This window comes from Lactuca saligna, chromosome 8 (assembly GCF_052625555.1).
Source record: "Lactuca saligna cultivar CGN05327 chromosome 8, ASM5262555v1, whole genome shotgun sequence".
Lineage (NCBI taxonomy): Eukaryota > Viridiplantae > Streptophyta > Magnoliopsida > Asterales > Asteraceae > Lactuca > Lactuca saligna.
In genome coordinates, this window is record NC_136424.1 from 10,296,108 (window position 1) to 10,357,055 (window position 60,948).

At 34.2% G+C, this 60,948-nt stretch overlaps 2 protein-coding genes and 3 long non-coding RNA genes across 22 annotated transcripts; 2 read left to right on the top strand and 3 right to left on the bottom strand.

Annotated features, from left to right (window-relative positions):
- Positions 1-1,998: 1,998 nt before the first annotated feature.
- LOC145010883 (uncharacterized) lies at positions 1,999-5,591 on the top strand. Of its 14 annotated transcripts, none has more exons than XR_013663956.1 (9): positions 2,001-2,217; positions 2,389-2,834; positions 2,926-3,118; positions 3,212-3,287; positions 3,409-3,510; positions 4,141-4,231; positions 4,312-4,360; positions 4,690-4,718; positions 4,810-4,991. It is a non-coding gene; the product is annotated as an uncharacterized LOC145010883 (long non-coding RNA). The 14 variants fall into 14 exon arrangements; XR_013663955.1 differs by having other exon boundaries at positions 3,215-3,287; XR_013663959.1 differs by having other exon boundaries at positions 2,002-2,217; positions 3,249-3,287.
- A 16,311-nt stretch (positions 5,592-21,902) lies between these two features.
- LOC145012440 (small G protein family protein / RhoGAP family protein) lies at positions 21,903-24,617 on the bottom strand. 2 transcript variants are annotated; one of them, XM_078971244.1, is made up of 8 exons: positions 24,467-24,617; positions 23,743-23,814; positions 23,394-23,656; positions 23,238-23,319; positions 22,975-23,151; positions 22,647-22,891; positions 22,422-22,584; positions 21,903-22,295 (listed from the first exon to the last, which is right to left on the bottom strand). In XM_078971244.1, exons 2-8 carry the CDS (start codon positions 23,801-23,803, stop codon positions 22,150-22,152), a joined length of 1,137 nt encoding a protein of 378 aa, XP_078827370.1. In that variant the 5' UTR covers positions 23,804-23,814; positions 24,467-24,617; the 3' UTR covers positions 21,903-22,149. The 2 variants fall into 2 exon arrangements, with proteins under 2 accessions (XP_078827370.1, XP_078827371.1); XM_078971245.1 differs by having other exon boundaries at positions 23,743-23,807; positions 24,467-24,599.
- A 1,070-nt stretch (positions 24,618-25,687) lies between these two features.
- On the bottom strand, positions 25,688-28,036 carry LOC145008264 (putative kinase-like protein TMKL1). The gene is made up of 2 exons (XM_078966892.1): positions 26,754-28,036; positions 25,688-26,680 (listed from the first exon to the last, which is right to left on the bottom strand). The coding sequence occupies exons 1-2, from the start codon at positions 27,238-27,240 to the stop codon at positions 26,094-26,096; spliced, it is 1,074 nt and encodes a 357-aa protein (XP_078823018.1). The 5' UTR covers positions 27,241-28,036; the 3' UTR covers positions 25,688-26,093.
- Positions 28,037-35,937: 7,901 nt separating this feature from the next.
- Positions 35,938-43,675, bottom strand: LOC145009236 (uncharacterized). 4 transcript variants are annotated; one of them, XR_013663806.1, is made up of 6 exons: positions 43,237-43,675; positions 43,032-43,145; positions 39,718-39,855; positions 38,266-38,555; positions 37,281-37,368; positions 35,938-36,219 (listed from the first exon to the last, which is right to left on the bottom strand). It is a non-coding gene; the product is annotated as an uncharacterized LOC145009236 (long non-coding RNA). The 4 variants fall into 4 exon arrangements; XR_013663805.1 differs by having other exon boundaries at positions 39,714-39,855; XR_013663803.1 differs by lacking the exon at positions 39,718-39,855.
- LOC145009237 (uncharacterized) lies at positions 38,705-41,895 on the top strand. The gene is made up of 3 exons (XR_013663807.1): positions 38,705-38,794; positions 38,918-39,498; positions 41,464-41,895. It is a non-coding gene; the product is annotated as an uncharacterized LOC145009237 (long non-coding RNA).
- Positions 43,676-60,948: the final 17,273 nt, after the last annotated feature.

A 60,948-nucleotide genomic window follows, 5' to 3' on the forward strand; every position in this document is an offset into this window, starting at 1 on the left:
CGAGGTATGCCATTCTCACGCTTTTAGCATTTGGGTGTTTATTATCCCGTCCCTAGAAATAAGGCTCAGTTGCTTCCTCCCAATATCGTAAAAAACAAACCATATATTCATCAGATGCAATGTCAACAGAAAAACCAACATCGGAAGTGGGACTTACCGGATAGGAAATGGAGGTAGCAGCTGGCGCCGGCAGCTGTGGTCTGGAGCGAGATTGGAAGAGGGTCGCCGGTGGGAGAAAAACGAAGCTATGGTCTCGTCGGTGGTGAAGAAAAATCAAATCCAATGGAGAATAAGGTTCAAGAGGTTTGTGATTTTTTTCATTTCATTTCGATTTCTTATCATTATTTTGATGTGAATTACTTTACTCCCTTATGTTGATGTTGGTTTCAAATCATAGAGCAGCAAGTGTTGAGTGTTGCGAAAACTGTGCCTCCACCTCCTTTGTTTAGCTATTGTCGTCGATGGGTTGTTTCTCTGGTGGTTGGGCTTCCCCTAACCCACACAAATACTGCACAACTGCATGTATATAAACAGTAAGTACTCCTTTTTTTATTCAGGATTCAGATACTTCAATTCGAAAAAGAGCCATTGAACTTGTGAGGTCTGTATATACTTTTGTAGTGGTTTTCCAAATGATAGTTTATTGAATCTTCAATGTATGTTTCAATTGGGATTAGTTTTGCATTTGCTTACCGATTTCAATTAATAAAATACCAAATCATCATTGGGGATTAGGTTATTTTCCTGAGGACGGTTTGATGTTTAAAGCTTTTTGATGTTTACTTCAGGTTGCTTTTCTGAAATTTTCAACCACTTCCTTTGCCAAAGATTGAAACGTGTATAAGTAAATTTTGAAGTTGTTTACTATGATAATGTTTTCTAAATAACCAATGTCATAAAATTTATTGCTCATTCTATTCTAATTCCATGATTTAAGCTTCTTAGATATAACTTGGTGTCCTGAGAGACTGCCATACCAGTACATTCCACATATGTTATGTTTTTATTTATTTTTATCTTTTCTGATTACAACCAGAAAAACTGACGATGATGTGTCATATGGAAGCGGAGGGATTGTCATACCAGTGTATAATAGAGATTTAGTTATTGCTTACATACATCACAAATAAAGTGAACGAGGCAACCATTCTTAATGTTGTAAAGAAGAATTTCCCAAATCATCATATTGTAGGGGAGGAAGCAGTTGTCATTGGAGATTCATTTTCTGATTATCTGTATCTATGGTCCATAGAACATTTGGGTATGTGATTCAACACACTTTATTTTTTCATTTTATCATAATTTAAAAAAAAAACCAACTTCTTATTTCTCCATTTGTGCTTTAAGGTGCTGAAAGGCTTAGTGACTCCTCTCTCGAATCAGGATATTTTTGTCCCTCTTGCTATTTATGGTTGTACGTGGATTCAACTAAGAATTGGGTAGTTGTTGGGTTTTCTAATTTGTGTTTGCTTACACAGAAGGGGTTGCAGAATCCATCATTTATTGACTGATGCAGATTTAAAAAAGTTTCTTGGTGTATGTTGTTTGATTTCATCTTATTTAGTTTTACTCCCACTTCCCACTTCCCTCTTTTTTTTTTCCGAAGTTCCAACTTTTTACAAATTTGCCCTGATTTTGTTTTTTGGGATACTATAAATCTGAAATAAACAAATGAATGGAAGTACATTGTTATTTTGTTGAATATTGGTTGTTGTATTGTATGTGATTTGTGGTTTATTTTACTATTGTAAGTATGCAATGGTGGCTATTTTGATTTTTAGTTTGTAATTTTGTAGCTTTGGTTTCAATTTGCTGATACCATCCAACGCCTGCAACGCGGGGCACCTTTTCTAGTATATATTAAGGAAATGAAAGTTAGGAACAGTACCTCACCTAGGTACTGTTCATCAGGTTTACTTACTTAACCATGGTCACCGCCTCCACCCCAGTTTTACCCACTCAAAAATACGTGTCGTCTTCTACAAAAACATCGAGAAGAGCTCCACCTTTATAGAGTTGGCATACCACCTAAGTAGACACGCTTTCCACCACTGCTTCTTTCATCAATTTTCAGAATAACACCTTTCTCCATCTTACTAAAATAGAGAGCAACGGAGGTCGACTCACCGCTCCCCCTTCCGATCATTCGTCTCCATCGCCTCTGTCCACCTGTGCTTCTGATTGTCTACTTTTTTCTATTCATCATCTTATCTTCAGGTTCTCTTATCGACCAACTCAACCACTTAAACCGATTCTCCATCATTTTCCGTTTTGGTTCCGTTTTCAGAAGAGTCAAGTGTTTTTTTTTTTGGGGGGGGGGGGGGGGGTTGGATCGATGGTTTGTTGTCGTTCATGTGTTTCAACTGAGTACTCACCTTGGATTTTCAGATGGTGTTTGTTGAAGCTGATCTGTTTGGGACGGCGTATCGGGAATGTTTACCAACTGAAGTGGGGAGGAGGATCGGAAATTTAAGAAATTGATTGTTTGGAGTTGTTTACCTCTATCTAAATTTAACTTTGGTGATGTTTTGGATATATTTTATAAGGTATGCTATTTTTTTTTTCAGATTCCAAAGGAAACCGGGTAATAGATTAACGTGTTGTATGTGTACTTCTTTTTTTGTGATCAATTTCCTTTCCTGCTCATAATCACCATCATAAATGTTGATTACATTGATGGTGTGTTCATACAGATTGTTACAGCGTATGATTGGAAAATATGATGTGCACAATTAAATATACATATTACAATGATTTTCAGATGGTGTTTGTTGAAGCTGATATGTTTGGGCTAGCGTATCGGGAATGTTTACTCATTCAATCTTAATAGAGAAGTAATTTATAACCTGCTATTTGTAATTTGTTGTTGTTTTGAAGTTTTTAGAATTTCTTTTACATTATTAATGGAATATATTTCCTCTTTAGAGACGCACATCAAGTGCTCGAAAAAATGTCTGATACAAACACCACTACGAAATATGTGACTCAAAATAGGGGTTTGTTGCTGGAACAATCATCTTATGTACAAGCAAGTGGAAAAGCTCGCGTCTGTTAATATTCAGTGAAGAAGTATTATTTATTTACTTACTTCCACCTATAATCTTCAATGTTGGATAAGGTCAGTGCCTGCGTATTTAGTTTATCCAATTACCTCAGCTATTCTACATGTATCCCTAATTTTAAGCTTACTATGAACAACTTTCACGTAAAGAAGTATGACAACTTTCAATGGATTTTCCCCGATTTAGGGTTCGACCTAAACAACACCGTCAATTTGCACCTTGCAGGTTTGTATACAATCTTTTCTCCTCTCTTTTTTTATTCTAAGTTCAATTTTGCATTTGACCTAAATATTAGTGCTTTGATCTTTTTTTTCACTTTGGATCAATGTTATCACCTGAATAAAAGAGTTTGATCATAGCAACTACATATTTTTTTTTGGAGGAACAAGTGTTGGAGAGAGGTTGAGATTGATGGCCCTCTTCCGGGCTTCCATTTTATTCCTAGCAAGTAACTTCATGACCTTCTTTCTTTTTGATAATTTTCATTTCTCTTTGATGGTGTTGGATTTGATCTCACTTTTTCATCTTATTATTATGATTGCCTTTTGGATCATCTTGAAATAGATACTTGAAAGATGACAACCCATGTGGGTCTGTTGGTTGACTATACAATTTTAGAGATCTCATCACAAAAGTAACAAGAAAAAAATATCTTTTCAAACTCCTATTGAATGCTAAGGTTTTTTATAACAATTGCACACGTTATTTCTAAATTGTGATGTTTCCTGCACTTTCCCATTGTCCGAGATGTTTGATTTGACTTCTTTTTTTTTATATACATTACATAAATTTATATAAAATTCATTCATGTTAATAGGAAACTTAAATTTTTAAATGACTCACTCTAACATACATTACATATTTTTTTATAAAGGCTCATAAAAATATGGTTGGATGGGAACAATCATTCTAATTAAGGTGTCTCCAATATCAGTTGATCCTAATTACGATGAGTTGTTCCATTACAGTAATAAACCTGAAACTTTGTATGTGCTTAACTAAAGTCAACAACTTGACATGTTAGATAAAATAATTAGTTTTTACTGTTTTGGTCTAATAACATATCTAATATACACAGGTTAGTAACCGAATAAATTGTGGTGTTTATGTATTTACACCCAAAATCTTTACTGCAATTCAAGGTGTTTCTGCAAAACGAAAAGATAAAGGTTAGTTAAAACTTATAAAAAACTACAATATAAATTATTATGTTTTTTTTAAATGAATTATGTTTTTTATTATCTTGCAGCTAATTTGAGATGTCAATCCAGCTTTGACGCCTTAAAGTCAGCAACAAGGTACTTCTTTTTTAATTTTTTTTAATTCGTTTTTAATTTTTTTTTTATTTTTCATTTTTTTAATTAATGACACAATTAAGTAGTTTTATAGAGAAGAATTTTGGTTTCAAACCCCAGTTCGAATAGGAGTATATTATGTTATAGCATGACCAACTTTAGCTTCATAATAAACCAACCGAATTGATATTTCTCTTTTGTTTGGAACCCACATCCTGTTCGTAGAAATCCATTGAACCAATGTTCAAATTTGAACAAATAAAAAGTTTCATGTGGATTAGGGTTTATTGAAAAGTTAGGAGGATTTCAACCTTTTGATTTTTTTTAAACAGTGGAAGATTGGAGCCATTTGAAGAAACAGGTATATGGTTCACTGTTTCAACATTGTTTTCTTCAACTGAAATACTGTTTTTTTTTTTCAAATTTGTATTATTTTATGGTAAATTTTCCAGATTACTTCTCAAGAGTGTTGGTATAGCTCAAAGGGTTCTTATAAATCCTAGCCAAAGTACCGAAACAATATATTGAAGGTGGGTATCATCATCCAAAACTATATAAACACATTTCAGATTAATATTTATAATTGTATCTTTTTACATCAGATGTGTTCTCTAATATATTTTACTTTTGTTAATTTATATTTGTTACTACTAGATGTTGCTCTCCAAATTACGAAATTACCCTTGATTGGTTAAGCTCGCATGTTACGAAATGAGATGATTAGTGGTCATGGTTATTGATAAATGGAATAATAATAGATTGTTTCTCTTTACTGGGTTTCATTGTTTTTTAAAATGGATTAATTTTTTCTTCATCAAAATCATCTTCACTTACCACTTCTTGAAGAAAATTAATGGTAATCATATTGTTTCTATTAAGGTTTTGACTTATCTTTTTTCCCGCTCATATTGTGGTTTGCTTTCATTCTTTCGTACCCTCATGTTAATACCGAGGGCCATATTGTTTAAATGAATGTCCATAATACATTTTCTCTTCAATTCTTAAACTACCCATTGGAATTTGGAGACCTTAGAATGGTGTTAGGTGCATAATTTGATCATTCAAGGAAATGAAATCGAAGAAGATGGGTGAAGGATGGGGTAAATATGAAGATGTTCTTTCTGTATTTATTGTAGATTACATTCTACTTAGATTTAAAACTACGTGGATAAAAGATTGTATTTTCATTGTTTTTGAAAATCTATTCAAATATAGTATTGTACTTCTTTTGGTAGCATGATCTATCATTACATTTCCATTCATCCGACTGATAGAAAATTACACAGAATAGCAACATACTTTAATTTGGATACCAATTTATGCAATGTACGCTCCGCGCAACGCGCGGGTAACCCCTCTAGTTTAGATCATGAAGATGTGGGATAAAACAGAAATAAAAAAAAATATTTTTACCTACACTAGTCTCATATATGATATTGAAGCAAAATTGGAGTTAAAAACTTTTTTCTTTAAATAGGATGTTCATATAATATATTTTTAATATAAATCTAATGCCTTTGATAATCATTATGAGAAATGAATTTTATAAAGGCTTGTTCACAAATGATTTTTTTTATGTGGTCTGTACAAAACTAGTTCAAATGTAACAACTAAAAATTTCAACAAAATTAAAACTTTTCAAAAACATTCCAATTCATTAAGTTATTACAAAAAGGTTTTCAATACATTTATTATCAGAGTATTCCCATGTTCATATCATAAAACATAAACACAAGCAGCGGTACGATCACGCCTTTGCCTTCCCACGGTCTCCTGAAGAACCTGAAAAACATTAAACCACAACTGTAAGCCCGAAAGCTTAGTGAGATACCTCCAAAATACCAACCACATATATCATACACATAACATGCTATATCATAACGAATCACAGAACAACCATGTATACCGGGTCTACTGTGGGACTGGTCCGCCGTGTCAGGCCTTCAGTCCACTTGGTCCACCCTCCGAGTCTAGTCATATCCCTCGAGTCTGCAGTGTGGTTGGTCCGCCCGCACCGGGCCTTCAACACACCTGGTCCACTCTCTGAGTCTACAATATGATTGGTCCCCCCGCATCGGGCCTTCAGTCGGCCTGGTCCACTCTCCGAGCCTTGGCACGTCTGGTTCGCCCTCGTGGGGCCTACAGCATATCTGGACTGCTCGCTGGGCCTTCGGAACAACCGGTCCGCCCTGGGTATCTTGGCCTACAGCACGAAGCAGGACCCGCCTCAACCCAACTCCAGTCCAAACACCATGTGCACATAAGCATACAATCACATAACAATTCATATTCAATCTAACCGATCTAGCAGATCACGTAACACAACATACTCTAAGCAGGATACCGACCTAACCGGTCACTAGCATAGCATCATCCTATATACCAGGATACGGACCTTAACTAGGTCTCTAACGAATACAATCCTAACTACCAGGATGCAAACATATCAAAGCAATAACATAACAACAGATACCCGGATCTCAATCCGGTAAAGGGCCGGCCTTGGTGCCTTAGACCCTGTTGATATAGTGAGGATAACTCACCTCGAAACTATCGGCTGAACGGATAACTCAAGCTGCTCCGACTACCGGTAGGATCTCCACCACTCGCCAACCACCAATACACAGAACTTAAAACAATATTCAACAATTACCAAAATGCCCTTGGAAATCAACTGGTCAACCCTTGGTCAAAGTCAAAGTCTACCCCTGACTGACTCTACTCGCCGAGTTAACCCGATGACTCGCCGAGTCCCCATACACAGAACCTCCTTCAATTCGCGACCCAACTCGCCGAGTCATCCCTTGACTCACCGAGTCACAGCCCTTCCAAAAGAAACTTGGACCCTACGACCAGACTCGCCGAGTCTATGACTATCTTCAACCTACTCGCCAAGTTGTTCTTACAACTCGCCGAGTTCCAGGCCATCTTCATCCAACTCGCCGAGTTGTCTTCCAACTCGCCGAGTTCCAGCCTTTCTTTAAGTAACTCGCCGAGTCTACCCATGTGACTCGCCGAGTACCACCGGGTCTGAATCCATACAGAGGCTTTCCAAGCCATGCAGATGATCCAAACCATAGATCTACCCCTCCTAAGGCCATCCATCACGTAAAGTGGCAATCTTTACGTGAATCCAAGGAGATCTAGGCATTTTCACTCTAGGGTTTGGGTTTTGGGACAAGATAGCTCAATCAATCACTCAAAAACAGGGAACTTTATGCATTCTAACCCTCCTCCATTCTAGATCTGAGGTAGCAACCTCAGATCTAACCTCTAAACTCCAATACATCAAAACATATGATCTCTAACACCTCCAAAAATGATGAATCTAGATAATAGCAGCTCAAACAATGAAGTAATACCTCAAAAGGATGCTCCAAGAGAAGGTTAATACGAATCCTTGCAAAGCCCTTTGATCCAAGTCTCTTCTCCTTCAAGATTTCTTCAACAATCACTTCCCCAAGCTCCAAATGCACTCAAATCCTCCACAATCACGTATCTAGGGTTTATGGACTTCAAGGGAGATCAAAGAGGCTGGGGAGAGGGTATAATGTCCTTTATATAGGGCTCATCCCCCTAATTTAGGGTTTTCTTCACACAGTGCCTACTCGCCCGGTCCAGCCTTGGACTCGCCGAGTTGGCTACTTAATACGCAACCTGAGTCGCGACCCTACTCGCCGAGTCCACCCATGGACTCGCCGAGTTGCCCTTTCAAATTTACACTTTTAGCCCTTCAACTCTACTCTTGATATTCCGGGATGTTACAATTCTCCCCCACTTAAATTAGGCTTCGTCCTCGAAGCCTGCGGCAACTCAACTCTAGAAATTCTCTCGCATTACAACTCCTGGCATTAACCCAGCCAGGTTCCTCAAAGCACAACCATGGAAACCAGAAACTCACTCCTCCTTTCTCGCGGTGTCCTGACCACCATCACAAACCGGCCACCGGCTTTACCCTCTGATAACCACACCTAGGGCTGTAAACGAACTGAACGTTCGGCGAACCGTTCGTGAACTGTTCGGCGGGAAGTTCGTTTATGTTCGTTTATTTAATAAATGAACGAACATGAACAAAAATTATCGTTCGTTTAGTTAAATGAATGAACATGAACAATGGCCTTGTTCGTTCATTTATGTTCGTGAACGTTCGTTTACGATGTTCATTTACGTTCATTTATGTTCGTTTGTTTAAGTTTATTTATATTCATCTATATTCAATTATTTTTTATTATATTGCTATATTATATGTTCGTTTATGTTCATATATGTTTAATTGTGTTTTTTTTATCTTTGTTCGTTTATGTTTGTTCGTTTGTGTTCGTTTAGCATGTTCACGAGCATAAATGAACGAACATGAACAAAGTAATTTGTTAAACGAATGAACATGAACAAGAAAATCTCGTTCGTTTATCCGTTCGTGTTCGTTTATTGTTCGGCTAACTTAAATGAACGAACATGAACAAGGCCTTGTTCGTGTTCGTTTGGTTCGTTTACAACCCTAACCACACCTAACAACTGAGTACCACCCATGATGCAACACTGCTCCAAATCACAACCATCACTCGACCCATATGAGCTAGAAATAACCATGCACCACCGGATTCCCGATCTGAGTCCAACTCTATCCATTCCATGCTGACAGAAAGACACATTCTTCAGAGCAACTCCCATGAGTTCTCCTTTTGCAATCACATGCACATGCTGAACTAGCTCTAGCACCCTCGGGTTAGGAAAACCCATCACACTGACTACCTTCAAAACATCCCTCAGGATGAACCATTACTACACAATTCCTTCACCAAAATCAAGCTGGGAATCCAAAACTCCATCCCTGCATCCCTTACGAGTCTCTTGACTTTACACCCTCGGAATTTCCTTCTGTGACCTCGGCAGACATCCAAACCGGATGTGATTCTATATCACCGCCGCACACACTGCGCAATAGCCATAATTGAAACACCTCAATCATAACTTCGCACTACTGATTTCACTTTCGTGACTTACACTCCCCCCTCGAAGCTACATTCGTTTTCTTTTTTCCTTACCAAGGAGATTCACTTGGCTGCCTTGACACTACCACAAGTGCCACGATGCACACCCAATACTTCACCATTTCCTTATGGCATAACCACTATCCCATGCACCATACATACTCTGAATCCACTCGCGAAGACTCTCAAGTCCATGCACTACCTCCACTGATCGTGATCAATATCCGGGGACAGACCTTGCAGCGCTAACATATCGCGACATACTCAATTTATTTCCTCGCACCGATCTAACGACACATGCAAAGTCTTCAGCATGACTGGACCGCCTTACCAGTCCTTCAGCCAAACTGGACCACTCTCATAACCTTCAGCAGACCTGGACCGCCCTCCAGGGCCTTCAGTCTAGCTGGACCATTCACCGAGCCTTTGGCCTGACTAGTACGCCTACTGGCCTTCAGTCTATCCGGACCGCTCAACTAGCAATCAACATTCCGAGTTACTCCTTTGGGAAACTCCTCCCACGCATACTGTTCTAGCCCTCTAGGGTTCCGAACTCTACCGCCATCCCATATACTCAGTCCCGGCCCAATCCTAGGCCTTCTACAATCAATCGTTAATGGTCTGTATCCCGCCCCGCACGCCTACCATTTACTCATACCCGCCAATGCCCTTGGCTGACCGAGACACTACTGAATCCCATGCAGCTAAACAACCTTTCATACTCGTCGATCCTCTGGAGAATTCTCCAATTCTCCCCCACTTAGAGCACTGACTATCAACCACCGGTCGCCATCACCGACCTCCCGCAACAACCCTTCACGACACATACTCTTTCACGCGAACCGTTTCCCACTAACACGAACAAACTTCACCAATCGCATATCAATACTGATGATCCCGGAACGAAAGAACTCGATCCTCCGCTAACCACTCCTCAGACTGCAACTGCTACCCGATATCCAGACCAACACCCGATTCCCACGAACAACCCTCATGAAAGATAACCAACGAATTTCCCAACACTAAATCCATAACTAATCCATAACCCTCAAAACCAAAGAATACAATACTGAAATCCACGCAACAAGACTAGCAAATAAACAATACTTCACAATAATCATAAAATAATAAGACATCAAGAAGAACATACCCGCAGTTGCATCCGGCACTGCCCTGACCTCCCCCACTGTAAGCTGAAAAGCACGACCCTGAGCCCTTGGGGGCTCCGCTCCACCCCGACCTCCACCCGTGATCCTCAACGTGGCTGGTGCTGGAGCCTGCACCGGTCCTGCAGCAAGTTGTGGACAGTTGACCCTCAAGTGTCCAACCTGATGACAATAATAACAAATCCTCAAATCCCGAACCAGCACTGACTGCCGACAATCCCTCGCATAGTGCCCCCCCTTTCCGCACTTGCGGCATGCACCACCGGACCGACAAACTCCGGTGTGACCCCTCCCACACTTCCCACAAACGTGGCTGCTCTGATCTCCCACCCTTGAATCAACGGTCTTAGACCGTTTCATCGCCAGCTGCGACTGCACCGGAGCTTGCCTCAACTCACACAACTGCAACTCAATCTCTAACTCACGATGCCTGGCGGCCTCCTGCAACTCCAACAAAGTCTCGCACCTCTGCACGGACACAAACTGTCTGATATCTCTCTTCAACATACTCAGATATCGGGACATCTGAGCCTGCTCCGAAGCGAACTCAGGGAAAAACATCGCCCTCTCAGTAAACATCCTCGTGATCTCCGTCACCGACTCCGAATCCTGCTTCAACTCAAGGAACTCCTGAGCCAACCTCTCCCTCTCGACCTACGGAACATAGCGAGTGCTAAACATCTCTCTGAACTGATCCCATGAAACCGCAGCCCTTTGCGCATCCGAGTATGACCCCGTGGTCAATCTCCACCAATCCTTTGCCCCGAGCCTTAACAGGTTCAGAGCACACCTCACCCTCTGATCAGCAGGGCATGAACACGTGAAGAAACACCCTTCCACGTCCGATAACCATCTCATAGCAACGATCGGGTCCTGGACTCCATCAAAGGTGGGAGGCTTCGTATTATCGAAGTCCCGATACTGAAAACCTCTACTAGCTCCTCCCCATGCCGCTGCTACAGCTGTTGTAGCTGCCGCGGCAGCCGTCTCAGTGAGAGTCGCATAGCGCTCATCAAAATATTCCACCATGGCGGTCTTGATCGACCCAAACAGTTCCGGCAGCTCGACCCGGAACAACGCAATAACCTCATTAAGCAGGATCTCACGAATCCTCGCATCCAACTCGCGCGTGCTCATCTGTCCGATAATCTCGGGCGGTACTGACCCGCCCGGAACTCCCTCTCCTGCTCCTGATCCTGAACCGGATCCACTCCCAGCATGCCTCGAAATCTCCATACTGAAAATAAACCACAAAATCTCAGACACTTCCCACTATCCCGGGAACCAACTCTCAACCCAACCCTAGAGGTCATGGTTTCCCTGATACGCGTATGGGTCCTGTGCTTTTAGTAGTACGGGTCCATACTACCTTCCATACCTACCCATATTTGTATGAAGTACTACCACAACACCCTAGTGACAAATATACATAGCAAGCGCACAATCCTCACTCCTAGAGGAACACTGGAAATCTCATACAGAGGGATACCCTAGGCTAGCAGACATCATAAAACAGGAAACATTATCATGAAATCCTGAAGATCCCTAGCCTAGTACTAGCATGCTGTTGTATCAAAGCTCGAAAACAAATATCATGTATGGTATTTTGGGGTTACTTACTGGCTTCGGTTGATCGTACCTCCGCGTCCTCTTTTTACTTAATTTGAAAACCATTTTAAATTCTCTTTTAAAAATTCTCCTTAATTTGAGACTGGATTCACACGAATGTTCCTCCAATTCACTCAAACCAAGGCTCTGATACCAACTTGTAACGACCAAAAATTTCAACAAAATTTAAACTTTTCAAAAACATCCCAATTCATTAAGTTATTACAAAAAGGTTTTCAATACATTTAAAATCAGAGTATTCCCAGGTCCATATCATAAAACATAAACACGATGAGCGGTACGATCACGCCTTTGCCTTGCCACGGTCTCCTGAAGAACCTGAAAAACATTAAACCACAACTGTAAGCCCGAAAGCTTAGTAAGATACCCCCAAAATACCAACCACATATATCATACACATAACATGCTATATCATAACGAATCACACAACAGCCATGCATATCGGGTTTACTGTGGGACTGGTCCGCCGTGTCGGGCCTTCTGTAACATCCCAAAAATCACGACTAAAATTTTCTCTTAAGACATTACTAAAACCATATTCATAAAAAACCGTATCATAAATCATAACATAATTTCGAAGCGTTAATTTGAAATACAAACTTATTATCAGAGTAAAACATCCCAGGCTAGCTGACTATGGTGTGTGCACTGCAATCTTCCCGAGCTCCTCCTTTGAAAACTGAGTACCTGAAACTAAAAACTGAAACTGTAAGCACGAAGCTTAGTGAGCTCCCCCAAACTACCACATACCATACAATAACATATAAAGCACATACTGGGTCTTGCCCACTGCATCGGACCGAGGTCCGGACTAACTGGGGCCTTGCCCCTTGCATCGGACCGAAGTCCGGAAACTAACTGGGACCTTGTCCCCTGCATCGTACCGAAGTTCAGAAACTAAATGGGACCTTGTCCCCTGCATCGGAACGAAGTCTGGACTAACTGGAGCCTTGCCCCCTGCATCGGACCGAAGTCCGGAAACTGACTGGGACCTTGTCCCCTGCATCGGACCGAAGTCCAGACTAACTGGGGCCTTGCCCCCTGCATCGGACCGAAGTCCGGAAACTGACTGAACATAGCATAGCATAACATATCAACTAGCATAAACACATATACTGCATACTGCATCGGGCTGTAGCCCGGAACACATAACACATAACACATAGCGCATAAATCATGTCTGGGCCACGAAGGCATCAAACATACTAACTACTGCATCGGGGCGAAGCCCTGAAACTACTGCTAACTGAACAGGCCGACATTGTGGCCTTAGACCCGTTCCTACTGGAAGGAAACTCACCTCGTGAACTGGCTGCTGAGTGTATGGCTCTGGAAGCTATCTGCTGCTGCTCCAGTATCTCCCCGGCTACAATTCCACAAATACACTCAATCAAATACTAATAACTGCATTGGGGTAAAATGACTCTTTTACCCCCGGCTAAAGTCAACTCTCCCGGTCAAAGTCAACTTACAGTTGACCTGACTCGCCGAGTTGGGCCGCCAACTCGCCGAGTCCCTACTCTCACTTCTCAACCCTGCTCATTGCTACTCGTCGAGTATGGCATCAACTCGACGAGTTCCCTTTCGATTCTAAAACTCAGGCTATCTGCATCCGACTCGCCGAGTTGTATGAACAACTCGACGAGTTGCTCTTGAATCTATGAAGATTGCCTTAGACTCGCCGAGTTGTATGAACAACTCGTCGAGTCCTCCATTACTGAGTCTAACCTCCGGCTCACTGAGTCCATTCTACTACTCACTGGTCCCCACTCGGAATCACTCAAAGGGGAAAAATCGGGGACTCGCGGCTCGACTCGCCGAGTCCGAAGAACGACTCGCCGAGTCGCATGCATGCAGTTACTAAAAACTCGATTCTGCTTGAATCCAGTGCATATAACTTGTAGATCTGGGCTTCTTATGCTCGATTAACACGTAAAGATTCTATCTTTACGTGTCCATACACATCCATGGAGATTAAAAGGCTCAAAAGACATAATAAAGGCTAGATCTAAGGTTCTCATGTAAAGGAACTTCGAAAAGGAGATAGATCAGGGCTCTACAACTCTTAAATGAACAAATCTAGGGATATCTCGACCCAATAAGGCATCCATACAACTATAAAGCTTGGAAAATACATTAAACTAGCCTTAGAGGTGTTCTAATGGAGGTTTTAAGCACAAAACATGATAATTCCGGGACATACCTCAATGAACTCTGACTTTGGCCTTGGATCTTTGCTCTACACTTCCTCTTTTAGGTCCTTTCTTCTTCTTCTTCTTCAATCCTTCAAAAATCCACACCAAAACACTTTAATCATACAAGGAATGGTTTAGGGTTTCTCACAAGCTCTCTGAGGGTGAAGGAGGCGAGTTGGGGCACATATCATTGCTTAAATAGTGAGCAAACCCGGAGATTTAGGGTTTTCTTTGCTCAGACCAGACTCGTCGAGTCACCTTGGCCGACTCGCCGAGTCGGTCGCTTACACTTCGACCCAGATCCCGCTCGGACTCGCCGAGTCCCTCCTTGGACTTGCCGAGTCTCCCCTTAAAATTGGGGTTTTCTTTCTTTTCTTGACTTTCCAAACTTTGGCTGTTACACCTTCAGTCCACCTGGTCCACCCTCCGAGTCCAGTCATGTCCCTCGAGTCTGCAGTGTGGTTGGTCCGCCCGCACTGGGCCTTCAACCCACCTGGTCCACTCTATGAGTCTACAGTATGACTGGTCCGCCCGCATCGGGCCTTCAGTCGGCCTGGTCCACTCTCCGAGCCTCGGCACGTTTGGTTCGCCCTCGTGGGGACTACAGCCTATCCGAACTACTCGTTGGGCCTTCGGAACAACCGGTCCGCCCTGGGTATCTTGGCCTACAGCACGAAGCAGGACCTGCCTCAACCCAACTCCAGTCCAAACAACCATGTGCACATAAACATACAATCACATAACAATTCATATTCAATCTAACCGATCTAGCAGATCACGTAACACAACAGACTCTAAGATGGATACCGACCTAACCGGTCACTAGCATAGCATCATCCTATATACTAGGATACCGACCTTAACCAGGTCTCTAACGAATACCATCCTAACTACCAGGACGCAAACATATCAAAGCAATAACATAACAACAAATACCCGGATCTCAATCCGATAAAGGGCCGGCATTAGTGCCTTAGACCCTGTTGATATAGTGAGGATAACTCACCTCGAAACTGTCGGCTGAACGGATAACTCAAGCTGCTCCGACTACTGGTAGGATCTCCACCACTCACCAACCACCAATACACTGAACTTAAAACAATATTCAACAATTACCAAAATGCCCCTGGAAATCAACTGGTCAACCCTTGGTCAAAGTCAAAGTCAAAGTCTACCCCTGACTGACTCTACTCGCCGAGTCAACCCGATGACTCGCCGAGTCCCCATACACAGAACCTCCTTCAATTCGCGACCCAACTCGCCCAGTCATCCCTTGACTCACCGAGTCACAGCCCTTCCAAAAGAAACTTGGACCCTACAACCAGACTCGCCGATTCCAAGAACAGACTCACCGAGTTGTTCTTACAACTCGTCGAGTTCCAAGCCATCTGCATCCAACTCGCCGAGTTCCAGCCTTTCTTCAAGCATGCAGATGATCCAAACCATAGATCTACCCCTCCTAAGGCCATCCATCACGTAAAGTGGCAATCTTTACGTGAATCCAAGGAGATCTAGGCATTTTCACTCTAGGGTTTGGGTTTTGGGATAAGATAGCTCCATCAATCACTCAAAAATAGGGACCTTTATGCATTCTAACCCTCCTCCATTCCAGATCTGAGGTAGCAACCTCAGATCTAACCTCTAAACTGCAATACATCAAAAGATATGATCTCTAATACCTCCAAAAATGATGAATCTAGATAATAGCAACTCAAACAATGAAGTAATACCTCAAAAGGATGCTCCAAGAGAAGGTTAATCCAAATCCTTGCAAAGCCCTTTGATCCAAGTATCTTCTCCTTCAAGATTTCTTCAACAATCACTTTCCCAAGCTCCAAATGCACTCAAATCCTCCACAATCATGTATCTAGGGTTTCTGGACTTCAAGGGAGATCAAAGAGGCTGGGGAGAGGGTATAATGTCCTTTATATAGGGCTCATCCCCCGAATTTAGGGTTTTCTTCACACAGCGCCTACTCACCGAGTCCAGCCTTGGACTCGCCGAGTTGGCCACTTAATACGCGACCTGAGTCGCGACCCTACTCGCCGAGTCCACCCATGGACTCGCCGAGTTGCTCTTTCAAATTTACACTTTTAGCCCTTCAACTCTACTCTTGATATTCCGGAATGTTACATCAAAAATATATTGAAACCTTTGACTTAATATACTAATAAATCTACTATTATTTTGTAGTGAGTCGGATAATCAAGATCAATTAGACATCTGAAACTTCTTTAGTACAATTAATACTGCTTGATCTAAATTTGTTATAAACATATATTAGAAAACAAATATGTTGGGTGTAAAAGACTATAAAAGCATTGAACGACTTTTATTAATATGATTAAAAGTTTTGAATATGGTTTTGGCTCCCTCACTTCTATTGATCATGTTCCGCACTTGATCAAATACTTTTGTTTAAATAAAATTTGTAATTTCTAGCTACTAATTATCAGCTTTCAACGGTAGCAGAAAGTCGGTATACCTAGTTTTATGAAAGACATGGTATACTATATTGAATCAAATAGGATAGTCCACTAAATAGAATACTTTAGATTGCTAGTTTGTTTGTGATACCAAATTAGGATGGATAATTTTCCATGCCTTCCATTCTATTCACGTAATGTATAAATACATACAATCATAATACAAATGGGCCTATCTCACCAATACGTTACGCTGACTAATATGGGCTGATATACAATATACACGAATGGTTCGGTTTTTGGATTTCAAACCTAATCTAAGTACTTATGCCGGTTGAGTGCATGTGAAAGTTTAGGATCGACACATGTTTGTCTGAAAAATAGTTTAATTGTGGGTTTATTGGAAGTAGCCTACCTCATTTGTTATGCTATAAAAGCCATCAATTTTTGAACAATTATCAATTAAAATTGAAACATTTACCCGCTACGTTTTTGTAATTTTTAAGTAAAAACATTACAGTTTTGATTTAATTTGATTTTGATAATATTTTGTTTGAAAAAAAAATTGAAACATGTGTTAATGTTATAACAAAATTTCAATCATAATATTGATTATAACAATTTTGCGGTAAAAAATTACGACAATGGACCAAAATTGAAATTATTAATCATCTCGAAAAAGACTTGCAACAATGGACCAAAACTGAAATTGAAGTTATTTATATAGGCAATAGTGCCGACTGTGAGATATTTGTAGGATATCGTATTTGATTATTTACTCATGTAGTGCTCTTGCCACCAAACTAATTAGCCATAATAATAAGTTATAACGAAATACAAATACAAATTTTGATTATTCTGAAACTAATTGGGAAAACTCCTAACGATCATTAACGTATTCCCATGCCGATCCGCCACAAACAACGACTATAATATTACTATTTTATGAATTCATTAAACGAGCTCTTGAAAGAAAATTATATCAATCGTAACAAAAGTCTATCAATAAGGGAGGACTCACTGCCACATCAGCTTTTCTTTTTCATTAGTTTTCATCTTTTCTAACCCACAACACATAAAAATTTTATCTTTTTCAACCCACTCAACTCACTCAATTAAAAAAAAAATACAAAACAACTAAGGTACAAATCTTAAAACACATTGTACAAAAGAAAATGAGAGAGAGAGGATGAAGTGGTTAGTGAAACCAATTAAACAATCTGTTGAAGAGGGGATGGTACCGACGGTAACTATATTGCTAATTAAGATTTTACTTTGATTGTTTTGTAATTTTTTTAATTGAGTGGGTTGAAAAAGATAGAGTTTACATGTGTTGTAGGTTGGGAAAGATAAAGAAAAATAAAAGAGAAAAATTGATGTGACAGCGGGTTCAGTGGGTTGGGAGAGAATGACTCATTCCTCCTTAATTAAGATTTTACTTTGATTGTTGTGTATTATTTTTTTTAATTGAGTGGGTTGAAAAATATAGAGTTTCCATATGTTGTGAGTTGGAAAAGACAAATAAAAATAAAAGAGAAAAATTGATGTGGCAGTGGATTCAATAGATTGGGAGAAACTGACTCATTCCTCCCTAATAAAAACAACACCTATCCCAAAATTAATAACAAACAACAATAATTCGCAAGCTAAAATTGAATTATAAGCACCTTCGTATACTACACAAGAACGTGGCGATCATATTTTTAAATTTTAAAGAGTAGATAACAGCGATATTTCATAAAACATAACTTAAAATCTAACAAGAAGTTCAAGATTATGTTTTATTCAAGGTTATCAAGATCCCGATCCTGATTATAGGATAGTAAGATCTTTTGATCCTACCTATGAAATTCACGTCAGATCATAATACGATCACTTTATATGTAAGATCGCATATGGGATCGTCGGATCGGGATCCGATCCAATCCTACCACTCTATGAAAATTGACAAATTTTAATCAAAATTTTCATTTCTTTACCCATTTACTAATGGCCCCGTCACCTTACCCCTATGTCAATCGATAATAACCTTATTCAATACCTATTTTCTGAACCGTAAATTGATTGATATTGCTTCTTACCCTTATTGATTACGCTTCTTATTAAGAGTGGTATACTGTAAAGTGGTTGATGAATGTGAATTTTGCATGATTTAAACTTATAATTATGTCATTTTCAGTGGGTCTTAGGATCCTGATATCGACATTAAAATCCTGATTTTGTAGACCCGAAAACGATCCTACGTAGGATCCCGATCTTAACAACATTGGTTTCGTCGTTAGAGGAAGTACCGGAATACATAGCTGACTCTTTTGCAACAAGTTGACTAGTAGCAACATATGGTTTGACAGCAACAAGAAGTGGAACACTTACCGGTGCATAGATATTTTCATATGGAAAGTCTAGAACAAAAACCTATATGATTCACTATTTAAATGAAATTGATATATAAAAACAAAATAGTCAAAAAATAGTAGGGGGTTGGATCGTATAAGTAAACCAAAAAGATGTGAAGTTCTTATAATTGTACCTGACGAATACTAATATCATGAAATATTTATACAATCATATCGTTACTAGTACTATCTAAAACATTTTTTTCAAGATATAACACTAAACTATCACTTCAAAATTAATCACTTAATTTTTTATTATATGACACAAATATATCACTCAAAATATCTAAGGTTATTTCTTAATCCGTAATTAAGTATTTCGGCTATAGAGATATAAAAGTTGGGCTTTAAAAGTCTTGATTTAGATTTAACTTTTTTGTCAAACAAATTAAGGTAGGTCACAAATCAATTTTATATATTGCTTGTAAAAGAATTAGGTTAGTCAAGTAACCCATGTTGACACTATATGTATCACGCCATCGTATGTTCACAAACAATGTAGTCAAGTGTATATTGACATCCATATTTACAAGATATAAACTTTCTCCAACACATATTTATATCCCTCCCGTTATGAGGGGTACATATGGGTAACGAACACAAACACACACTAAATAATTCAACGTCAAAAGTAGGAGGTTGATTTAGTTATGTTGAAGTAGTTGAATAACTAATAAGATTAAGTAGAAGAAGGTTGTTCCATTATATGATAGAGGTTTAAGACGAGACAGTAAAAAGTAAAACCAATTAGAATATCATAGATTCTTCACTTTTAAAACGACACAAAAGAAGTCATGCCGTTAAAGGTTTTTACGTTGCTTGATTGTTGTAAGTTTCAACATAAAACTCCATGATCTAATGTAGATTATCGTTCGCTCCACCAACTATGGAAGAACTGATAAATTCAAAATGAAAACTCAGAAACTGGAAGAATGTGGAGGGAGAGAGGAGGGCAGAGAGAATTCTCGGTCACTGGTTTCTGGAATACATCTCCAAGAAAACTGTAATCGTAGCCGCAAAAACCCTAGGAGACACCCAAAATAACCGCGAGAGCAAAAATACGTCGTCACCGTATGAAGTTACACATTAATTGGATTGGTCCAACCCAATCCGACTATAACTTTGCTAAAATAAAAGTTCCTTAACTCTAAACGCCTAAAAATGCAAAGTAAATCAAATGACAAACCTCTCATCTATTCACATTTGTGGGCTTGACCCATACCTTATCCACCACTAAAGCATTCGAAAGCTTAAGGTAAGAAAAAAACTTTTAAACCTATTGTAGGTAGGGTTGTTCATTGTTTGGATAAAACCGAATTGTTTAATTGGACAATTTGGATCGGACTATTTGGTTTGGGTATTTGGATTTTTGGATTGGTTTTCTGCAAAACCGAATTATTATTCTGGATTTCAGATTGCTTTTGCTTATAAACTAAGAACCGAATAATCCAAAAAAACCGAATAACAACCTATTATTAATTTTTCATATGTATCTTTAACTATTTAAAAATTTACTAAATTATTACTTTTAGTTATTAGAATTTTTCATCGAATATAATAAGTTAAAATTACTTCTAATCAAAAGTTTTTTGTCAATGAAATATTAACTATAGTTTGTTTTCTTGCTATTTGTTTATAAATTATAATTTATAAAAAAATTAGTTTCTTTATAGATTTTGCTAATATTCAACTTATATATTTTTCAAAATGTCTTGTCTCTTGAAAACCGAATTGTAAAATCAATCAACCGAATTGTAGTTTGGTTGGATCAAATCAGATTTAAATCTAGTTTGGATTATTTTGATCAATGTTTTGAAAACTAAAATTTATTCGGATTCAGTTGATTGGATCAAATCAAACCGATCCATCCAAACGAACACCCCTAATTGTAGGTTTCACCCCAACTACATGTCACTAGAGAAAATTGCCGCTTGCAATTCAACTTTCTAAACCAATCACTATAGTATCTTTACTTTGTTATATCTATCTTTTATAGTATATCTTTAACTTTCAGAGATTGCACGTGTAACCATTAAATATAAATATCGATGATTTTGTACAGAAAAATTTAGGATGCGTTTGGTTGTGGAAAACTGTTTTCATTTTCTATGAAAATGTTTTCAGAAAATAGGGTTGAATTTTCATTTTCAAAGAAAACACGTTTGGTTGGAACGGATGGAGTTTTCATTTTCCATCTTAGAAAAATTTTGGAAAATTGTAAAAATCACTTTTATAATTTACGTACAATTTGAAAAACTGAAAATTTTCATTTTCTTTGAAACTTTGGAAAACTGCACAAACCAAACGCGTTTTCAAAATTTCCGTTTTTCTTGGAAAATTTTCCACATCCAAACACACCCTTATTGTCACAACTTAAAACTATCTATATATTTTGATTATTGTGATCAGCATAACAATTATCGATGACACTGTATTAAACATTGCCTATAATTAAACATCTTACTAAAAAAACTAATCAGACATATAAGTTCTACAAAAGGATATTGCGTCATCTACCTAGTAATCAGAGACAAACAATATACAAAAATACTGCATGCATGATGCTAACTTAATATTCAATCCAAGAAAACAAAAAAAAAAAAAAAAAAAAAAAAAAAGGTTATTTTGTAATTATAAATCCAAGTTTAATAAAATGTTACACTTGTTATGCACAAATTCGTAGTATATTGTTACCTGTAATTTGATTTCTAAATATATATTAGGCTCAAACCAAACCACATAAACCGCACAAAAAGGAAAACCAAACATTATAACCTTTATAATATACAAACTTGTAAAAGAAACCTTTGCTTTGCATACATTCCTAACCTAAAAACATTATGTAATGAACTTGACAGAATAGAATATACAAACCACCATCAATCCAAAAAGAAAAGCTCCAGTTTATGGTAAGTTGATGATATGTGAGAATCAATTTTATTGATAGAGAAAATTGAATCAAATTTTAAAATGATGAAGAAGATACAAGTCACCTCCAAACAGTCTCATTTGCATCAGTGAAAATGGCATTGTGATGTTCTATCAGACACTGTAAAACCTCTATGCCACTGAAGTCAATTCGCACCCCATCATCCAATGGGATTGCTGAGGATACATCTGAATCTTCACTTTCATCTGGATGGAATTTTTTACACCAATAAAAAAAATTAAAATTAACTCCCAGATTCTAGCATCATTATGGTTTAATAAACAAAGGAAGAAAAGCAGATTGTTATTCCTGGCATTAGAGAGAACACAAACCTGCAAGCATATCCCATTCATTATAGTTTTGTACAGAATCAAGATTTGCATTGGATTGAGTCTTTGAAGGCTGATTCCAGAACTGTTTATAAGTTTCTGGTGGTTGTCCCTTCTGCCACATAATGATAGGAGCCATCTCCATAGCAAGGCTTCCAGCATCCATCTAAACAAAATATAACTTATAATGATTTATTTGTAAAAGAAAAAGTGAGAGAGAGAGAGTACCTTGTTGAGAAGTGACTTCTTGCTAACACGAAGCAATAAAGCAGTAATGAGTTCAAGTGTCATGTAATTAACTGTGGGAAGCTTTTTCAATATGCTTCTCATTAGTGGGATGCTGGAACGGGCCCCACGCACTTCATTGTGGAGGTCTGGAGTGATTAATGGCTGAGGAAGGCTTGCAAGGTAGCACTTCACAAGGGCAGCAACGTCAATTGGGTTCACATTTTCAGGTAGTGGTGCATTCAAGTCTGTAAATAGTTAAGTTTTCACAACTCACAATGAATTATATAAAAAAGATGGATGAAATTTGGAGTAGTGTTGGTACCCTTACCCTGGTTGTATAATGAAACCAACTGCTGAATGGCTTTCTTGTTCCCTTCAGACTTGAATAAATCAGGTGAGTTTAATCCTGATAATACAAGATAATCTGCACATTTGATTAACAGAAAAGGAACAGGCTTGCTGGATTCTTGCCTCTGTACTGTAACCTCTATTGGAACACCAAACACTAAACAAAAAACAATTTCATGTCAATTTAAAACACACACAAAACTTTTCTTTGAGTACTTATGTAAAAAAATTAAATAAACTTACCATCAGTGCTTGCAACACCCTTTTGCCATCTTTCAATATCAGTCAACAGAGTTTTGCTCTTTTGGGCAGTCTTCTTTGCCACCTGGAGAAAAGTCAATGATAAAATTAAACCATAAATGATTAAAGGTGGAATAGTATTTAGTGGTTAGTAGTTACCTCTTCTACTTTGGTTTTCCCTACAACAACTTTCTCTTTTGTCTCTGAAACACCTTTTCTTAGAAAGAAGCTTGTAGTAGCAGCAGCATTGACAAGTTTTTCCTGCATTGCTTGTCTTGTGGATGGCTGTTGAAAGAGAGACCATCTGTTTTTCACCACAGAGCCAAACTTTCCTGCAGCTTCTGAAACATTGCCTTTTGCATCTTTAGCAACTTCACCAACAAATGTTCCTGCAGACTGTCCAGCTTCTTTCAGTTTTATCCCTGCATTGTTTGTTTAATTTATGAAGAAAAACTCAGAATTGTCAAGTGAAAGAGCACATAAGTTAAGTTAAGTTAAGTTAAGTTACCTGAAGATGAGAAGAAACCACTGGCCTTCTCTTGCCATTGAGGCGAAACGACTGAAGGCATTAAGCTGATTTCTTTTACACCAATGTAAAAGAAATAGAAACAATCAGCGAATAGAATAAGTAATTAGCAAGGTTAATCTTTTGTGACTATATGTTGACAAGAGTTTTTATCACTAAGGATAGGATCAAAGTTCCAGACGATGTATATTTATTAACTTTAAAAATGTTTCAGGCAAAGCCAGCCAAACAGAGTGTAGTTTCTTGATCACTAGACAAACAATCTAGAAAGAAGAGCAGTTTTTTACAATTTGAGTCTCTCTAATTTGAAAAAGAAAGTAATATGATCATTGGGTTGTTATGATTGCTTTTAAAATATCCACGCAGCGTACGTAAGTACTCTTGGAACAAACAAACTAAATCAATTTCAATTTTTCAATATCAAACGGAGATGATCACATCAATGATCGCCAGAAAACTTCGAATTCCACAGAGAACAAAAAGATTCAAGAAACTGAAGAACCGATTAGCCACACCAGTTGTATTCTTATTCAATGATGAAATACGTGTTTGTAAACAAACTGAAAGCAAGCGATCAATCTTCAAAGGTATATATAGAAACGCATATATATAACAACAGATATCATTAAACAGTAAAGATCAAAAACTTACGAAGAACGAAACCCTAGAGAGTTGCGAAAACAGAATAATTGAATTGAGGGTTTACCTTCCGATTTGCGGTTAATGGATACTAAGATTTCTCGCAACGAATCTTGAGGAACAGCTAAAATCAAAAGCTTTTAGAGAGAGAAAGAGAGAAAGACGTGATCATTCGAGTTCTTTTGTGGGGGAAAGTGACAGTAGGCAAGAAAATAGACCATTGACTAAAGTAGGATGACGAGTCAGCAGAACAAACGCCAATAAGGCTGCTGGTGTAGGAGTTTTTGGTGGACTAGAGAATATGGTAACGTAGCTCTATTTCTGGATTTTTCCAACAGATTAACGGTAGAGAAATTATTAAATAATTTTTAATTTCTTGTTTAGTTTTTGTTTTGAAACTTGGTATTTTGTTACATTTACATGATCGAATTCATCATAATATGCATTTACATTGGATAAATGTCTAAATAATTTGATATCACAAAAGAAAATGTTTCGAAAGGGCTTTCCTACTCATAATGATACCAACATAATTTAATCAAAATTTACAAATCGATAGTATCAACTAAATTCACTTTTTTAAGTTCATAAAATTCATGCAACATGTACTAGGGTTTGAAATTTTCTTTATTCGTAAAAATTTGAACGCTTTTTTTACTTGTACAATTCTTTGTACAATTCTTAGAGATTTGGTTGATATCCAAACATCATTTAAACTAAGTAATTATCCACTTAAGATAATTGTCTTTGTATCATTTTCTTCTAAATTTAAAGCTTTTGGCTTATTACAAAATAAGTTCATCTCTATTGGTTTCTAATTAAACCATCAAGTATTGATAAATAATTAAACTCTAGCACCAATCTGAATGGTTGTATTTGTTTCCAAAATACACAATTTTTTCTATCAAATAACTATCAAGTGTAGATGTGTGTCAGTGTGAGGTTTGGGTTGCAAAGAACTTTTACATATAAATTACATTTTTTTGTTGCAACTTATTTGTCTCAGCATAAAAAAATGTATTTTTGTGTTTGTATATTTAAGTTGTTTGGATTTAATATATGATTTTCCTGGATTATCCTAAATTTGATTTCATAATACCCAATGCAATAGGGTCAAAATACAGATTTTGAAAACTTTAGACACATTCCTTGAAATTATCCAAGTTACTTGTTGATATTCCTTCCCCTACTTCTCTAACAATGAGATCAAAGCAAAGCATCCAACTTTTTTAATCTTCAAATGTGCCAATGCTAGCAACTATTCTTTCAACATTGAAAACATCATTACTTCAATACCTAACTTATATACATTTCATATTTTTTGAACAAAATCAAACGTATTTCTAGTTACAGTTAGCTGACTTTAAGCTTTGTTAGCTCAATTCAATTTACAACAAATCCTCCAAATAACACAAATCTTCTTTTTATCCATACCAAAGATTACAAAAATGTAAGTTTTTGTTAAAAGGTTGCCTTTTCCCTTATATTTGCATCAACGCCATGGATGTAGGCATCCTATTCCATTGATGCTCTCACAAGATTCTTCTGAGATATGATCATATAAATCATCTCTATCAAATCCCAACTTCAAGAAACCAATCCTCTTATGTATCATGGAACACCAATATGTTGAATATTCAAATTGTCAAGATTCTGGGATTTTTCAAACATGATCATGATAGTCCCCATTGCTGTCAAATTTCTTCAAGTTTCTTACAGATTTGCTTTATATCAGGCCTGAGAGAAGGCGATGGAGAACAACAATTCATTGCCATCGTGAACAATCCAAGAACACGTTCTTCATTCATCAAACTTCCATCACCATTATCTTCATCAACCAGAATATCAGGATGATACAAATCTGATATCCGGTTATCCAAGATTGCAATCCTCAACGAGGTTGCCAAATAAGAATCTTGATTAGGGTTTCCTTTCTTGTTCACTGCTTCCTTTCCCGTAAGTAATTCTAGTAAAATCACTCCGAAGTTGTAAATATCAGTCGCCTCATTCGTTTCTTCCATTTGCATCAATTCAGGTGCTTTATACCCTTCAATATCAGCTTCTTCTAGCATTTCTTGAGCTGCATCTGGTTTCAAGAAAGTGTGTAGACCAAAATCCGACACAAATGGCTGGTGATTTTGACCCAGGAATATGTTCTTTGACTTGAGATTTCCATGGATTATCGGTTTTTGAAACCCCGTATGTAGATAATCTAATCCTCTAGCAATCCCCATCGATATCCTACAAATGACTGTCCATTTATGACATTCGTCTTCTTCATCTGCCAAAAATTTTGAAAAAAATTAGTATCTCAAAAAAGAAAAAACAGAAGGGTAGAAAATAAAAAAGATTACCTTTGATGAATTGAGCCAAATTTCCCATTTCGTAAAAGGGATGAACAAGAAGCTTTTCACCTCTACGCCCAGAATAGAACCCACAAAGAGGAACTAAATTAGGATGCTGAATTGAGCCAATAAGTTGTACCATAGGCATCAAATCTTGTACCTTTTCTGTACAAGTTGGTCTCAGGAACCTCAAACATACGATTGAATTATTCGTTGCCAAATTAGCTTTGTACAAAGTCCCGTATTTTGATTTCCCAATAACTTCACCAGGGGCATCGAGTATATCAGCACAAGTCAGATCTTCACCACCATTAAACCTTATTAAATTCCCATTTATTTCCATTTCTTTACTACTTTCAAAGCTTGATTCTGTGTCCCGAGATTCATCATTTCTGGACCCTTTTCTTCTACAGACACAAATCAAACCCAGGAAAATGAATACAACCAACGAAATTGATGAAGTCGCAATAAGAATAAGCTTGTGGCCCTTCTCCATGTGGGTATACGATCAAAAGCTCAAAGAATCAAGAACATTCAAACCCATAAAAAAGGGTAAAATGGCAATCGGTGTGGTGTCTAAAATGCTAGTTCGACATGGGTATATAATAAAAAGCTCAAGGAATAAAAAACAATCATATACCCATGTTCAGAAAGATCGAAACTTTTCAAGAAAAATACTATGATCCTTTTACCGTTCTTGATGAAGGTGAGAAATGCAGGTGCAATGAACAAGAGACATTCGGTTTATTCAAACAAGAAATAAGGATTGAGTGTAAGTTTATGGATATTCTCTATGTGGGTATATGATCAAAAGCTCGAAAATATTCAAGAAAAGTTGGAACTTGTTTAGGTGTTGTTGGAAGAAGGTGAAATTCGTTCACGGGTTTAAGTATTCTCACCCACTTTGGCTGATTTGAACAGATAAGAAATGTGGATTTTTTGGTGTCATGACAGAAATAGAAAGTGCTAATAATTCTGTTTGGAAGATGGACTTTCAGAAAAGAGTCTTCTGAAGAAAGAGGAAAGAGACAAGAGGAGGGATTCTTGACTAAAGAAGGAGATTGGAATGTCTAGTTTGAGAATAAGGTTAAGGAATCGGATTCAGTTTCAAGTTTCAAGTTTCAAGTTATCCAAAAGCCACAACATATAACTTAATTTGGTTTAGAGTCTCCATCTTTGAATTAATGATATCTTTAATTATATGTGCGATTTCAATCCACGTCTATTGACGTCGAAAATAAATGGTAAAAGTAAAACAAAGTACTTATTCATAATTCTATTGATTGAACATTTAATTGTTTTCTTTTCCATTAAGTTTTTCTTCTCTTTAAAATCGTTATTTTTATTATTATATAAATTTCACAATGTTCAAAACAATTTCAAAGACGTTATTGATTTTTGATGGTACAAAGTTTTTAAGCTATGACTATTTATGTTTAACAACATATTTTAGAAACTATGTCGTTTTTATGGTAATAACTTTTTAAACACGAGTTTCATAACATAAAACTTATTCATATTTTATATTTATTCTCAAAAAAGTAGCCACCATCTTAGAAAGTTTTTTCATCTCAAAGCCATTAGTTAATATTTGATATGTGGCTTCACAAAAGTCAATCATTTATAATAGCTATCAAAATAGATTGCATTGTTGGCAGGACCGTTCCAAACATATTTTGGGCCCAGGACGAAAAAAAAAAATAGATCCTTAAAATACACAAATGTCATCAAATTTTTTATAATAACTTCATAATCGAAAGAAAATTACTTGTACTATCTTTTAAATATAACAATTTTTATAAAAAAAAAAATTAAGTCCCTTTAAAAGATGAGCCCTAGACGGTCGTCCCTATCGCCCACCCTCTGGAATAGGCCTGATTGTTGGGAAAATATTTCGAAATTTGTATGTGATATTGATATATTACGGCCATAAATAACAATTAACCATTTTCTTCTATATCCGGTTTTTAAAATATAAAGATAATAAAAATAAAATGTGTAATTCATAAAACCAAATTAACATTACAGGAAAAGAAAAAAAAAAAGTCGAAGGGGATAAATAAGTCAATAGTTTCATTGGGAAATGGTGGTAAAAAGGTATTATAACACATTAACTTTCACTAAATATTAATTTATCCTTAATTCAAAAACTTATATCTTTATTAAAAAACACCTACAATTTGGAATTGAAATAATTTATAAAATAAAAATCTTAGTCAAATTGTTTAGTGGAGATTTGGATAGTATGAGGGTAGTTGGAGGCATGTATTTTAGGATGTTGGTTGGACAATATTCCGTTCAATAATCAATATGATTGTTGAAATGATCCCAATATATATTTCTTTTTTATCAATTTCAAGTTATATATATATATATATATATATATATATATATATATATATATATATATATATATATATATATATATATATTGTTAAGTTCATATGAGACGGCCTAATTTTGTGAGACCGTGAGACGCAATCCTAGCCTCTCATTTATTAGATAAAACAAAAACATTTTTAAAATGCAAAATAAATACCAAAATAAATACAAAAAAAGCATTTTTTTACATATTTTAGTAGAATATTTAGAATATTCTATATATCGGGCAAATCTAGTAGAATATTCTAAAAATTCTAAAAATCATATTAGAATATGTACAGTGAAATATTCTATTAAAATATTTCATGTATATTTCAAAAAAATGGTAATTTTTTTTATTTATTTTTAGTTAAATTCCGAATAATTAAAAAAAGAATTTTTGGATTTTTCCTTTTATTTTACATTTTAAAATTATTTTTAGATTTGGTCTCACGGTCTCACAAAATTAGCATGGTCTCAAATGAACCTAAACCTATATATATATATATATATATATATATATATATATATATAGGCTTTGTTAGGAACAATAAAATTGATGGTGTTTTGGCAGTAATATTCCTCCATTTATAGTGGTCTCTCATATTTTGGCTTTGTTGCTGTGCATTCTTTTTCTGGGTAGTTTTTTTCATTTTCTACAAACATTATCGAGACGTGTTTCTCACTTATTTTCTTCACCGATTTCCTAGTCAATCACAATTCGATTGTTGTTCCAACTCCACCGCTTTGAATCATCAACGGTAGGTCTAGACTCCACCTACATATATCATAATCATCTCTAATTAAAAATTTATAATTACAACTCCAAAGATGTTAAGCTAACCCCCTTACTAATTCTCGGAAAGGGTGAAAGACCATTTTACCCCTCCATGGTCTCCAAAGTCCACAACTTAACCAAACCCTAAAAGTTAACGGAAGTCAACACTTAAGTCAATAGCCCATGTTGACCCAACTCGTCGAGTGCATCTATTCGACTCGTCGAGTTCCTTCTGTTCTCAGAAAAATCGGGAAAATCCAACTCAACTCGCCTAGTTGTCTCACAAACTCGTCAAGTTTGTACAACGTTCAGTATATCGGGGAAAACCCTAATGAACTCGTCAAGTTGGCTAACCAACTCGTCGAGTTTCTTCAGCCTAAGTACTCATTCAGGCGTTTTTAAGCGAGATTAAGGCCCCAAACTCTAGATCTAGCCTTCTAAGGCTGAAATACCATGTAAAGTTGCAAGCTTGCCAAAACAAAACTCAATAAAGGGTTTAAGGCATGGAAGTTGGCCAAAGCTTTGATAAAGCTTGAGTCTTTAGGCCTAAGGGACCTAGTAGTGTCCAGATCTGAAGTCTCGTCTTCAAAGCATGCTCAAACAACCAAATGACTCAAAAAGAAGCTAGAAATGTCCATAAACTCTCTAATGGAGAGATCTAACAAAGACGTGATCAAGGTAATAACTTTTTTACCTCCAAAGACTCCTTGTTCCAAGTCCTTTACTCTTCAAGTTTCTTCAAAGAATGCAACAAAACCCACACTCTTAACCTTACACACTCTCAAAATGGAAGATAGCTTGATTAGAATTTGTCTCAGGGTGATAAGGTGATGAGGGAGGCGGGGTAAAGGTCTTAAGATCCTTTAAATAGGGTGCAAACCTTGAAAATTAGGGTTTTTCACACTCAGCTCCAACTCGTCCAGTTGGGAACTCCAACTCGTCGAGTTGATCCTAAAATCAACGCGGCCATCTAAATTTCTACTCGACGAGTTGGGGTCCTCTAACTCGTCAAGTTGCCCTATCAATATAGACATAAAACAATTTAATTTATACCTGGGAGTCAGGATGTTACAGTGGTTGTCTAGTGTTTTCTGACACGAGTGTGGCGTCGGCCTAGTAGGTTCCGGCCAAATAGTTGTGGTGTACGTGTGTTTTCCGGTAATATATGGGAGGGACGAGGGTGACAGTGAGGTGCTTAGAGGGTGAGGGATATGGAGGTTGGGGCCCACATATATTATTCAATAATTTTTTAGTAAGTTAATAATAATAAAAGCATTTAAAATAAAAAGGGCATAAATGCCATGTCATTTCAGCCCATCAATCCATTTGGCATGCCACCTCAGCAGGTTACCTGCTAAAAAGGTAAAATAGGGGTAAGTTGATTACAATAGTCGGTTTCTTGTCCTTTTTTTTTATTAATGAAGCTAGTTGTAAGACTCATGTATTACATTAGTTAATTTTAAATATATATATATATATATATATATATATATATATATATATATATATATATATATATATACTAGCCGTTACCCGCGCACAGCGGCGGGGACAAATAGCTTCGTTCAACGATTTTTTTTTAAAGAAAAATGTTATGTTCCAAAAGAAAGTTCATGTCGTGGGTGAGAGGAAGGGCGGTAGTCGTGATAGTGGTTGATTGAATGCGAAAGGAGGCAGAGCGGCTGTGGTGGTGGTGGTTATACTGTCTTGGTTACTGGTTAGGGTTCTTCGAGAGAGTGTGCATATATTTCTTATTTTGAAGGGATTACGAAGATAAATATTATGAGATTGTTTGTTACCAATGTGAGAGAAGAGATCCTCTATAAATTGTTGACATTGACCGCTTCAAATGGTTGAAGTGTTGAGATTGACGGGTTCAATTTGCAAATGAATTTTTCTATTAATTTGATACGAGATTTTTAAGGGATAAAGGATATGGTTAAAGTTTTAATATTATTATATTATAAATGGGTTGTACTTCAAGCTTAATAGTTTGGACGTCTTAAAAAAATAATATTATTATATTCAATCTATTTATAGAAATAGTTAGATTTCTTTTATAAGTAGTAAAGATATATATATATATATATATATATATATATATATATATATATATATATATATATATATATATATATAAGTCTAAATATTTGAAAGTTTAAATTTATAAGAAAAATAATAAATTGTTATAATGAAATTATTTTTTATCTTTTAAATTTAAACAAATAATTTAAAGAAATAAACAAAAAAGACAAAACAAAACTAATGAGCGTTAATTTTAGAAAATTTGAAATTAAAAAGTAAAAAAATAAGTTTATTAATGAAATTGATATCTCTTTATTACTATATTACAATTATTATATTAAACTATTATATGAAATTTAATAAAATAGAAACACTCATAAAATAACATATGAAAAAAAATTTAATATAAAATAATCACAAAATAACATTTAACAAATTGAATGAGAATGTGAAAAAAAAAATATATGACCAATACTAATTGATTTATGACCAATCATAATTTCGTTCCCCCTTAAGTCCATTAGTTTCCTTAACCCAAAACTCAACTATCATACATTTGACAGTTTATACCCATTTATTTAATTAATCTCTTTTGATCACCAAATTAACCCCTAATTGATTTATGACCAATACTAATTAAATAAATATTATTTCTCCTTTAATATATTATTCTTATAATATATTAACAAACCATAATATTCTCTCTTTCTCCTTAAATTACCTTGTCAAGTTGCTTTGGAGAAGGCAACCCAAAAGGACCATGCACAACCGGGTCAAGTACATACCAAATATAATTATGGACTTAGACACTATTCCAACACACATGAGTTCTACAAAGCACAAAACAAGCAGCATTCAGGCATTGAGCAACCTCCACCAGCTCATGAAATCACTCTAGCATACAACTTCGATCGCTCTATTCACAACACAAAAGGCATCACCGAACTCATGCAATCCTGCCTCTCAACTCCTCGGAGATCTCTAATTATACATATGTAATACTACCAGTTCATATAATAGGCATAAAGGCATCTCTCCTAAGCAGACACACTAGCATGAAATTCTGAGCAAATCCCTATCCCTAAATTAACATGCAGTTCTATCAGGTCATAATAACAACACATAATCAAGAGTATTTTGGGAAATGACCGCTCAGGCTCTAGATGATTGTAGACACTGCTTCATCTCGTTTCCTCTTAAAATCGTTTTCTCGTTTAGAAAATCATTTTTTTTTTTGAAAAATTTATCAAATCCTCAGTTTGAGTCCAGACATATCCGATGGTACATTTGAATCCCTCAAACCAAGGCTCTAATACCAACCAACTTGTAACACTCTAAATTCTCAAATAAAAATTTCACCCCCTCCTTCTAATCCTCCCCTTCCCAAGAAGCAACTGCAGCTCCATCACTCTATACGACACTTCAATTCCTCATTTACTTCAATTTTGTCAAATCTCATTTCGCTTATCTCGAAAATTCAGAGAGAAAGTATTTGCGTAAATCACCATCGCCAATGAAGATAATGCCTGAATTTGGTGGATTTTATCACTGTCGGTGCTTTCCTAATCGCCATAACCGGCGCTGAAGATCCATACAGTATCAAACAATGGAATGTCACATATGGCGATATCTATCCACTCGAAGTTTGTCAACAGGTCGATATATATCCAATCACTCAATAAGTTTACTCTAATCAACATTTTTTACGTTTGATTTCTCAATTTTGTGTTTAAAAAAAAAACTTACTAAAAGTTTCATCTTAATAGAAACAGTTAAATTGTCACACACACACATACACATTAACTAGCAGAAAGAATTTTCAATGATGATTAACACAGACATTAAAAAAAAAAAAAAAAAAAAAAAAAAAAAAGATAAACAAACAATCTGAAAATAGGTTTTTTATAAAGTTACCGAAAGGATTGAAGTCTGGGATTGAGTGGACGATTTTTTAATGTGATGATTGAAGAGCTTGGAAAGACGATGATGTAAAGGAATGATTGATATCATACATATGAAGTATATATAGAGCAGAATACGATCAAATTGACCTAATAATTAAAATTAAATGTAATAGATATCATATCTTATATATGAAATCAGATTTGATAATAAGATGCTCTTAATAGGGTGGAGTGACTTTTGTTTTGATGTCTGGTGCAGGGTATTTTGGTCATTTTTTGTCTCTTTGTAGTGTATACATGTACGCAATTTATATTGGCAAGGGTATTTTTGTCCTTTTTTGTTTTGATGTCTGGTGCAGGGCATTTTGACTGCATATTGGTCATTCTCAACCAGCTTTGGACCCATTTTAACATATTTTGACTGCAATTTTATCTCATCACAACTCCTCCAAGATTTTGTATTTGAATCATAAATGTCAAAATATAAAATGGGTCAAGAGAGATGAAGCAAATAATTCATTGGAGTACAGGAGGAACTTAGAACAAAGATTGGATAAGCAGTAATCGAAAAGTGCTAAATAAGTCCCTGATGTTACTGGTTTGGCAATTTTGACCCTTGTTGTTGCTTGATCTTTTTTTTTTTTTTTTTTTTTTTTGAGGATTTAAGCAGCAATAAAACAAAGTATTTATAGGAGTTGCAACATTGTGAAACTATATTGCAGCCTTGACAAGTGTATTGATCTCTTTTTAGACGAAATTAGAGTGATTTTGTATTTGTCTCTTTCAAACCTTCATTGCTACCATTTTTCATAACATTTAAATTTCAAAGAAGAAACTGAAATACCTTTTTCTATAAGGTTGGTGAGGGCATTTTCGTCGTTTTCACATTGTTTCCTCTTGTTACAAATTCAATTCACAAGAAAACAGATTTCGAAGAATGCATATATATATTGGCGATGGCATTTTCGTCCTTTGAACATACTTATAACATGAAAAAGAAAAGTACAATGCCTTAATATGTAATTTTTTGGAATTTTATTGCACAAACCTTTTTTTTGTACTGTACTGTTTCAAAACGTTTTATTTTCCTTCGGTTATTGCGCGCGCGCGCACACACACACACACACACACACACATATATATATATATATATATATATATATATATATATATATATATATATATATATATATATATATATATATTGGCGATGACATTTTCGTCCTTTGAACATACTTATAACATGAAAAAGCTAAGTAGAATGCTTTAATATGTAATTTTTTTCGAATTTTATTGCATATATATATATATATATATATATATATATATATATATATATATATATATATATATATATATAAATATATATTGATAGTAAAAGTCTTTAAAAACATATTTGTATGTGCAGGTAGAGGAGGATGTGCTACTTACGATATTTGAGATCAAAGCCTCATCAACTAAAAATACTTAAAATAGTGCCACAGAGAGTCAAGATGAAGCTGCAAATACCATTTTTCGTCCTTTGCAAATATCATTTCTTTTTCATTGTCCTGTATTGTTTAGAAACATATTTGTTTCCTTCTTTTATTGCATTTATATTGGAGATGACATTTTTGTACTTTGAACATACTTATAACATGAATGACATTTCGTCCTTTGCAAATAATTTTTTTTGTCATGTACTGTTTAGAAACATAGTTGTTTCTTTCTTTTATTGCATACATACTTTTGGAGCGGACATTTTCGTCCTTTAAATATACTTATAACATAAAAAAGAAAAATACAATGCCTTAATTGGTAAATTGTTTGAAAAACATATTTGTTTCCTCCTGTTACTCATATTCTTCCTTTGAACATAATTACAACATGAAAAAAATAAGTACAATGCCTTAATTGGTAAATTAAAAACAATTTGACTGGTGCAAAAATGACATTTCACATTGTTTCATCTTGTTACACATTCAATACACAGGAAAACAGATTTCGAAGAATGCATGCATCGGTTTCATACCCCAAGAATTTACCATTTTATTTAATTTCTTCATATTTGATATATCTTTTCTCATATCGAGAAGATATACTTATAAAAGGAAGAAGAAAAGAACACACATATGCCACACACATATTAAAAGAAGAATATTCTAATTACAATCATAACCCAAAAAGCAGTCTTTACTTAAGATAGAGAATAACAGCGAAAATAAACCAATAAGTATCAATGTTGGAATAGCGAACACCATGATGACCAATACTACCAAAGAGAATCCGAAAAAAAAAAAAGCTAATTCAAGAATATTGTTGATTCAAAAATAACAATCTGAAATTACTTTTCGAGCTTTGGTATTAATAGACATGTGTTGTCATCCACCTTTGAATTCAATCGAGGTACCTTGGTGGACGAATATTACTGAATGAAAGATACACAAGCAGATGGCAAACATTAATTGGTAATTTAAAAACAGTTTAAGAATATTACCGAAAAAAAGCTAATCCAAGGTTTTTATAAAAAGAAAAGTACAATGCATTAATTGGTAATTTAAAAATAGTTTAAGAAGATGGTAATTTAAAAACAATTTAAGAATATTACTGAAAAAAAAAAAAGCTAATCCAAGGCTTTTATAAAAAGAAAAGTACAATGCATTAATTGGTAATTTAAAAACAGTTTAAGATGGCAAACAAAATATTACTGAATGAAGGATACACAAGCAGAACTTTAACCTAAATAATATAATGAAGAACTGGAGATTAAGAAGATGGAAAACACAGGCTTTGGTTGGTAAAGAAAAACACAATTAATAAATTTGAGTCGTAATGACTAATCTAATATTTGAAAAAAAAAATTAATAAAACATACTAATGGGTGTTTAGGAGTGTTTTTTTAAAATGACTTATTAAACCCCATCATAACTATTCCTTTTTGAAATTCATATTGTTAAGCTTTGAATGGAAAATAGGGAAAACAACAGATTAATCAAAAAAATTAAGCTAAACTTCAGGAGCGTTGTAGTCACACGTTGGAAAAAAATCTAGAAAAACATGAAGCGAAAGGTTATACAATAGCCTATAGATCTGCAAATATATTACCGAAAAAAAGCTAGTCCAAGGTTTTTATAAAAAGAAAAGTAAACCAATATATAGAGAATAGCAATAGCCTATAGATTTGCAAATATATAGACACGACATTGAAAATTTCACAATAAACATCACCCATTATATGTGGTTTACTAAATCTCAGGTTACAAACTTCAAGCTTTTACGATTAATATTGGTTTCATGAGCGCAAGGATACAAATCCTATATTTGAATATTAAACCTTAAATTCGTAAAAATCCAGGCAGGGGTAGGGGTATATACGGTGATTGAATATTCGATAATTGAAGTGTCTATCCAAGGGGTTAACCTCGCCATGTTCTGTCCTTCTATGGGAAACAGGCGCTTACATATACACATTGAGAATCAGAAACTTACCGAAAGGATTGAAGTCGCTGATTAAAGTCGCTTATTGAATATCCGATAACTGAAGTGTTGATGATGCAAAACCTTGGAAAGACTGATGCTGTAGAGAAAGTTGAAGTCGTATGTTTCAAGTATATATCGAGTATAATACGTTCAAACCTACGTAATAATCAAAATTAAATGTAATCGATCTGATTGTTATGGATACCATAATAACATGCTCTTAATCGGGTATCTAATGAAATTGAGTTAATGTGTACAGCTGTTATTTGCAATTAAAATTGAATCAAGACAGGGCGTTATATGGTTTCCATATTCAATTCGATATCCATATTCTATATTCCATATTTCCATATCGAATCCTACATGAAACAAAGAAGGGGTAAAACCGGTATTTTACATTGGCAGAAAACTGAAGTTTTGAAGGGACACGTGGACATATGGTTTTGTTTATTATATATATATATATATATATATATATATATATATATATATATATATATATATATATATATATACACTAGGTGTGAGTCCCATGTATTACATGGGTGTATTTAAAACAATTAAATATGTATAAACATTTGAGAAAATTTGAATTTATAAGAAAAATAAGAAACATATTGAATAACTAAAATTAAAGTATTTTTTTCTCTTTTAAATTTAAACAAATCATTTAGATAAAATAATCAAAGCAAATTAATGAAATTTTATATTAAAATTTTGAAATTATAAGGAAAGTCAATTAATGAAATTAATATGTATTTATTATTAAATTTAAATATCATATGAAACTTAATAAAATAAGAAAACCACAAAATTACATATGGAATAAAAATTAATTCAAAATAACCACAAAATTACATGTGGCAAAATGAATGAGAGTGTGACAAGTGGCAAAAAAAACTTTCATTTATTAGAGAAGATATATATATATATATATATATATATATATATATATATATATATATATATATATATATATATATATATCAGATACCTATATGTGAAACCCTCTTCTGCACCGTTAACCTATCCACGTGTACGAGAAACTTCCCTGTTTGCATGCTTAAACTCCTTTCAGCTCCAAATACTGGGATTGAAGAAACGGTATCGTTTGGTGCTGAAAGCTGCCATCCTGCTTGCTTCCAATCAGCCTGACATCACGATGATGAAGAAGACGTGGTGGTGGGTTTTACTTGTTGGCAGTGTCGTTTCTCCCGATGCTGCTTGCCACTCTTGGATCTTCTTTAATCGACACCTCTCCTTGATTGCAGCCGACTCGCCATCCTACCATAAAGAGAAAAAGCCCTAAATCAGGTACCCACATAATTTCTTCTTCTTCTTTCTACGATTCCAAAACATCATATTTAGGAGCCGACGTAGCTTATTTGTTAATATGAACTTGTGAGATTCTCATGATCGTGCACTTTCCACCGCCTCTATTTCCAATCGTCACATCTACCTTGAAGCTTCTCTGTGTATACAAAACCTAATTTTGAATTTCTATTTCTCTTTCCCAATCGCAAGTAGGTATCTCTCCGTTCTTTATTAAAAAAAACTGCAATTATTTTTTTGGTTTTGCACATAAGCTTCTTAAAATCCATCATCATTCTCTTCGAAAAACCAATTCAGTTGCCTGCTTGCTTCAGGTCATCCTGACCTCTCGCTGATGCTGGAGACTTCAAAATTAAATAAGATCCATTCACCGCCACGTCTGGTTGAATGTGGCTGAGACACCCTCTCCGATTTCATCTGTACGCCATGCCGACTCTATCTTTATTCTCTATTTAATGTTTGTATTATTGCCATGTCGACTCCATCTTTATTCTGTATTTAAGGTCCGTATAAATTCATATGTTTTATTTATTGTTTTTATAATCCAGGTTTGTATTGCTTACTTTTCGTTTCATTTTTGAAATATAGGTTCTGTGAGTTGCCATCGAAGCCAAGTTAAGCTAATTTGGTAACGATATTTGCAGGGGAGTGGGAAGACCTCTCTAATTTGTGAGGTTTGTGTTTAGTCTCTCTTTCCCCTCTCTCTCTCTCTCTCTCTCTCTCTCTCGAAGAAAACCCAACCTCATCGCCTTCAATCGCCCAACGCCATGGGTGAACCTGAAACTTCTCAAAGCAAAATTTGATGCACCACAAAGAAAGATACGGAGAATTGAAGACGGTTATCACCAAAGAACATATGGAAGCGGCTTTTTCTAAAACTTTTACGCCATCCGAGGTAAATCCATATCTCTTTATGTTCGATTCATTATAATAATCGTATTTTTTTGTTGCGTGTTTTACTATCCACCAGGTTATCACCATGATATAGTAGGATTTCCGAATTTAAGGTTACTTTGTAATAGTCCATATTTGAGGTTTCAGTGTGACAATTGACGCAAAAGAGGGTTTGTTTTTCTGCAAGTTAACATGTATTAAAAACTAATTAATTACCTACATGCTTTTCACACCTAACGTACTCTGTTCAGCAACCTTATCTCTCCTAAGAACTCTATCAGATCACTTCATCCCTTTCTCTCCCACCTGCTTTAATGTCGCTTTTTCCTTCTTGTGTAACTGAATGCATACATAAACACTGCCAAAACCCTAGGTAATCAATTTATAGTGTTTTGTTCATATATACTTTATATGTGTAAACAATCATAAACAAAGGCACGATATATCTTTAGGATAAACAAATTCATTTGGTTAAAATTTGTTTTTCACTGTTTTGAAGTTGAATCTACATGGAAGGTTTTGACTTTAGATGGATGGTTCTAATGCAAAGTTTTATCTAAAATAATAATAAATAAATGAATCCTTAATAACATAGGGAGAGAAAGTAAAAAAGGTGCCAATGCAGCTAAAAGATGCAGGGCACTGAGCAAAAAAATTGTCTTGACAGATGCTGTTAAATGTAATTATCTATGGGATGAGCAAATTTCATGACATGTTTTTCCTGATTTTACTAAGTTATGCTTCCATACCAAGCCCCAGAGACAAAGGAAGGTAAGAAAATGTTATCGGTCAATGAATTCAAACAAAGCAAATGTGAATTACTAGCATCAATATCTATAATTGCTTAATGGTTTATGTTATAATTGGCTTTGCACAACCATGTAGTTCACTATTGAAATCACATTTTATTGGCTGTCAAGATTACATGACCCTTTACATACAGTTGTGGATGCAAGTATTAAGGAATGAGAAACCACCAAAGTTTTTAGTTTTTATACTATGTGACAGGCTAAAACTTTTGTTTATTTATAATTTCCCCCCTACAGTTTCTATATTAGCAATAATCCAATTCAAATGTTAAAAGAAAGGTTTTGATACATCATGTATAGGTTTTTGACATTTTAAAGGGGTTGTGCCAATATTAAGAAGAATTTGTTTGAATATTATAAAAAATTGAACACTAGCTATCACATATCATCACGTACCAGTAAGGGTTCATTTTAATCATATTATGCATGTATGATTAATTTCATTAAACGTTTTTTTGTATGCAACAAAATAACAAACATATATATATATATATATATATATATATATATATATATATATATATATTACTTTTTAAGTTTTATTTACACGTTTATGTATTTACTATGTTAATTCCTATTCGTTGGTACTTTCGACAAATATTTATCCGTCAGTAATGCCCCTGATTTTAGCAGCGTTGTGGCTCTAATGAACCAAATCTTGGATCCACCATTGTTTATATACATTCAATTATTTAGTTAAAAGAAAAGTGTAAATGTAAAAAAAAAGATAACAATGTACTTTCATTTACTTGTGTATTATAGCATGCTACTTTCATTTCTTTCCATTACAATAATGGATTATATATATATAGTTATTACGTACACTTTTCGAAGCACAAAGTTTTAATTATACATAAATTCAAAGTACGATGTTATATTTAGGTAATTTTACAAAGTATAATGCCTAATAGGAGAGAACTATGAAACGCAATGGTATAATAAAAAAAATAAAAAAATAAAAGTAGGATTATATAGTAAAGATGTTTATTATGTTCAGCCTTAGTATAATTACTCACCTTAGTTAAACAAATATATTTAGGGACAACATATGTTCGGTTGTCACAGTAAGAAGCGGTCTCTCCTTTACCTCATGTGATGTATATTTGTGTTGTATTTTTCTGTTGTGGTAAATGAGTTCCTATATAATCTCTATGCAGATGGTGGTTTTTTTTTTGTGGTGGAGTAAAGTACTTTGACCGACTTATGAAGAACCAAATTAATGAGATGGGAAAGGCAAACTACTCATACAAAAATCAAAAAATTAAGAGACTGAAGGTAGGAACTTCACTCTGTTAATAATTTTTTTTTATATATATTCAATCCTTCATAAATATTGTTGTTTTTTATTATTATTATCTGCCTATGTTTGTAAAACGTGTGTAAACACAAGAAGAGAGATTGGATGACATCCGTCTAAAAGATATGCCAAAACGCTTGAAATTGATAAGATGATAGCCAATTTCATGTTATGTACATATTTTAAAAATTCATTCCTTTTCTCTTTAATTTAAGTTTTTACCATTCCCTGATAGATAAAAAAAAATGGTAATGGATAATAGAATCAAACGGGGTCAAACGATGTGTAATAAAAATTGGAAATCATTATTAGAAAACAAATAATCTTTTTTGATTTGTTATTGAATGACATCCTTATTTTGGGATGTACTAAGTTACATATTAACCATGGATTTCTCAATTCCAGTCCATGTAAACTTTTAGAATTGTGGTGATTTGTTTCTTAAGTTATAGCATACACCCGTCAATCCACTAATTTGAATCTAGGTATAAATCCTACATCTTGATCGTTAGGTAAAAAGTCAAATGACGCCTCTAGGAGTTTTAACCAAATCAATTGGCTATTAGGCGACAAGAACAAGGGTAAATATGTAAAATGGACTTATTTTTTTATGATTGTTTTTATCATATTTATTGTTTAAGCCATCTTTTTATACCCTTTCTGATTGAACACCACTTTACACATATGACCCTGGAAACTTGGAGTGGTGTTGGTCTTTTTTTCTATTTACCAGGTTTTTTTTCCACTTCAAAAACATTTTAGTTGGTTACAATGTGTCCAATTTATGATTTTAGTAATAAATCATTTCCATTTTATTATCAGGGAACCCGGACCGAAGGGTATGGCATGCCCAACTAAAAATTGGCACGGCAGGTTTAAGGTCCTTATATAACAGTATATTATATATTCTCCAGGTTGGGAGCGTGCACCACATGTTGCAATATCTTTGTGTAGTATTTTGACAATGTGAACGATCATTTATATGTTTTGCAACTATTAATGGAAAGCTTCTTTCTCTTAACTTGGAGTTAACTCAATTGTGTTCCTATCAAGGCATTCTACTATGGAAACCTGCATAATTATAGCATAGTACTTTCGTTTTGTTGCTCCACTTTAACAATAAGCACGGCCCTAAAAACCTCACTAGTAAGCATATACGATAGATGGGTTAGGGTTTCTAATATCAAGCCCAAAATAACCCCCCACGTGCCTTACATAGAAGTTAATGATTGAAACTCAAAGCTTACCTCTTGATCTCTATATTTAAAAGCTATTCCATTAAATCTAAAATTATGACATCAAAGAAATTAAAACTCAAAATCGAAAATTATGGACTCAAAGAAATTAAATTGTGATTTCTGTTAGGAGTTCATATATGATATGGATTGGAGTGATCTTCGGTAACGATGATGTGGAAAAGTTTAATACCTCGCTTGTCTTCCCATCATAAGCATCAATCCATTTTCCTCCAATTAGACCTTTGGTTCGCCATAATCCAGAACTCTTGAGCCTATCAACAATACTTTCTGTTTCCGTGCTCATCTGAGCCATCCGAGACTCCATTTAGTGAATTCATGAATCTATCCAGAAACCCTAAAAAAAATAATAACGATTAGAGTAATCAGTAATGCACCTGGCGACGAAGAAGATGTGTGAGATTGAAGAGTGGTGAAATTTGATCTTGTTGCTGCTACAATGAATTGCTCGTGAAAACATCGTCGTTATCATGGTGTATGGCTTCTAAAAACGAAAAACCCTCTTCTACCACCACGTATTTGACACCTTTGTACAAAAGGCAAAAGATTCAACTTCTAGCACACCACTTATTGCTTCTCCTTACACCAGTTGGATGATACAATTGATAACAAAAAAAAATTGAAATCCCACCAAATCCCTTCTGTCACAAAAGGCTACTCATCGATCAAATTTCTACGGAGAATGAAGCTCAGATCTAATATGTAAAAGTCGGCAATGGAGAGATGAGAGGGAAGAGGCGGATGTTTTTTTTAGTCCTGGATTCCATCGATTAGGGTTTAAAGGAAAGCGAGAGAGAGATTTTAGGAGTTAATAAAAAATAAGATAAAACCTAATGAGTATAGTACCTTTTAAGTAATTAGGAAGTTACAGTTTAATCCTATGATTTTCAAAATTTATATAAATGGACCGATAATATTAACCTTTGATTTTAAAATTTAGAAGCCTTAGATCTGCTCTCGCGTTCTCAACCTTTTAAGTGTTCTCATTTGATCCTACTCATATATATATATATATATATATATATATATATATATATATATATATATATATATATATATATTCATCAAACATATAAACCAAATTTCGTTTCCTATTAGAAATAAAAAAATATCTATTAGATTCATCAAACATATATATCAAACATATATATCAGATCCACCAATATATATATATATATATATATATATATATATATATATATATATATATATATATATATATATATTCATCAAACATATAAACCAAATTTCGTTTCCTATTAGAAATAAAAAAATATCTATTAGATTCATCAAACATATATATCAGATCCACCAAAAAATATATATATATATATATATATATATATATATATATATATGTTTGATGAATCTAATAGATATTTTTTATTTCTAACAGGAAACAAAATTTGGAGTGATAGAGTTTGAGTTGATTTTGTGGTAACACATAAAGTGTCTTTTTTAATCTTATTATGATGATGAACTTGAGTTGATTTTATGCATGAACTTGAGTTGGAGAAATTCATAACACATGAATTACCATTTTGTGAGATCATTAAGGCTTTTGATTTGATGCTTGAAGGTGAAGCTCTCTCATGCATAATTCGGATGAGTGAATAATTTTAATGTTATCGTATGCCTACAATGTTATACCACACTTTGGTATAAAATTTATATTTCGATCAAGTTTCATAAATTTTTGATTAATATTTATATTTCTATCAAGTTTCATAAATTTTTGATTAATAGTATATTTTAAATTAATATTACATGTATTAAATAATTTTGATTTTTTTATTAATAGTATACTTAATAAAAAGATTCTTGAGCATTGGAGTAAAATGGTAATTTTGCATCATTCAGCAAATTCAGTCAGATGTATAATCAAACAGCGTAGTTTCTTACTCGGTCAAAATTTATTACTCAGCCAGATATTTCTCGGTCAACGCTTTCTCATTCAGGAACTATCAAATGGGACCTATACCGGACCACAACGTGGTGATTGCCTATCGCTACGCGGGCCACGTTATTAAGTAGCAGCGTAGTCATGCATCTCGGTCGCGACACGGCGCTGCTGAAAAGTAAAAACCTTAATCATTAGGTTTTGGTCTATATTTAAAGGCTCTAATCCCTAAGGTTTGTCATTTTGAGCAGCCTCCATATCTGAAACATTTTCCCGCCTAAAACCCTAGCCTATGTTATTGGATTGCGAGCTTTTGGTAATGAGAAAGAAGCTAGATTGGTGCATTGGAGTGTGGTTCCTTGAAGATCCAACAAGATAATCTTCTTCTGGAACTTTTATAAATGAAAAAACTTCCACCTTTATATTTCCTTTGTGTAGATCTTGCGTGTTCTTGAGGTTTTGGTCATTTAACCTCATGATTCTTGGAGTTTGGGCATCTCTAGAATCTTAGGATGATTTGTGTATGATTTCTAAACCATTGAGTGATAGAAAGTTAGGGTTTGAGATTTTGTTAGAGTGGACTTGGAGAATGGATAAAGTTGGAAACTTTGTTCATGCAAAATCAATAGAAGGACCGGTTGACCATTGACCTTGACTAGTTGATCGTTTATTGTTGACTTTGAATGTTAACTTTTTGATTAGTTTGACTTTTGGTTAAACTTGAGGTTTTGAGTTGTAGACTATGGTTTGACCTCAAAATGGTTTACGTGGTCCGTGTAGTTGATATTGTGAAACGTCGAGTAGTTGGGATTTCAGCTATTTGATTTAGGTGAGTTTCCTCATTATACTACGTATGACATTATGTGTCATGGTATGTTAGATTGTCTTTATGACTAGACCTGTTAATGGGGCAGGTTTTGACCCTGATTCGCTCCAAACCCATACGAATTTTATGGGTTCAGATTTTAATTTTATATTTGTTTACTCGTTTACGACTTACGCTCGTTTACCCTTTTTTACATTATGTAATTTTACTATTATAAAAGTTTCAGGTTAATGAGTTGGGTATTCGTTGATTCGGTGGTTACGAGAATGGATTTGGTTATTCACAACCTAAGAGTTATTAGAACGGGGTGAATCATGTTTTCAATTTTTTAAAAGGGTTAGATTAAGGGTTATTCGCTCCAAACTTATTTCATTGACAGGTCTATTTTGTGACCTTTTGTATGAAAGATGATGGAGCCCATAGCAAATTTATGAAAGAGTATGGAGGCATATCACTTGCATGAAAGACTATGATGATTTCATACCATTTACATAGGTATGCGATATTTTAGGAAACTCATTAAACTTTGTACTTAGTAGTTTAAATTTAAATATTTTAGGTTGTTCTAGCAGTAAGGGAAATGACAAGACTTTGGATGCATTGCATCCATGGATATATTTTGGAGACTTCCGCACATTTGATTTCACTATCTTTTATTACATTGATTTTGATTATGATTCGTCAAAACTTGAACAATAGTTATTTATCTATCTTTTGGGAATAAAATTGGAAGGGTTGCTTTTAATTAAAATGAAAATTTTAATTTGAAATGTAGGGCGTTACATATTAGATATTCAAACGACAAGTAAACAATTCAAAAACTCGAAGAAAAGTAAATAAGACAATAATTACATGGTTCATGTGATTAGGATAATTATGTTATGTTCGCTAACAAACAAATCTCGAGGTCCATATGCAATTATATTGTGCTCTATATATAGAGTTAGGTAGAGAAAAATAAAATTACTCTAAAGAGTGTGTAACACTAAGAATGTTCACCCTTTGTTTGATGTTTATGTTATTCACCAACGTTATTGGAGTCCAATTTGGGACATCTTTGACCTCTACCACCATAGTCTCTACAACTCAACAAAAATGCAACATTCATGCTTTTTCTATGGAATTTATGTTTTATCTCTCTACATAAATATGAAATATCATTAGGTGGAGTAATAAATGAGAATACATCACACAAAGTTCTTATAAGGCGACATGTTCTTTCCATGACAGCCCTTTTCTTGACCTACTATCCGTAAATACTTGCCGACCTTTCGCAAACACAACTCATTTTTTCAGTCTAATTTCTTAGTTTTGTAATTTCATGATATTCAACTTGTCTTCATTCTAACACTCAATCAAATCTTATAGTTGGTACTTGATACTCCACAACATATAAAGCATCATGAACAAATTATTCCATAAAAAATAGAAAAATATAAATGTTAGACGATCTTATACTCATGATTTTTCTGATGTGGTTTTATTTAGAAGTGAAGTTGAAACAAGATACTGAATAGCGATGCCTATATATGCACCTCAGACCAAGGCTTTTTAGGAATTTGCACAATGACACCACACAGCTCTAAGCACCTTAAATTCTTTGATGCTCCTCTTCTCAGAACTTTAGTGTGTGTGTATATATATAATAAGTAAATGGTTGTGTTACCTCTTGCAGCGCTTCTGAGGTTTAAAGCGGAAATACAAAAAAGAAAGTATCTTGAGCATCAGTCGATATGGAGAAGCTCCCGGGCGACGTTTTATCAAATATATTCATCCGCTTATTAGCGAAACAGCTTACTCAAATGAGACTCGTGTGTAAAACTTGGAATGCTCTCTTGTCTGAATCCTCCTTTATAAAATCTCACCTCCATCATTCAATCCATAACAACAACAAGAAGAAGAAGAAGAAGAAGGATGAGATTCTTTTGTTCTTTGAGAAGGCGATTATTGACTATTTTTCTAGTACAGGTCCATTAACAGCACGCTCCTGTGGTTCTCCCCGTCTGGAAGTCAGTAATTTCATGAAACTTGAACTCCCAATTGATCCCCAACATGAAAAGCAAAAGCCTATGATCAATGTGGTTGGGTCTGTGAATGGCTTAATATGCTTTTCTTACGTATCAAAACATGGTTATTTCATTCGCATTTGGAATCCTTCTCTCTCGGCATCGTTAACTCTCCCGCGTTCTTCTTTGTCGGACCAAACCCATCACCCGTATGTGTGGTTTGGTTTTGATCCGAAAACTGATGATTACAAAGTTGTTGAGGCGAGTTCATCTTTTTTCTTCCTAAAACCAGCCGACAGGAAAACATAACCACATCCACAAGCTAGTTGATGTGTATAGCATGAGAAAGGGTTCCTGGGAGTCAGCATCCCAAAGGATTCCTTCCCACATCAAAATGTTTTTGTATCGAGACGATGTTTGTGTGGATGGGCGTATTCATTGGCTTTGTGTTACTGATTTGGAGGGGAACCCACGAACAATAGTGACATTTGATTTGGGTGCAATGACATTGGGTGATGAGATACCTCTTCCTGATTCTATAATAGATTGTGGTAGGTAGTGCATGTCTGACTTGGGAGTTTTGGGTGGAAAGCTTTGTGTGATGTCACGTTGCGTTAAACATTATGAATGTAACGTGTGGGTGAGGGATGATAGGGATTCATGGGTGAAACATCACTTATATATGCACAAAAGTTTTACCTTGTTTAACATTTTGACATATTTTTTTTTCCTAAACTAAGTTGGTGGCATTTATAGTTTCAATCTCTACTGCTCTTTCCCACAAGAATTATATAATAAGCGTCTAACCTTATTAATGTAAATTAGTTATGATGGCTATTCAAGGAATTAATTTGTTTCATTTTCTTCTATACCTATATATAATGTCTGATGATAAAAATTTAACTTACTGTTTTTAACAATACTAATGTATGACTATTGCAATCTCGGTTAAGTACCAATTTAGATAGATGATAAAAACCCTACTTTGTCAAAACACTAAAAGGTTTGTAGATTATATTATATTGTTTAACTCCTGAACCACAAACGTTGAGATGGATCCATCTATTATTCATTATAGAAAAGGCAGCCAAAAAAGGACTCTTGTAATTGTCAAAAAAATGAAGTCAAAATTATGTACAAACTACTGATAACAGCTAAAAATGGGTCCTAATTCTTGCTTTTAGAGGGCACAAACTAGAAGTATGTTACCAAAATCCAAATGATACAAGCAACACTTCCTTGTTCACGTGTAGCAAGTATTCAATTACATTATGCAAACAGCTACCTAGCTGCACAAAACAAAATCTCACACGGAACAGTATGAATATATATATATATATATATATATATATATATATATATATATATATATATATATATATATATATATATATATATATATATATAGGGGAGAGTTCAATTGAGAAAAAAAAAAGGTTGAGAATGGGGGAATCATTCTCAGCCAATCATTTATTTTTGCCGCAAAATCCTCCATTGTACCGGAGGAAATGGGAAACGAATGCACATGTGTTTTCCAACACATGTGTTTTCCAACATAACATATTTCCTTAAACTATGCTAATCATTACCTTAATATATACAAAAACATAGTTTTTTTCGTTTTTTTTTAAATTTTTATAAGCTATTTTTATCAAAAAAAATGATTTTAAATATACAAAAATTCATGATTTTTTATTCTCTACAAATAGACATCCATATTGATATAGTTTTAAGATAAAATATATATATATATATATATATATATATATATATATATATATATATATATATATATATATATATATATATATTTATATTTTCAGCTATCGTTATTCATAAGTGAATAAAAATGAATCAGGTTTTTACTACAGTACATTCGTTATTCAGTTATGAATAAAAACTATAATTAATTTTTTTTTACAATTTAAATATCATTCATATATGAATATAGCATATAATAAACATAATATATTCATATTTAAATATTAGACGATGCATTCACTTATGAATATTACATAGTATATTCACTTATGAATATTAGATGGTATATTCACTTATGAATATTAGATAATATTTTCATATCTGAATATTACATAGTATTACATGGTATATCACATGTGAATATTACATAGTATATTCATTTGTGAATATTATATGATATATTCACTTATGAATATTACACGGTATATTCACATATGAATATTACAAGGTATTTTCACAAATATATATAATTTTTATATGTTATTCACATATGAATAAAATACAGACTTGCATATTTGTTTTTTTGTTTTAATAATCATATACTGAGAAAACATATTCATATATGAATATAACGTGGTAATTTAGTTAATGCATTTCATCAAACAGTTGGAGTGCATACAATTTAACTATTTTTAAAAATGTTAAAAACATGATATTTTGACCATTTAAATCTTATAAAAAAGTTGATTGATAGAGAATTATATGAAATCTTTCAAAAAAAAACGATTTGATATTTTTCTAACCTCAATTTTCAAGTTTTATTTGATAATCGATGTTGAATGAATGATATGAAGTAGATTTTTGTTGATTATCAATGATGTTGATCTAATAACGTTGGGAGTATAATTAATCATAGATGTTGAAGATCTGATCGTATTCAAGCACAATTGAAGGTTGAATTAAAAGAACCAAAAACGAATTTTTGTTGTTAACTGTTGAATCGTGTTGATTATTGACAAAGATCGATGATTGATTAACACTGGATGATGTTGATGATGGTTTAATTGAAGAAATCTAAATGATTGTTGAAAGTTAAAGAAGAAATTTGGATGATGAACGATGAATGGATTTGAACTATAGATACGTATTGGAGATTGAAAGTTGTTCTCATATTTACAAGTTTACCACCGTGTCTTTTTATGCTTGAATAAAATGAGGCTGAGAATGATTCCTCCATTCTCAACCTTTTATATTTTCTCAATTGAACCCACATATATATATATATATATATATATATATATATATGTATATGTATATGTATATGTATATGTATATGTATATGTATATGTATATGTATATGTCTGTTACATTACAGGTCATAAATATGAAATTTCATTTGTCAAGCGATCAACTTATTCAGGATTCAACCTGCTATAAATTAACCATTTAAAAGATGATTTAGTAAACAATAATTATTAAATTAAAAGAGAAGTTAGAAACTACCTGATTAGTAGTTATGTGCTCCTAAAAAGATTATGAGTACCTTAATTGCCTTCCTTAGAAGAGACAATGAATGATTCTTAGAAATTAAAAACACCAAGGTTAATTATACTCCATAACTGTCTACATCAGATCAGAAATTAGAGGCTTGTAATCAACAAATTGATATACAATACTGCGATAATACAACATAAACCCCACTCCACCCAATCTTGATTCCAGAAAAGAACAAGGTCATATGATTTTGTTAGTATGATTTGATGAAGCTTCCCATAAAATAAATACACTTGTTACATCCTTCATTATTTGGTTTGATAAACAAACCAATGAAAGTAAGTGTGTTGCTATTTTTATCAGGGTGAATGCTCAAAATAGCAACATATTTGTCTTATCAAAACATTACACACACAAACATACATTACTTTTAAAAGGCTATTCAATTTAACATTGTACTTTCAAAATATGATGCTTTAATAAGAAAAAAAAAATTTAGAATTAAAAAAAAAAAAAAAAAAAAAAAAGGAATGAAGTTGAATCTTTTGTAAAAAAAATGCCATATTGGTCATTTTCCAGCAACTTTGGGCAAATTTTAACATATTTTGACAACAGCTTTTTGAAAAATGTCCTCACCACAATTTAATAATTTCGACGCCATACCATGGTTTCAGAATAAACACAAAAACAGTATCAAAAATTATCATTTGACACCATTTTTCAACAAAAAATGACTATATGTCACATGCATACATAGTCAACTATACACACATTCATTCTGTTAAGGATAAAAAAAAAAGCAATTCAAAAACCAAAAAGAAAAATAGAAATATTATACACATATACATTACAGAAACTACCCTTTTAATGCAAAAAATGATAGAAATTACTGTTTAAAATGCAGAAAATTACAAAAATTACCCATTAAATGCAGAAACTTACATAAATTATCATTTTAATGAAGAAAATTTCTTTTACAAAAATTACCCTTTAAATATAAAATAACAGAAATAACCTTTCAAATGAAGAAATACCATAAATTATAACCCTACAAATGCAGAAAATGACAACAATAACCCTTTAAATGCAAAAAATGACTGGATTCAACTTTGACAATCGATGATTTTAACCATAACATGTTTTTGACCTTTTACAAGTTTTAGTCATATAAGAGAGCAAATAGATTGCAAATCTCAAATCAAAGTGGTCCAATTTTCATTGCCAGCTTATTCCCATATATATAGCCTGCCCTAAGTTGAAGGAAAAAAGTTAAATGTATTTTGACTACCAGTAAGTAGTACATAACAACATCTAAAATAGGAATGAGTTATCAACATTAAAATTCAAGGAAATGAGTTTAATGTAACAATATAATCCACAACTTCATACAGGTATGCATAACATATAAACCAGAAGTTGAAGGGCATTTAATAAATGGTCAAAATAGATTTTATTTTCAACCAGTACACTAAAATTTGATTCGTGGTCAGCTCTCATTTACTCTATTAATTATCTCATTTTCTTTATAATTCCTTAAATTATTACATTTGGGACAAGTCATCATAAAGACAACATGGGTTCAAGATTTGGCGACGATGCACCAAGTCATTCATAAAAAAATGACATACAATAAGGATGGAACAAGATTTAAAACTGTAAAATGTCTTTTCTATCCTTTTTATCTGTTAAATCTATTAGACCACTGAATAAGTTATTCTCATATGGGACAAATAAAGAAAGTGAATCATACATAATGGAATATAACAAAAGTGGAGGAGCTTCCCAATTTGTGTTTGTCGTCTGCAGGTTTAGTGTAATTTTTTTTTTATTACAACTTGGTGAAATTGTATACTTTTATGGCTTTGTTAAAATGCATTTTGGCATGCTATCAGCTGGCTTTAAAAGATGAACTAAATGGATAGAGGTAACTTTTTTTTTGCTCAATGATTAAAACTATTAAAAAAATTTAATATCTTGATTGCATATGACCGGCATTAATTTATAAGTATGTAAATTACATGCTTAAACTTGCATATTGACAAAAAATCCATAACTGCAGTTAATAAGTATATGTGATGCTTTTGGAATTCATCAGTCTGCTTCTAAGCAATTCGTTTTGACATTCACAAATCCAAAATTTGGGGGTTTGGCTTTTGATTCAATAAACTGAACAAAGATTATGATTTTTCACACTTAATCCAATTTTATTGGTATATTATAAACTGTAACTTCTATTGTGAGCCTGAAATTGAAATGAATGCTTTGGTTTATTGTTTTTGTTTTCATAGAAAACATAAATGTAGAAATTTCCAGTCTGATGCAATCTAATGATTTTTAAAAGACATTTCCTAGTTTAAGAGATAATAGTTACCATATAAGATATCAATAAATTTGAAACGAATTCGGATAAGAAAAAAAATAATAAACATATAAGATTTCAATAAATATGAAATATAATTACAAAATTAGATAAAATTATACGTAATTTAAGATAATAATCACCATATAAGATATCAATAAATTTGAAAAGAAGTGATCAGAAAAAAAATATAATAAACATATAAGATTTCAATAAATATGAAAATATAAAACAAATTAATAAAAAATTAATAAACCAGTGTCTTATTTTTAAAAAAAAAAAGATGATAAGGGTATTTTGATCTTTTTGCAAAAACAGGAGTTAATTGAATTTTAAAACCAATGTCAACATTTTCATTGAATTTTGTCTCATTTATAAAATGCCACAAGAAAAAAAAAAAAAAGTCTATACAATAAGTAGAGTCTTGAGGGTAAAATTGTCATTTACTATATTTTAACTAACCTCCAAGAATTGACACACCATTCTCGACTCTCTGAAAGCCAATACACCATGGTCTCCATCCTAACCACACGTGAAAAAAGTCAAACTTTTTGTTACCCGATCTTCGACCCACTCATAAATTTGTATAAAAAATGTAAATTTCGAGACAATTAAAGAACACTCACAACAGGATCCCCATGTACAAGGTAGTTCTCAGGTTTAAGAATCATGGAAGCACCACCAACAAACTTTAAGGAAACCTCAGGAAAAATCCCATTTTTGTTGTTTATAAGTAAAAAAAAAGTTCAATTAAGTGTTCTTGAAATGAAATGAAAAGATCAAAAGGTCAAAAAGGATAAAACAGACATTTTGGAGGTACCTTGGTGTAACTAAATAACTTCCCCTTTGAGATGACAGGTGTTGTTAATTGTGAAACAGCAACAGTTATCTTCAATCAAGACGAAAAAAACAAACACAAAATTCAAATGCTTTTTTTAGAGAAATTTTAAGAAAAAGTTAAAGCTTACAGAATTAACAAAAGGGTCAAAAGCTTCTGCAACAAGGTATGTCAAAGTTGTTCCTGTATCAACAATGGTTCCTTGGTTATCTAATGTGGCGAAAGCTGTTGGGTCAATGGTCAACATCGTTGACCAAAATACATTGTAGATCAAGATTGTAATGAGGCCTGAAAGATCAAGATAATATAAGATTACAAGATAAGAAAGTAACAATTACACTTCTATTGTGGTTTCTGTTGTATAATCAAAATAAAAGTTGCAAATTTTGATATTTCCTAAAATACCCTTCAATAATACGTACTGTGATGGGACAAGGGGACTATAAACAATAGTCAGGGCCAAAATATCACCAAGAACAAGCTTTCCACCACCCATTCCATATCTCTTTAAGCAATGTGAAAAGAATTGTGGAGTAATTCCTCTTGAAGACAATTGTGATACAATAGAAAGACCATTTTGCCCAAATCCAAAAATTCCATCGTTTGCTTTATCTGGTTTAGTCAAGCTACCTGATTGATAGGTGCTACACCTATTGCCAAACACCATTTTGGCACATATAGAATCATTAGGTCGTGCATTTCTGGCAGATCAGGAAAGCTTGTTGCAGAAAAGATTAAAGTGGAGATAGCTTCGTGGCATTCCTCAGGGCATTCCCTACAGGTGATTGAGAATTAATTTAAATTAAAATATCAAATGAAACTTTGAAGGTCTAAAAAAGTAAATCTTTTACCTCTGTTCAGCCATGACTGAGAGATAATTTATAACATGATGACAGATTCTGCCCAGTATATAGTTGTCCAACCTGTTATCATCAAATGAAAAGCAATAGAGGTGTTTTGAGATTACATAGAAAAAAGAATAAATCCCAAAAAAATTCAATCCCATCTCCATAAAGCATCAATGATCAATCTATCCAACCTCAAAGCGTGAATGTTTACAATTATTATTAAAATAAAAGTCTTCTGAGATTATATATAAGGAAGAAAAGAATCTTTACAGAAAAGAATCTTCACATTTCGATTTTTATACACCAAAGTGGCATTCATCATTTGTATGACGCAATCAAGCCTTCAAGAATCGGCTTGTTATGGATACCAAACTGTTATTATCCAATTAGGCCTACTATAAAACACAAATTAAGTAAATATAAAACTTCCAAATCAAACAGCCAAACATTCTTCTGGTTTGAATTCAATCAATCTATTCAAGTTCAACCGAAAGTCAAACCATATATAACACATGAAGAGAGCGTCCAGTGGTGCTGATTTGTATAAAACTTGAATTAAGTCTAACTCATCGTTCTACTTAACCCCCCCCCCCCCCCAAAAAAAAAAGACAACTCAAGAAGACCAGGAAAAGAATAAGAAAGTTAAAGAGAGAGAGAGAGAGAGAGAGAGAGGTACACGACGAAGGAAAGAAGAGAGAAGGATGTAAGGGTCGTTTGATAGTTGCTGATTGAGTTAGAAGCTGACTGGGTTAGAAATGCTGACTGAGTCCACATCTGACTGAATTTATGTTGTTTGATTATTTATCTGACTGATTGTGCTGAATGATAAAAATAACATATTATCCTTATGTTGTCCTTTTGTGCTGGATAAAATAATTATAAAAATAAAAATTATCACATAATATCCAAAATAGACATGTAATTTAAAATCCAAATACAAAGTGTAATAGAAAACCCAAAATACACATTGTCATACATAATAACAAAGTATATCATTTAACGTGAACCATTTGAAAGTAACTGATTAGCAATCTGGTCATGCAAAGTAGTCATATACTCAACGGATTCTGAACCCCATTCTATGCCTTGTATGTTTTGGCCCTCACTTCCCCCGCCTCCCACATTAGGAGTAACCATAGTGTTTTGTTCAAAGTTCGTAAATAGGTCATCTTGAATATCGTATTTCTTTATAAAATTATGGACCACAACACAGACAATAACTATGTCTCTTTGCACTGGAAAAGGATAAGGAGCCATACGTTTTAAAATTGGAAATCTCATCTTCAATACACCATAAGCACGTTCAATGATATTTCTAAGTTGTGCATGAGCATGATTGAACCTTTCTTCCTTTGTTAAAGTTATGTGTCTTCGGAAATCGGCTAACCAATACCTAGTATTGCGGTAAGGAGTCATAAATCCACGGGTGTTGGTGTATGCGGCATCACAAAGGTAATATTTATTTGTAGATGGGTGACAAATTAATCATATAGATAATATAGATAATAAAATTTATAGAAAAATAACAAACCTGGTGGAGGGAATGGAAATCCAGAAGTCGGATTAAATGCAACTTCTTTCAAAACTTTAGAATCGTGTGCTATGCCCTCCCATCCAGCCCATACAAAGGTGAATATCATATCAAAATCACAAATTCCTATTACATTTTGATAACATTCACCTTTTCCTCTTCCCCTATAGCGAGTTTGTTCATCAACAGGCACAACTGCATGTACAAGTGTTCCATCTAGTGCACCTAATGCTCCAGGAAATATGTTTTTTAGCCGTCTATGTCGTTCCGAGGGATTTCTTGGTGTATTAGAAGATGTTGATACAATAATTTCTCTTGCAAAACACATCATTGCTTTTAGCACTTCATGAAAACATTGATGAATCGTTTGTATGGAGTGATGAAACATTTCTTTAACAGCTCGAAAACGTTCATTATGTCCTATAACATGTAAAAATATAGTCATCTTCTCTTCAACGCTTATTGTCCTACTACGTTGCAACCAATTTCATTGAGTAAAATGATTGCATAATAATACAAATGCATCTTGTGAAAGACGCATCATATCAAAACATTGTATAGGACATCCGTGTATCAAATCTTGTGTATATGCATGCCCGGTTTCTTCCGATTCCTTAGCTTTTATTCTTTCAATTCTTTTTTTTCTTTTTCGAACCAATATCAACCAATAGCATGAGAGTATAAGGAAACCTAAAAACTCATTTTCCTTATCCATATGTATCCTGTTACATATTAAATACAAATCACATAAATTTTATAACATAAACCATAACATTAATCAATAACATTAAAATGGATGACATATAACTCCATAACATAAAAGTCAATACCAAATAACAATCCTAAACATAACACATAAACAACCTAAACTTAAAAATCCTAAACAAAACACATAACAACCCTACACATAAAAATCCATAACATGTACCATAATGTAAATCCATAAAGCATAAAGACAAAAACATCCTAAATTCATACTAAAGTCAACCAAGTAATCCAAAATTCTTTCCCGCACTTTTCACCCACAACTCACAAGTCGAAGACTCGAGGCGTAACCAAATTTTCCTGTTACCAGCATTTTCAGCAAACAACATAAGAGCAGTGATGTATTTCGGATCAGAATCTCCCCACTCTAAGCCTTTCAATTTTTCAATACACTCATCCATCTCCTTGTCAAGATTATTAGTTTGCGCGAACGCCTGAGCCGCCTTCATAATTTCCTTGCCAACCTCTCTTATGTCATCATATAGCATGTCTGTGGGTGCATTTCGTTTTCCTCTTTTGTTTTTGGACCGACCAGACGAATCTCCACTTGCATGTGATGCACTTGTAGGTGGGGGTACTGTTGAAAATACCACACTCTAGTGTCTTGAATGTTTCAAGAAATATTTAGAATAAAAATAAAAATCATATATTTATAAAAGTAACATCACCAACATAAACCTCTTGCCTTAGATTCACACTACTATTCTACGAATTACATGTTTCCAACATTTACTTTCTACATATTATTTTCAAACCTTTTACTTTTTCGTTTACCTTTGTCATATATAACATTCACAGCTCTAAAAAGATACAACACCACAAAGATATATGGTTACACAACCACTTGAGTTATATATAATTTTCCAAGTCACTCTACTAATTAATCTATGTGTGTTAAAGTTTAGAATTCATGACAACTTGTGTTAAAGTTTAAAATTCGACACCATCATAATTTCATATGAACCAATTTTGTTTTTGGAAGATATATAGTAATTAATCAAAAAAAATTCACTTCTTGTTTTCAAGAATTAGGAAATAACATGCATGCTCCCATGGAAATTTTAAGAATCAACAACATGAAAAAACAAGGACAAAAAAAAGATTAAGAACATGAAAAACATGGAAATTTTAAGAATCAATAAATTGTGGACAGTTTTGCCCTTGATTATGAATGCAGAAAAAATAAGGACAAAATAAGATAAACAAACCCATTTATCAAGAACATGAAAAACATTGAAATTTTAAGAATGAATAAATTCTGGACAGTTTTGCCCTTGATTATGAATGCAGAAAAAATAAGGACAAAATAAGATAAACAAACCCGTTGATCAAGAACATGAAAAACATTGAAATTTTAAGAATCAATAAATTCTGGACAATTTTGCCCCTGCTTATGATTGCAGAAAAAATAAGGATAAAAAAAAGGAAAACAAACTTGTTCTTGATTGATGTTGTTGCTGCTGATCGATGTTGTTGCTGTTGATCGCTGCTTTGTTGTTGCTGCTGTTCTTGATTGATGTTGTTTCTGTTGTTGATCGCTGCTTTGATTCACTTCTTGTTTTGTCGCAGGGGAGGGAAATAGGGCATCGACGCAGCTTTGGTTTTTTTTACTCGGTCCATCAAGTTTAAAGCAAGGACCGAGTCCTCTATTTTCATTGGACCGAGTCCTAATGTTTGGACCGAGTCCCTTGATCTAAAATCAATATCAAACTTGCTAATTGGTATTTTATGGACCCAGACCCGCTTTGGACCCAGTTAGATAGCATATCAAACGACCCCTAACTGTGTTTGAATAACCCTTAGTTTTTTTTTTGAAACGGATGACTAGCTAATCTATTCCTAAATAACCACCTATATCTCCACCGAGACTTGAACCCCTGACCTCCTCTCATATGAGATGGTCACTCCATACCGCTAGGCCATTGGCCCTTTGGTGAATAACCCTTAGTTAGGATTTCACCAAATAATCCAAGGTTGTAATGACTAATGAGTGGTCCTCATCTCATTTTTTTAAGATTATAATTTAAGTTTCTTTTCATACATACTTATAAAATTATCATTTTTTCTTAAATCTCATACATTTGAAACCCCCATAAAAATTTGTCAACACCTCATGCATTTGAAACCCCCACACCCTTTCACCTTCAAAATAATAATCACACATAATCTCATTCCAAGAGAATCACACACTCTATAAGTTCAACACCTTATGCATTTGAAACCCCAACACCCTTTCACCTTCATTATATATGTAATTATATTAGTCCATTTTTCATACAAAAAATCGTCATTTTGTTGAAGATATTATGATTCAAAAGTTTTCATATAGTTGAAGCATTCACGATCCAAATATAATAATTTGAAGAAATGGGTTATGTCGCATCAATGGTAATTGTAATATGATTTTTTCTTTCAACCAAAACAAATGAAGCTTTTTGTGACATCCTCAAAATCACGGCCAAAAAAGATCGGTTTCATTTGTGCTTTTAAAATAATTTCAGAGTAAATCAATTGATTAAAAAGAGTTGCGGAATTTGTTCTCAAACAAAATATGATAAAATAATATTTATCAAAGCATTTCGTAAAGAGATGTATTTTCATTAGATAATCAAAACTCGGAATGTCATGTTCTGATACAGACACAAAAACATAAACGTCATATTATAAGCCTTACAACAGTTATATACAACTACAAACCTATAAACAAAACAACTTGATGATTCATCTATCTTATGCCCTCGCGCCACTACCTGTAATGCAAATAAGACCGAGTGGGTCGGGCTTGGGAGCATGGTGAGCATGTAGGGTTTTCAACCCACAATAAATAATTATATTTAATTTTACCAACCAATAATAACCCGATTACCCATTCTCGTTATCCTCACTTTACGTCCATAAAACAACATCTATTACCAGGGACCTAATCTAGGATTTTCTTCGGGACGGACATTACTGCAAAGGGGTTTCCTTGACAATAGATGTCCTAAAGGCAACCATGAGGGGGATAGAGTACACCGGTGAACACATCATTCACAACACCTACATGTTATTAACCTGCCAACGTTCCACTAGACTGTCTAGAAAGAGTCCATGGTCATCATCCATACTCCGCTAGATGACTAGATCGACAACAACATCGAGGCCTCTCATCATGTTATTTCATCACACATCCACTATCTACCCATGTTCTACCCAACATCTTTGTATATATATATATATATATATATACACAACATAACACATGTATAAACATCCAATCAATACTCATTTCAAATAACACATAACATATATGCACACAACACGTATTTTATAGAGAATATTTTGTATTTATGTGTTAGAAGAAAGTAACTACACACTCACCTGATAAGATGATGATCGGACAACACCTCGTCTTTTAAAATAATCTTTTCCGATAAAATCGGGACGTTTTCTCCAAAACCGGGCTTTACGCGGGCGGAGTCTCGGCTCGGAAACTTTACTTCTCGGGATCCTCGGGGCTTCGGGACTTTCTTCGGGTCTCGTGAATGATACGTAGGCTTCGGGGGTAAATCTTGCACGTAAAACAAGGTAAAACGGGAGAGGGAGAGAGAGAGAGAGAGAGGGGAAAAAATGAGCAACCAAATTCGGCAGCCCATGACTTCTATTTATAGGGGCTGAAACCCCGATTTACGTTGGGCATAAATACTGATTACGCTGGGCGTAATGCCTCTACAAGCAGTATGCTGGACGTACTCTTCGGATCAGACCGAATGCATCATGACTTACAGACTCATGCACTCGAGTATTGGGTCAAGTCGATGTGGTTCATTCCGATCCATGCA

Bases quoted from the DNA above. Each gene is read 5' to 3' on its own strand.
- LOC145008264 (XM_078966892.1), bottom strand. From the start codon at position 27,240: ATGGAGAAGGGCCACAAGCTTATTCTTATTGCGACTTCATCAATTTCG. The intron at 26,681-26,753 runs GTAATCTTTTTT...AATTTTTGGCAG, and splicing joins TTTGGCTCAATTCATCAAAG to ATGAAGAAGACGAATGTCAT.
- LOC145012440 (XM_078971244.1), bottom strand. From the start codon at position 23,803: ATGCCTTCAGTCGTTTCGCCTCAATGGCAAGAGAAGGCCAGTGGTTTC. The intron at 23,657-23,742 runs GTAACTTAACTT...CAAACAATGCAG, and splicing joins TGGTTTCTTCTCATCTTCAG to GGATAAAACTGAAAGAAGCT. The intron at 22,585-22,646 runs GTACTCTCTCTC...TATTTTGTTTAG, and splicing joins AGAAGTCACTTCTCAACAAG to ATGGATGCTGGAAGCCTTGC.